Consider the following 71,463-nt stretch of genomic DNA (forward strand, 5'->3'; position numbering starts at 1 on the left):
ATTTGCTCATTGCAGAGCATGTCTCACACCAACCTCACAATGCATCGCAATTGTGCATTGAGAACATCTCACATACTTGATGTTATAAATACATGGGAAGATGTTCTCAATACACGACTGTGATGCGTTGTGAGGTTGGTGTGAAGTGTACTCTCTGAGGAGTAAATCCGATCTCCCTCCAATTTTGGTGAAGTGGGACTATATTCCAAATACACACTACAACCAACCAGGGGACCTTACTAGCAAGCTAGCAAGGACCTTCAAGGCTCCAACCCTATATGGTTGGGAGTCTAAATGATAATGATGATTGGATGATGATGTTCTTGGCTTTCGGTCGATAATATTGGGAGAGTCTTGACATGAAAATGGTATAGGTGGATGATCAAAATCGGGCTTAGCACAAATTCAATAAAAAAAGAATTACATCAAATCCAGACTCTACCAGTCATTCTTAAAAGGGTTTGATTTGATATTGGAAATGCTAGTAACCAATGATTCAGTATCAAAAAAGTGGTAACCAAATCAAGTGGTACATGTTTTTCCCCTAGTATACATTTTTCCTTGTTCAAAATGATGAAATAGGAGCCAAAGTACCTAAAAATATGCATTAATGTAATGGTGAGCATTCAATTTATTTTTGCTCGGTTCCCTCTCTAACCCACTTCTCACACTCAAAATGCCAAATTAGACCCCACTCTTTAGAATGTGCTAAAACCTCAAGAAACCAAATTTTAACCCAAATGCCCCTAAATCCACTATAAAATCTACAAGATTCCCTTCAAACAGTTACGATTACGCCGTGTCACCGCCTATTACGCAATCAAACCCCATTACATAAAAACACCTTTAAATAACCAATTGCACCAAATTTCACCATCAAATTCCTTGATGATGACACTATGACACTTTTCAAACCAAAAACCTACAATTCATATGTCTTTGATATGATCAAACCCTCCCAACAGCTTCATAATTCAAATCCATGCCATTCCATCAATACAAATTCCTATGATTCCAACACATCTAAAGTCATCAGGCACTCCCATCAAACCCCAAATATCCTAATATGCTCATCCACCAAATTTTAGACCCCCAAAATGACCATTTTGCCCCTAATTTATAAAGATTCCAAATCATCCACTCTTGTTACCCGCTACTCTTAAATCTCAGTCACGATACTTCTTGCAAGACATCCAAACCTTATCAAAACCTTCACCAACCTCCCGATCAACTATCAATTGAATTTCAGACCAAGAAATACCCATTTTCCCCTTATCTAGAAAGGTTCTAAATCGACTTCTCCCACCATTTGCTATTTTCAAAAAATCTTAAATCTCAATCAAAACACCCAAACCACACTAACACTTTCATCGACCACTTGATTGACTACCCAACAAATTTCAGATGTAAAAATGTATGTTTTACCCCTCGTACATAAAGATCCTAAATTGACTACTCATGTTGTTCACTACTCTCAAAACCTTAGGTCTCTATCTTGGCATATCTCCCAACACCCCACCATAACATCCATTAGACCCCCGGTCGACCATCCACCAAATTCCTGACCTTTATAATGACTATTTTACCCTTTTTTTAAAGAAGATTCTAAATATACTATCCTTATCGGTTACCACTCTCCATAAACAACATGTTCATTGAAACACATCATTTAGGACCTTCAAACCCTACCAAAACCTTCATCAACCTCTTGATCAACCATTCACCCAATTTTAGACATCAAAATATCTATTTTTCCCCTCATAAAAAGATTCTAAACTGACCATCCCTATTGGTCCCTACTCTCCAAATTCAAGATTTTCATTGAGACAAACCATGTAGGACCTTCAAACCCTATCAAAACCTCCATCAACCTTTCGATCACCGATCCATCCAATTTCATACCCTACAATGACCATTTTACCCTTTCCTTACAAAGATTCCAAATAGAATACCCTCGTTACCCAATACTCTCCAAATTCAAAATATCCATCATTACGCATCATTTTACACATCCAAGCCCCGTCAAAACCTCTTGATCAACAACCCAATGAATTTCATACCCTAAAATAACCATTTTACCCCTCATCTTAAATGATTCCAAATCAAGGACTCACATTGGCCACAACTATCTAAACTCAAGATCTGCATTGCGGTACACCCTCTGATACACCTAGACCCTATAGTAACTTTCTAGACATCCCGATCAACCCTCCTCCATTTTCTAGATCTAAAATGACCATTTTACCCTCTCCATGAAGAAAGATCCCGATCTGATGACCCTTGTTGCTTGAAATACTCCAAATCACAAGTTTTCACTCTAACAAACCCCTTGAGGCCATGAAGCCCCATCATTACGTTTTTGGACACCTTAGAACCCCTTTAGAAAATTTTCTTACAAAATTCCCCATTTTACTCTTCCATCTACAAAGATTCCAATTAATGTGATCCCGTTGATCAAAACAAATCCTCACATCTTGATGTTTAATTCCAACCATTGAATCCCACATATCACAAGCCTGAAGTTTCATTATAAAAACCCCCTCCAAATTTTTACTTAGGTCCCTACACATTTCTGCAAATTCACTTAGAGCCCCCATCAATCCTATAATCAATCGTAGCCCTAGATTTGAGCCCTCTTACTTCTCCACCTTAGGATCGACTTAACCCTCACTTCCACAACCCAAAACTCTAAATATCAAAACCCTAGCCATTCCCTTTAGTTTTGCCTCTCAAATTCAAATTTTAAATTTAAATTTAAACTTGCAACCCTCTTTCTATGCCATTTAATAAGGGGACTGATGGTGCGCGATCTGGATGCTCCTAGTTGGAGGACAACTCAGATGTCGGTTTCTTGGTTGGTCGGTCGAACTGCAAGGAAACAAGGATCAGAGGACCCAGGGTGGATTACTTGGTGTGGTCTCTCCGATGCTTAAGTTAGTATTCAATGTGTGCGAGCTATAAACTTGATGACAACTAGGCTAGTGAGCAAATAATCGTGTGTGTACCTTGTATCGTTGGGGTCGATGCCCTTATATAGATGAGATTCCACATGTCTCACGAAATACCTCCGAGATCTTTGTGTGTGCTATTAGGAGTCTGTTTCGCACTAGGAGAAGGACTTCGTGCTAGCCGATAAGGCTTATCAAGTCCATCTGATCCGGGCGCGATGAGGATAAGGCCTAAAGACGTGTGGCGTGATCCCATGAAGCTCAAAGAGAGTTTGGTAGCTTATAGAAGTCGGCTACGTGTCACTTTGGCAGGTCAGGCTACCACGAGCTACTCGGCCCTCGGTCTTGGCCGAGGTGCTCGAGGTGACCCTTGGTGACCTGGCCTACTGAGGTGGCACAAAGTGCCAAGTAGATATCCAATCAGAAGGTCGCCTCCACGTGTCCATGCATGAATAGGTCGGGCCAAATCACCCCTCATTAGGGACAAAAGAGGGAAATTTAAGGGGGCTTGTTTAGGCATTCAAGGAAGAGAAAGAGGGCCAAACCTAGACAATAAGAAGTCTAGGTTTGTCCCAAACAAGAAAGAAAGAAAAAAGAAAAAGAAAAAAATATGGAAAACTCCAGAATCCTTCCCACCCTAAATAAATCCCTCTCCCATCCAATTCTAACCCAACCAAAGTCCCCCCCAACCAAACCAAGACTAGTCCTAATCAAACCACCCCTACCCCAATTCGGTTCAAGGTGAAAAACCAAAAAAAAAAAAAAGAAAAGAAAAGAAAACCTAGAAAACAATAAACCAACCAAACCACCCATTCTCATTTTCTCTTCTCCCTCAAGCTCTCATCTAACTGAACACTCTCTCTGACACACCTTCTCTCAAGCTCCCCTCTCCCACTGAAACCACTGAACCTCATCCCCTCTCCCCATCTCTCCCTAACTCTCCTCTCCTCTCACCCCCAACCTCCATGACCGAATCCCTCTAGCTCTCTCCTCTCTCACTTAACAACACAACCAAACCACCATCAACCTTCCACTGTTCCCCCTCCACACTCCACTCCATTCGGATAGCAAGAATTTAGTTAGAAGAAGAGAAGGAAGAAGGAGAAAAGAAGAAGAAAAAGGAAAGAAAAAGGAGCAAGCTCCTTCACCTTTTTTTGGGCCAAGGTAAATCCTTTTTCTCTCTTTTTCTCTCTCTCACCGAACTCATCTCCCCAACACCCAACCGAACCCTTCTCTCATCTCCTCCCTTCTCTACTCTCACCCTTAATCACCACTAAACCAGCAACCCTCTCCAACTTATTCTTCCATCTCCATAACCAAACACCCTCCACCATGTCTCTTCATCCCTTTGTTCATTTGATCCAATTAACCTCAACCTTGAAAAAGAGAAAGCAGCCTTGGACAAGCATTGGTAGAGTTTGGCCAAAGGAGAAGAAGAAGAAGAAGAAAGAAGAAGAAGAAGAAGAAAAAGGAAGGAGGAAGAAGTTTGGCCCAAGAACCCTAGGGTTGAATCAGTCCAAGGAAGAAAATGAAGAAGAAGATAGGGACCTTAAACCGGCTCCTCTAAACCAGATTCGAGAAAGAAAACTAAAAAAGTAAAAAAGAAAACTAGCGATACTGCCCGATATGCCACTAGGGCGCATCGGGCATATCGATATTTTGAACCTTGGATAGGAAGAAGCAAGGGTAATTTGAGCCAGCTCCCTCACATAGTTGATTCAAGCAAGACATCACTCAAAGAAGACTAAGAACATTTTAGTCCCATCTTCTCCAACAATTTTTGTCATTACCATGAACACAATTGCTCAAAGGCCACAATGAGGTGAGTTACTCACCTTATCCTTTTTCTATTTAGTACTTTTATTTCCTTGAATCTCATTAGTCTTCTAGGTAGTCTTTTATTTTGCTGCATTGAATTATCTCATTGTTGGATGGTGTATGTCTTATTTTTAAATTGATTTCATTATAATTATGTGTAGGAAATATGTTGGAATAGCTCACTAGAAGAATCAAATGAATATTATGTGTCTTCGTAGTATTTTTTTTAATCTAATTTAGATCAATATCATGCTGAAATTGTTTAACATATAAGTTGGAATCACTTGTCTAGGTGTTAGAATCATGCTAGGCCAATTTAGTTTCGTTTACCTTCTTTTCAGCATGTCCTAGTTGCATAGGTAAGTGGAGGATTGTGTTTGATTTTAGTTTAGTATGTTTCTCTCTATGAATATGTTTATTTCTTTATCTTTCTTGTGAAGTCACTATCATAAAGTTTTCTCATGAGAGCAATGAGCTCTTTGAATAATCCATTTCACTTTGCTCACTAGTAGAAAGTCTAAGACTGGATAAAAAGGGATTGAGAGGAGATCTCTCAACCACCTTGCTTCAATCCTAGAATTTTCAAAAGGGTTTGCCCTTGTAGAAGTGTTCTTGGATAAAAAATGAGAGGGAGAGGAGACATCAACCTTTCTTTACTCCAAAACTTTTTGAAATAGCTTTAGGTGATTGGAACATTCATTGTGTTCATCATTCTTTTGATGTGAGAAAATTTCAACATAGAATGACTAAAAGTCTTTGATTGTTTTATCTTTTTTTTTATTCTTTTGCTTTATTTCTGGGGGAATTGGTACTACATCTTAATTATGGGAGAGGGGTTCCCAACACCTTCCCTCTTCCCCTTAAACTACCTAGAAAAGTCTTGAGTTGGGCACATGAGTCTTGTTTTTGCTTTCTAGAGCATGGGAGGCCCATCACTCCCATGATTCTTGCTTTGATGGGTGGTGATTCCATTAGATTTTAACCATGGAGTGGACTCCAAACCAATTCGGATGTTCATAGTTAAAAACCAATAACCGAAATACCTTAAAACCTATGTAATGTGGGGTGCAAAATCATATAAAAAATCTTAGCTAATAGATGAAAGCCTATTTTGGATAAAGATAATTTCCCAATACCAAAGTGCCTTCATCCCTTATAGACAGATTAATGATTATATCCTCATTTCCCATGAATTGATTCAATCCATGGGGAGAAAGAAAGGCAAGGCAGGCATTAAGATATGAAAGATAGATATGAAGAAAGCATATGATCGTCTGGAATGGGATTTTGTTGAGAAAGTTCTCCATAAACATGGCTTTCATGACAAGTGGGTAAGGTGGATGATGACTTTCATAAGGACAATCTCCTATAAAATTCCTGGCTCCCCTACTAGAGCAATATTTCCTACTAGGAGAATTAGACAAGGGGACCCTCTCTCCCCCTACATCTTTGTGCTATGTGCTGAGGCACTTGCTAAGAATCTTGAGAAAGAAATAGAGGACCTTGAGAAGCAACTAGGGGCCCTAGAATCCTTCTTCTCCAATTTGTTGATGATTTCTTGATATTTGCTAAAGCTTCTATTCCAACATGTGTGAAGATTAAGGAAGTTCTTAGTAAATTTGTTGGAGCTTCTGGTCAATTGATAAATTTTTCCAAATTGCCTATCAGATTTTCCAAAAATGTTCCCCGGAGATTTCAGAGAATGGTGGCAATAATGTTAAGGATTCCTATTGAGACCAAATCTAATATATATTTAGGAGCTCCTCTGATTGATGGGAGAGTTGCAAAAGCCACTTCTAATGATATGAAAGATAGAGTAGTTAGTAAATTAGCTAACTAGATGAGAAAAACTCTATCTTTTGTGGGAAAGGTAACCCTTGTAAATTCAGTTTCAAACATGACCCCGCAGTTTATTATGATCTCTTTCAAAGTTCCAAAAAATATTATTGAGGAAATAAGGCTCAATTTGGAAGGAGTACAAACACAAATATGTACAGTAAAAAACCCTGTATTTTGTATTTATTTGCGCTCTACATATTTGTATTTGTACTCCTTCCAAACTAAGCCTAAATAAAAGAAATAGATCCTTCATTTGGGCTAACAAAAATGAGAATAAGCCCTCTAGCCTAATGGGTTGGACCAAGGTTTGTGCTCCCAAGAGATGGGGAGGATTAGAAATTAAAAATCTGAATTGGGTAAATGATGCAAACTTAGCCAAACTAGGGTGGAAATTTTTTATTCAAAATCAATATCTTTGGGTTCGGGTAGCCAAATTAAGAAGATATCTAGGCAAAGTAAGTAGTTAAAAAAGGGAGACTTTTGAAGTGCTAAGGAGAGGAAAGGAATGGCATGGGCTTGGCGTGGGATCCTCTAGGCTAGATATCTTCTTAAGAGAGGGCTTGGTTGGACAATTGGAGATGGGGCTATTATCGATTTTTGGAAGGATAAGTGGTTTGATAACCTCCCTCTTAGCGAAATGGATCTAAGGACAAACCCGAATAATGAAAGTATTAAGTTTGGCGTGAGTAAACACATCCAAATCATTAGTTCCTTTATCCTGTTGGTGTAAAATTAAAACTATTATTATTATTCCCTTGGATGATACAAAGGATAAATTAGTGTGGAGATTGGATCCAAAAGGGTCATTTACTTTGAAATCTGCTTACAATGTAGCGTTCTTAGCTACCCAAAATTAAAACTCTTCTTTTTCTTTCTTTTAAATGAAAGACTCTCCAAAAGAAAAAGAAAAAATGTGGTGGCCAGAGGAGGAGAGGATGTGGATCACATATTTAGGACCTGTCCTTTAGCCAAACAAGTGTGGCTGGCAGCGGAGAACTCCGTTGCTGGTCCAATTGATGACAGCGTCAGTGTTAATTTGTGGTGGGAGACCTTAGAGGAGGGTGATAACAGTAATTGATCAAAAGAAAAAGAAAATGCTATTATTCTCTGGTTTATTTGGAAAAACAGGAATGATAAGACCTTTAACAACAAAAGTAATTTTGGAGCATGCTCTAAGTTTGTTTCTTGAGAGCCAAGAGGGAGATAATATTGGTAAAAAGATTTGGAAGCCTATCATTTTTTTAGAGATATCCTCGTGGAGATGCTATAAAATTTAACTTTAATGCCTCTTGAAAGATTAATGGATCTTGTACAAGTGCCTTTAGTTAGAAATTCTCTAGGAAGAATCCTAGAGATCAAAGCTTTCTATATTGATATTACTTCTATAAACTTGGCAGAAGCTTGGACTGCGTGGGAGGCCCACCCATAATTTAGCTTTCAATTACAAAAACCACCCAATATTAATAATCCAAGGAGATTCGCTTCTTGCCATCTTTTGCCTTAAGGAGAAAACTATCATCCCGTGGAATTTGAGGATGATTTTAGAAGAAGAGCTATCATCCCGGTGAAGTAGGCTCTTTCTCATCCAAGGGTCTCTATTTATCTTGGAGGTGCTAACCTCCCGAACGATTTATTGTATATCATTGTGGTGATTTATTGTTTCTCCTAGTTTTACCAAAAACTACCCTAAAACCAAGCTTTTTTTTTTTCTCTTTCAACCTAATTATGCTCATCCCTGATAGATGAAACTTCCAACAAGCTTTTTCTGTTTTTCACCCACCATGGAGTTAACAAAGGGTCCCAACAGCTTTTGCAGGCATGCATTGGGTACTTCTCATTTGAGGATGTTTCCAATGTACAAATGCAATGGCTATTGGGACCCCTGTTGGAACTAGATCCGGTCTCTCCTATAATATTGGGCTATACAACCAGGGTAGCCTTTTATTAGAATTATGGTTTTTAAAACCGAATCGGACCAGACGATCGGATTGAAAAAACCAGGAACCAAGAACCAATCAGGTGACTGGTTCCATTTTTCCCCAAAACCAAATTTTTTTCAAAAACTGTTGATTTTGGTCAACAAACCACTGACCCGGGCGATTAACTGTTCAAACGGTTTTGACTATTTTTTATTTTTTGTCAGAACAGGCTTACCATTCATTTCAAACGATCGGACCATTTGACCCAAAAACCGGACCCCTGACCAGTTCGTTCTCCAGGTTGGTTTTAAAAACCTTGATTATAATACACTTAAATGTTTTAGCCCATCGTGTTGGCGGTGTTGCTAAATCTGTATTCATCCTTCCACTACAACCAGCCAAAGACATCACCAACTAACCAGTTGGCACCTTGCCAAACTTTGCATATTTGGATTATATAAAACAAACCCATAAAATGTAACTCAACTTCTCTATACATTCTTTTTTTGGCTCCGGGACTACACAACGGGGGTAGCCCATCCCCCAACCCACCGCTACAACCAGGAGAAACTAGGCAGGATTCTATCCCTATGCACAAATATAACCGACTGAATTTGAAGCTCTCTCTCTCGATCTAGCATCAGTCTCGTTCTATTGTGGCTGAGGTGAGAGACACAGGTGTTGTTGACAGTGACGGTCGCAATATAAGATACAAAGCGGGACCCAGGAATGGAACTAGTGCTAAGGGAAGAATCCAAGAACCTTTGTCAGTCCTGCAAAGAGAGCCAGATTCAGCTGTTTGTTAAAAACTTTAGAGAGGAGGGAAAGAGAACACTTCATGCCGAGGTCACTCAAATTAATTTAAGGGGTGAATGGCTCTAATCCCTCACCATTTACGAGCAGTCATATCGTTGTAAACCCAGAAGGGAGCGAACGTTGATAGCAGTGTAAAATCAAGGCAGGTGACATGGACCTGTAATGCAGATGAAAGTGGGTAAACATACCAGTAAAATCAACAAGGGCTTAAAATGAAATAAGCTTTCATATTTGACAAGGGGTTACAAAGAAAATTTTGAAATCAAAAGTTATGAATAGGTAATCGGGAATTTTCCAGTTCCAAGCACCATCCTGACTTAATTGTCCTGTGAGTTCCAGAGGCAAAATGAATCCACCAGAAAAAATAATGAAAAAAAAAATCTTTTTGTTCTGTTAAAAATAAAGTGTATGTATCAGGACATTCTCAGGCTCCGAACCACCAGTTCAACGTCACCTGAGTGTGCTGTTAAGAATTCAGATTTGCTTGTCATAGAGCGCTCCTTGCACCAACCTCACTGTATGTTGCAGCCATGCATAGGGAATATCTTCCCATGAATGACAACATACAAGTACAGGAGATGTTCCCCATATGCGGCTGCAAGTGTGGTAAGGTTGCTGTGAGGGAGCAAAGCCGGATTCTGCTGTCAACTGTGTTGCACATTTAGAGTGCTCAAAAGTCAAAACCCAACATTTGACGGGTCCAACCAGGAAGTATTTCTTAGGAAAAAAAAATTCCCTATTGAATATAAAAAGCATATCAATAAAAATGGCCAGGTTTATATCTCCATGAAAATTCACTTCCATTATTGATGAGACTTACAAGTTTGCTTTCTCTGAGGTACTGGTAGAATTCCTTCCATACATCACCACTGGCTAGGCCTGCATACGCGATTAAACCTAGACCTGCAGAAAACAATATCTGATTTGCAAAGGAGTTACTTTAATTAAAGACAAGATAACTTGAACTGCATAAATACGTAAGGGTAAAATGTAAAACAGAAGTGATTGATCCAATTCCCATTTGCTACTATATACAAATTTGGAAGATCCAAGTTAGTGCTATGCACTGCACTAGTATGCACCAAGGACAATATACCTACAGCTTAGCAGTAAATCTGGGTCACATCCAAAGGTAGGGACCAAATATTCAATAGATCCCATATTAACAGGACTCAAAAACAACATGACCATACACCTTGATGAACCAGGCGCACTATGTTTTTTATTTGATCATAATCCTTGACGCACCAGGTGCACTATTACAAGATATTCCTTGGATACTTTTTTCTTTTTCCCCCTTCTCTTTTTAGAATAGAGCAATAGAGCATTAGTGGTTACCAGTCAATGTTAGAAAACCAAGAGTTAGATCCAATCCAAGGCCAGGTCTTTGAATCCCCAAGAGCATACCAAATGAGCTAATTGGCATATTCATCCTTCAAATTTATCTGGACTAGTTCAAACATTTTAACATGTTTTGAACATGCAAAGTAATGGATTTGAAAATGTAAACAAACTCATACCAAAGAAGTTATTTTTGATTCCAGAAAGTTTAGAGGCCATCTTCCTAGCTCAGCTTCTTCAACAGGAGGTGGTGGTGGTCTCCAAAGAACAAAATATGGAAGAAGAGCATATGCACCCCCAAAGATTGAAAACACCAGGAATGGCCACACTGGAATTTTGCTTCTTGTGCTGCACATTCAAAAATATCAATATATTAGACCTTGTAGAATAAAAGGAATATTTGGAAGAGGAAACATGACAGTTAATTGTCCCCATGCTTATGCTTGTTGAATGGCACAGATGAAGAGAGTTGATATAAGTTCTCATAGAGGAGATTTTTTACCTAAAGATTGATCCATCATCTGCACTACAAATACAGTCTTGCACATACATTTAACAATGCAAAATCATGTGGGAAATGGCTTTGAAGAATATGCTCAAATCAGATGATTACCCTCTAGATGGAATTTCACTGAGGAGATGAATTTGATCCAATCCAAAGCTTTAATGGCTCTAAACTTTGGTTTATTGTAAGAGAACATGTACTGATCAAATGTGAAAAAAAATAAAATACTAAATACACATTGAATTCCCCACTGAAGGACAAGCTGAAACTATCAAATATACTGACATGGAGATGTTACTGATAATTAAACACTTGATCAGGGCCACTATAGATGGGCATAGAGGTCAACATATTGGATTACTGCTATACTTGTGGTGGCCTTGATGGGGATGCTGAGCTATAGCAGGACTAAGGCTTTGATTTGCCACACTAGAGATTCCCTAGAGAAAATGTCTACTGAATTGGATGGTCCTTACTATCCATGCTTTTAGGCTCCGTTTGGTTTGTGGGATGGGGATGAGAAAAAGGGAATATTCCAAAAATATTCCTTTTCTCTCATTTGTTTTGAGGGAAATAGAGGGATGGGATGAGAAAAATGTGGGATGTCAGATCCCAAAATCGCAGATTTGGGGTCGCACAGAAACCACTGTTACAAGAACCAGCGACACCGAACAGAGGAGGGAGAGAACCAGTGCCTTCCCCATTACCATCGGAGATCTGTGCGAGGGGCAGAGGAGGCGGCGGTGGCAAGAAAACCAGTGTGAGGGGCAGCGGCGATCTGCTACCTCCCCTTCCCCGTTCGAACCCAGAAGTAAAGCAGTGGCGGCGGCACCCCCTCTCCTCTCTTCTTCTCTTTCTTCTTCTTCTGTCTTTTGTTTTTCACCCAAAAAAAGCACTGTTCATCGTCTTCTTGACAATGAACACAGGATATACCAGCGGCGGTGACCAGGATCACCCTCTAGTACCTCTCCGTTCATCGTCTTCTCTTTCTGCCGGCAAACTACTGTCTCCGGCGGCACTGTTCGCTTTCCAATGGTGACCAGCGGCACTGTTCATCACCTTCGCTTTCCACTGGTGAACTACTGTTCGTCTTCCTCTTGGTGAAACAGAGCACTCCACAGCAGCTATACTCCATCATTCCTACCGTCTCCGGTAACCGTTTCACTGGTTTTGACTAGTTTCTCCGATCATCCATTGTTTCTGATTCCCTCATTTTCCCTCTCTCTCTCTGATCACCACTGCAGTCATGGAGCTCTCTTCTTTACCTTACATGAATCCGGCAAAGAAGTAGCTCGTCACAGTGCTTTTCCCATTATTTTCCCATATATAAAACCAAACAATGGAAGTGTAAATTTTTACACTTTCCCATCCCATCCCATCCCACCCAAATCTTCCCACAAACCAAACGGAGCGGAGCCTTAGAGTTTCATAGCCAGGTTCACCTGATTTAGAGGTGGCAATACCTTTATATGCTCTCATTCACAATAGCACAACTCAGAACATCTTTAGCACTTTCACAAATGGCAAAAATGCGGTGCCACAAAAGTTGGAGTTTAATTTGTTGTGAAGCATAAAAGATTCAGTCAGAAAAACTAAGTGCATAATAAAAGGTAAAACATGTTTTTCATGTATAATATGTTTTAGTTTTAAAACCTTGGGATGAAAAGATCGCCTTTTTATAGGTAATTTGTTTTATTTTTACTAAATTTATGTGTATATATAAATATCTAAATCAGTGTTGCCAGACTCAGACCAGACAGAGAACCATTTTGCTGACTGGGTCATGGATTTAACAGTTCTATTTGACCATTGGAAGTAAAAATCTGAAAAAAGTAAAAGATGAAAATTGAGAATTTGTTTTAAATTAAAGTAAGCTTTAAATATTAGAAGGTATAGCACATATTAACACATGTACATGGGTGTTAAGTTTTGTTGAGAGATATATTGTATTTGGTTGTATTTGTAATATTGATAAGTTATGGGGACCTATATGTATTTATGTTAGAAAAAGGGGCTTATGTGTAATTCTAATGTATTTCAGTCTTTTGCGCAAGTGGTTGTGTGAGATTTGGGAGTGAGGAAGAGAGAGAGAGAGAGAGAGAGTATGAGAGAGAGACGGTGTTGTATCTCTTGTTCTCATAGTGGATATGTTTCCTCCTCCCGTGGATGTAGCTACCAAGCCAAACCACATTAAACTGGGTGTTTCTCTATTTTTTCTTCTTGTTTCCTCCTTGAGTTGTTATTCTATTTTATGTTGGTTGACATGGTATCATAGTTGTCAAGGCGACGCCTAAGCGACAAGGCGCCCTTTGAGGCTCGGCTCGCCTAATCGCCAAGCAGTTTTCTACTTCCTACTATAAAATACTTTTTTGTTCATTCTTTTTTGAGATTATAATTATAAAATAGACATTATTAAACTAAAATAATCATTTTGTGTGTTTATATAATAATTTCTTTTTATTATTTTCTTATTTATTAGGGCTTAATCAACACAAATATTACTAAATGCTGTATTGAACCCTCAAAGACTTAAAAACCTGAACCAACAAGCAAGGAAGAATTTAAAATTTTATCTAATCAGCACATTTTCCTCTTCCATATATTCTTCTTCATCTTCTTCTTCTTCTACTACTACCAATACTTTTTATTTTCATCTTTTCCTATAACAAAAATAAGGGTTCAGCCCTGTATTTTTTTAATTTTATTTTCCTTCTTCCTTTTCTTCTCATGAATATGTTGATTTTCTATACTTTAATATGAAATTTACACTTTTTTATGAAAATCATGAATAATTATTAAAGAAATATGGTTATGGTACCTAGGGAACTACCCTAGGATCTATGTTTTTAACATAAAAAATTCATTGCCTAGGCACCCGCCTAGGCGACTAGGCGACAAGGCGCCCCCCAGTCGCCTAGCCTCGCCTTGGCACCTTGAAAACTATGCATGGTATCAGAGATATTTTATGCTATTTAACATGGTATCAGAGTGGGTGTTCTAGTTGTTGTGAAGGTGTTCCGATTGTTGTAAAGGTGTTCTAGTTGTTGTGAAGTGTTTAATAGTGGTGTGATAAATGATTTTGTGAGTTGTGAAGGTGTTCCAATTGCTGCTAGTTCATGTTCAGTTGAGGTAGTAGTCGACTACTACGAAATCACTTCGTGTAGTAATCGACTACTAGCCTCAGGTTGCAGTTGTTGGTGAGTTGGTGGTGGTTTTGTGAGTTGGAAAAAAGAGGCTTTGATGCCTTAAGTCGTGGTTGTTTGTGAGTTTGTGATTTGGAAAAAGGGGCTTTGATGCCTTAAGTTGTGGTTGCTTGTGAGTTGGTGAGTTGGAAAAGAGGTTGTGATGCCTCAAGTTGTGGTTGTTCATGAGTTGATGATGGTTTAGTGAATTGAAAAAGGTGTTTGATGCCTCAAGTTGTGGCTGTTTGGTGGTTGGTTGGAAAAGGGGTTTTGATGCCTCAAGTTGTGGTTGCTTGTGAGTTGGTGAGTTGGAAAAGGGGCTTTGAAGCCTCAAATTGTGGTTATTTGTGATTTTGTGAATTGGCTGTGATGCCTCAAGTTCTGGTTGTTTGTTGGAAGTGGTTTAGTGAGTTGGAAAAAGGGGCTTTGATGCCTCAAGTTGTGGTTGTTTGTTGGTAGTGGTTTTGTGCATGGGAAAAGAGGCTTTGATTCCTCAAGTTGTGGTTGTTTGTGAGTTGGTGGTGTTTTGTGACTTGGAAAAGTGGTTGTGATGCCTCAAGTCCGGGTGTCGCCTGATCAACAAAAGAATTGGAATCCCTTATTCTGCTGATAGAACTCACAGAATTTTTGACCAGCAGAAGCAGAGGAAAAGGACTAGGCCTGTCGATACTTGCTTTATTTGAAGAATCTGGAGGTTCTATTCTATAAAGGGCTGTAAATCCTTGCGCCTAGGATCCAAGGAAAGATTATAGTATAGGAAAGGCTATCAAGACTTCCTGAATCCCTTACACTACTAGCGTAGTGTCTACTGACTGAGTCTTGAATTAGATTGGATAGTTGGGATGTTTGTAGTGTGGTGATAACTTTGTTGGTGAACATGTGAATCTCCCTTGGTGAATCGGTGAACTATTGCTTCAGAGGTCTGTTCAATATCTCAAGGTTCATGGTTGCTGCTTCAATAGTAAACCTATTTCCATGGAAGCCACTTCAACATCCTTACTTGCAAACTCAAGCTGGTTTTCCCACCTTGAGTTTGAGGGGGGTGTGTTGAGAGATATACTGTATCTGATTGTATTTGTAATATTGATAAGTTATGGAGACCTATATGTATTTAGGTTAGAAAAAGGGGCTTGTGTGTAATTCTGACGTGATTCCGTCTTTTGCTTATTTAAGCAAGTAGTTGTGTGAGATTAGGGAATGAGGATGAGTGAGTGAGGAAGAGATTAAGAGAGAGAGAGAGAGAGTTGTATCTCTTGTTATCATAGTGGATATGTTTCCTCTCCTCCCATGGATGTAGGCCACCAAGGCGAACCACATTAAACCTTCATGTTTCTCTATTTCTTCTTCTTGTTTCCTCCTTGAGTTGTTATTCTATTTTGTGTTGGTTGACATGGTATCGGAGCTATTTTATGTTGTTTAACAAGTTTGACCAAATTAGCATTTCTAAGAATTAGGCAACCAAAAAAAAAAACATTTTGGCTGTCAGTTCCCAATTCTGGTGGTCTAGTGGTCTAGTCTAGTACAAATCTAACAACAATGATTTAAACGATGTAAATAATATATAATAGAACAAAATAACCCATATGTTTTTAGACCAAGTCTTTTACCAGATGAATTATTCATTTTTCCGAATGGTTCATGAATTTTTTGCCAAACTTTTGAAAGGTTGCAGAATTAATGGATTTTTTAGGGGTGCAAATTGGGGGTACCTGAGCCCACCATGGTTTTCAAAACCGGACCGGACCGGACGATCGGACCGGAAAAACCAAGAACCGATCACCTGACCAGTTCCATTTTCCCCCAAAACCACTTTTTTCCCCAAAACCGTTGATTTTGGTCAGCAAACCGCTGAACCGGCCAGTTAACCGTTCGAACGGTTTTGACCATTTTTCAATTCTTTTAAATTTTTTTATTTTTTTGTCAGAACGGGCCGACCGTTCGAACCGGTAACCGGACCCCCTGACCGGTTCGGTCACCGATTCAGTTTTAAAAACCATGGAGCCCACCCAAGTTGCATCCCTAGGATATTTGAAAACTTGCCAGATTTGCAAATTATTCGCAGATAATTCTAGGAATTGCCAGAAGTTGTCCAAAGTTGGCCTTCTAACATTACTTCAGAATTTCAATGAAATCGAAGGAAGAAAGAAATCATGTGTGGGTGGAATAACGAAATATGAATGGTACTAAGTATGAAAATTTGCACCTACCTTCTGCCACTTGGAACAAGAAGCATGGTATACACCAAAGGCCACAAACCCATGATATTCCATAGAGATACCAGAACTTCATTCATTCTAAAGCCATCATCTCCCTTCAAGTACAGAAGCTTTTTTAAGAAGTACATATCTCTTGACTGAAAAACAAGTCCATAAGTTAGAACATGTCAAGCTAAATATAGAAATTAAACAAAGCAAATTAAGACTTTGTATTAGAAGCAAAACCCACTTCTTTCAAGAACCTGGATAGACAACACATACATTGGGCAATGACCCTTTTAGGATCATCTATAGGATAGTCTTACAGCATGTGGTAACTCAATAAAGCTTTATCCCAACTATATGGGGTCAAGACTCACAGCATATACAGTTCATTAATGGGATACCTATGTACATCATGTCAAGTTAACCTGTCTTGTAGATAATATTTGCACATTTTAATTTCCGTTTGGAGCATCGTATTTCTTAGACAATGTGGAAAGGTTCTTCTCCCCCCCCCCAGGGATCAATATTTGTAATTATACAATCCAGCCCGCTTTGAGATAGAAACCCCAATTGGACCAGCATGCATCTCAAATTTGAAGATTAGAAAGTAAAAAGTCCCAATTATACAAATGCTTCTAATTCTAAGGTCCAGAAATGGCTATTTAGAACCATAAGCAACCAAGAAAAGCATAAGCTAGTTTCTGCCACCGTGATTAAAAGATACAGTCAGTTGTATGATTTGTTTCCCATCAACAGACAACACAAAAGTTGCAAAAATGCTTCTCAAATTAACTGGAACTTCTCATAGCTAATGGCCGTCCGGGAATCATTTGTATGAGTGGTAGTGTCTCAGTTGCAGAATATAACTAACAGTGTCCTTCCAATGCAACTCAATGAAAATTACACAGTAAAGATATAGTACCGGAGTTTGATTTGGGGTGAGCATGAAAACATAGTACATGAGGCCAATCCAAAAGCCGAAGAGCAGAATAGAAGTCGTCCAGTCCCTTCCATTCCCACCATTTCCATTACCAAGCCTTGTTTCTCCAGAAGCCCCTTCACTCAAGACTATGTCTTTTGAATTCTGAGTGTTGGAGGAACTCCGACAAATATGAACGAAATCCTTTTTCCTGAACAGGGATAGCCCAGGTGAAACATTGCAGAAGGGCTTAAGATATATTTTGGTGTGTAGGGTTTTAAGAAACGAAATACCAGGACCAGAATTTTTGCGATGGGATTGAAATAAAACTCCAATAGTTTGTGTTTTGGGTGCGAGGGAAGGGAGCGAGGACGAGAAATTGCAGGAAACGAGGTTTGTATTGGGTAACATTTTTGGCGAGAAGTGAAAGGAGGTGCATGAGGTCTGAGTGCTGATAATCCAGGAAGCCATGGGCTTTGTATTTATATTACAGGTGGTGGAAATTCACCTTCGCGGCTGAATTCGGAAGCGTTGGAAATGGGGACTGGGAAGCGAAAGTGGGGGGCAGTTAATATCAAGGTTTTAAAGAGGTCAGGCGGAGGCGAGGCGGTTGGGTGTATCAGGCGTAAGGTTCTAGGTGATGTGAGGCGTAAGCCTTAAATTTAAAACTTATGAAAAAATAAATAATTGAAAGTTTAAACAATTATTTGTGGCTCAATGTATGGTTTTAATAATTGTTGAGTGTTCAAATCAAGTTGAACATGCCAAATTTTGTATAAAAATTAATCCAAGGATAAATTAACAAAAAAAAGAAATGAGAATAATAAATTTGTAATCAAATTAATAAATAACAATATCATGTTCATTGTATGCAAGTATGCAACATGTATCATCACAGCATTTATCACGTTCATTTAATAAATAAGTAAATAATAAATTAATATTGATCCAAATTCAATATATTTCTGATTTGCATTTCAGTTTAGGAAATGTTAAAAAGCATTTTAATATTGAATCTGGACTACGCCTCACTAAAATTGAGGCTTACACCCCATGAGTTGAGACTGAGGCTACCAAGGCCATGTGAAATTTGGCTGCCTCACCTTGAGGTGTGCGCCTCTCACCTCGCCTCAGTAGCCTTTGAAAACCATGGTTAAAAATAAATCACATTGGCAACGTCCCTATTAGAGTCGTAATCAGGTCATGTTGCCCCGCGTATGATCTTGGTCTGGCCTAGCATGGCAGCATGTGAGCTGTGTCGAGAACGGCAAGATGGGGTGTGCCATGTTGGCTTTAGGTTTCCAAGCTCATGGGCCGACACCGCATGGCATAGTACAATCGAGCGGTCTGCGCTACCCTTGGCCAAGTGTTGACACAACCCATATATAATTCCGTTATACTATTTCATTTTTATTATTGCATATATATAAACAATTATGCATCAAAATTCAAATAAACTAAAATTCTAAGATATTTTTCAATTTTTTTGTCTATTTTGTTAATTTATTTTAAAATTTTTATTATTTTTTCAATTTTTTTTAAATATACTTCTCATGGCTTGGCTCGGGTTTTCCTGGGCCCGTACCAGGCTAGACCTCTAAAGCATCCCATAGGTAGCAAGCATGGCCCAGCCCGGCCTGCAAGCCAACATGGCATGAGTTGTCCTATGAAGCACCTTGTTACTGTATGCTTGGCCTATTTATAGGGCCTGACTAGGATGTCGGGGGCACCCTTAGGTGTGAGCATTTCCCCTTATTGTGTAGTAATAAAGTATTGGGGTGACGACCCTCTAACAACCTCTTGTGTGCTTTGTTTCCTTTGTTTCCATTCTCTATTACTTGGCTGACCAAGGGAAATGCTTGATGCCACACGAGGGTTTGACAGAAAAAACCCATGTGACAATAGGGGTGTGGGAATAGTTTGTGGGTAGGAGATGTAGAATGAATCTTTTATATAATGTTTTTAGTAAAATCCGAAGATTGGTCAAACCATTTGACTAGGTGTAAACCATTAAACCATTTGACCTAGTGACCAGGTCACAAGTTGCACACTAAATATGTATGCAAACTTTTAGAGGCCATAACTTTGCACTCCAATATCTAATTGTGATCTTTTTTTCAAGACCTATGTGTCCAAGGCACTATACCTCATTATTTTCGTGAAATAAAAAAAAAACTTATTTTGGTCTTAATTTGTAATTTTTAATATTTTTTTACAAATAAAAAGTAAAAACATAAATTAAATATAGTATAATACATATATTACATGTAGAGCATAATTATACATTTTTTATTGATAAAATATGTGTTTATATGCATGCATGCATGCATGTATGTATGTATGCATGCATGTATGTATGTATGCATGCATGTATGTATGTATGCATGCATGTATGTATGTATGCATATGTATGTATGTATGTATGTATGTATGTATGTATGTATGTATGTATGTATGTATGTATGTATGTATGTATGTATGTATGTATGTATGTATGTATGTATGTATGTATGTATGTATGTATAGAGTGTTGACGTGGCATGATCTGACTAATCTAACCTAGATGGTCAAACCAGTGACCTATGACTCGAAAAAAAAAAAAATAGTTTGACATTTGGGTGAGTTTTTAAAACATTATTTTTATAAGAGCAAGGTTTGGCTAAACGCAACGGTTGTTCAGTAGACTGTGGAACCAATGATAAGGTTTCATGCCAGTAATAAAATACATGGGGCCCACACCTTTCACAATGGGGCCCATGAATTTCTTACTGTCGTGGAACCTCATCATTGGTTCCATAGCCAACCGAACAACCATTGCGTTCAGCTAACCCGAATTCCTTTTATAGTGCATTTATTGTGTGTGAATGCAAAGTAATGATTAAATGGCAAGTCACAATTGATACTTAATTTTAATGTTTTAATAGTGAGTTTGTCTTGCCAAATGTGAATTGATGAAAATTAAATAAATCATGTAACATTTTAAGGTGATTGTTTAAAATCCTGATGTATAAAAATATTAATGAATGTGCCGTACTTGGACCAAGGTTCTAAATATTGATACGTCCAATATGCCAATAGGGGTGTATCGGGCATTATCATACTGTTTTTGTCATTTTTTTACTTTTTTTTTTCAAATCTGGTTCGAGGGCCGGTTTAAGTTCTCCACCCCCGAACCAATCAAAACCCTGATACACCCTCTATAAGGGCATATCAGGGTACTCTCGATACGATACATATCAGTTGATACGGGCCAATACATAACAATTTTTTGAACCTTAACTAGGACACTCGTATATTTTGAAGCAAGGATGGAGTTGTATTTTATTGGAATTAGACTCACGATTTATTGGAAGGATTTTGCCAATGCCTATACTTCATTTTTTGTGTGTTTTTATTTTTTGAAGATAATAAAGATGATTCATTAAAATAAAAGAAAGGCTCATACAAACACAATTATAGAAAGAAAAGAACCAAAAAAGAAAAAAATATAAAAGGTTTTGTAGATCAAAGATTGCCAAATCACAAATAAAGTCCACGAAAGAGGGTTCAAAGAACCTTTGATGTTGAAAGCTCATTTACTTGCTTATTTATAAAGGAAAAGAAGATGGAAAGCTCATTTGCCATATCTAGGATATTTTTAGCAAAAGGAAACACTCATCTATATACTCAAGCTCTTGGTTATTAAGGCCCTATTTGTAATTGTTCTTGCTAGGGGTGGATTCGAGCCGAGTCGATTTTGGTTCGAGCTAGAACCTTAATCTTGAGTTCGGCTTGGCTCGAGCTCGATTTTGAGGAAAATTATTTTATAAAAATAAACAATTATATATAAAAATATTTTTTTGATATTTAAAAAAATAAGAACTATAATAATTAAAAATTATAATATTTTTATTACATATATATTATTTTCTATAATTTTATTATATATATATTTGAGTCGGCTCGCGAGCCTTATGAGCCGAGTTGTAGCAGGCTCGAGCTCAGCTCATTTCATAATCGAGCCAATGAATTGGACTCGAGCTCGAGCTCAAGCTCGGTTGGAACCGAACCGAGCCAAGCCGAGCCTGAACAGCTCGTTGCCACCCTTAGTTCTTGCATATTGCTGGAATAGGAATTTTATTTCTGATTCTCGAGGAATAATTGAGGCATTTGACAATCTATTCCTCAGGAACAATTTCCTATTTTACATAAGTAGAAACAACATTTAGAATCACATTCTTAGTCATTGCTTCTACTCACTGTAACATTGAAATCATATTCTCAATCACTACTTCTATAGTTCACATCATGCATGGTAGACAACCACATGTCACGATATTGTCGTCTTTAACAGTGCTTGTAATACCAAATTACTATACATGTTATGGGGAAACAAGGAATGGGATTTCATTCCCAAGGGAGGGGTAAGGAAATGGGGAATGCCATTCTAGTAGAGATTCCAGTTCCACCCAACCAAACAGTTGGAATTAGAATAACTCATTCCGATTTTTTATTTCAGACCCCTATTCCTACAAACCAAATGAGACCTTCGCAATAGAATAATAAGTGAAAGTAATGCTACTTGCTCAGCAGATAGTTGGAGAAAGAACAAACTCCAAAACATTTTTTACTTTTGATGCCTTGTCAACGAAATTGGTGGAAGAAAACCAATAGGAAAAAAGCTTGAAAATGAAAACGTCGTCCCAATTTCTATTTTGATACAAAATTACTAAAATACCCCTCTTAACACATGAAAGAGGTAGGTGCACACATGTTTGCTATTTTAAATAAAACCAATGAACGGGGACAACGCATTATCGTTTTGCATTGCTAAGAAATAACAAATTCATCATTTCTTAGGATCATGATTTTGGAGCTTTGTTTCTATTCCTATCTGGGCTACTTCGTGTGGTTTTTTACTTTTTGCTTCCCAAACCTATTCTTGTTCCATGGGTACGTCGGGAATACAATAGAAACATTCTCATAGAACAATAATGAGGCCTAAGATGTTTGGTTGCACTAACCTCCAATCTCTAAAAACCAAAAAACCTCTAGGTAAAATTTGTGATTTCAAAATCTAAATGTTCAAGTTTGAAAATATGACCATTGATAATTTTACCAATGACAATAAAATGATTGGTAATAATTACTATACAAAAGGTGAAATAACTTGAAATGAGTAAAAAATGTAATAACTTATAGAATAATTATTAAAATGATTAAACAACAATAAAACAATTATTAATTAATTAATAATATATTAATTATTAATAACATTTGAAACCACAAATGAGTGGATTAACAAGATATTTGGTTCTATTGCCATTTTTTTTTCGAGAAAACGCTGCCATGTCAGCACCACATAGGCATTAGCATTTATTTGATTCGGTGTTTATCAATTAAACACCAGAAAACATAAATGTTTGGGTTTTGGTGCATTGAGGCATTTGGGGAAGCAATGCTTCGGTTTTGTTCTACTAATATTATATTTTCAAATGAAATGTATATTTATTATTTTCTATTTTAATGCAACTCGTGTGTCAAATAAGAGGGATTCTCCTTTTTGTCATGTGTCATCAAATAATATGAGCCTCTAGATTTGATTTGCACGCAAGATCAACCATTGGATTTCAAATTCAGCCATTATAGACATATGCGAACATTCTAGACCGTTCCATCAACTTTATGGGCTTTTTTTTGGTATTTGGTGCCACACACCACTAATAACCCTCATTTTCCCCAAATTGGTGGTTGAAGGAATCCATTTTGCGTCAATATTAGAGCAAACTAGCTAACATACTGACGAACCACCCTTTGGTTGGTTAGAATTGTTTATGGTGTTGTTGCTTGAAACACCCCACCACACAGTCCAAAAGGAAAAATGTTTATTGTGCTCAAGTGGCAAATACTTTTATAGGATGTTACTCAAAATGCCCCACAAAATAGCCAAAACCAATAAAAATGTTTATGAAAACGCCAATTGAACCAAACACTACAAGTCTTTGGCTTTTTTCATGTCTTTGGTAGCTTGATTAGATGGTTAAACATTTTGTCCATTTTAGTAAAAACTTAAATGATGTAAAGTTTGTATAAAACCTATATTTGTACTTTTAACTCCCAACGAATTTTTGAGGAAATATGTGCGTTTTTGTTCATACTTCAGTGATGTGTTCACTTTGATAAAGGTAATTTGGTTTTGAAAAATTTTATTCGTAATTTCATATTGTTCGGTGAGAAGAAATGCCAAGAAACTATTTAACCCTTATGATCACAACCATTCTTTATATTGGATTCCTTTTTAACGGTAGTACATTTGCAGGCGAAAATGAAAACGAGAATTATATTAATCCAACGGACAAATCTTACCCTCGATGAAAATCCACTTAAATGAATGTCTTGGATGCCCTAAAGTAGCATAGCCAATATTGATTCGACATTCCTAAACTACCCTTTTACCCGCTATAAAGTGATAAAACAACTAAATAACTAGAAAAACAAACAAATAAAGTGCATCCTCCGGTGAGATCATGGATTAGAATAATATCGATATGATACATCCGAAGGCATATCGTATTGGTACGCGTAGTAGATGATACTGGATAGCGTCGATACACACAGAAACATGCACCTTGCGTGATTAGATACTAAGCGCTTAGTGTCTAAACAACTAAGCCACCCTTTAATTTGTGATGTGAAGTGAAATAAATTAATTTTATTATTTTTATTGTAAACATGCAATATTAAAAATTAATATTTATAATTATAAATGAAATAAAATTCTACTAATTTTATATTTATATCAAAGATTGATTTTTTATTCTCAATAAATTTATACAAATAAAAATATTAATAATAGAATAGTTATTTTAGTACTTAAAATTCATACATTTGTACATATTTATTATTAATTGATATTTTAATTTGCACTAGATAATAGCATATTTATTATTTATAAAAAATAAAATTTTTAAGCATATAATATTATATTGAATCTATCAAATCCACTAATTTAAATTTATATAAAAAATAATTTCTTATTTTATAAAATTTGTTGAAATAAAAGTGTTAATAATGGAATAATTATTTTAGTAATTAAAAATTATGAATTTACATATGATATGCATTTTAAAAATTTTAATATATAGATATTAAAGATTTTAAGTTAAGATTATATATTTTATAAATTATCAATTGATATTTTAATTTATATTTTATAATAAAATATTTATTATTTATAAAAAAAATATATTGTTTATCAAACATTTCAATATTTAATATTCAGTTGACTTTTATTGTTAATGTTCTAAAGTAAAAATAGTAAAATATAAAATAATTGATATAATAATTGCATATGTTTTCTGTCTTGCACTTGAAGAGAACATAATAATAATTTTATACATATAGTAATTTGTAAAGATCTATATAATATGAGCCTTGGACTCTTAGTTAATGGATTATTAATATAATATCTATGCATCCTATTATATTAATTGTAATATATTTTTAATATATATTATTAAAATATATATTTCTTATATATTTATATTTTTTTTATGATTATTTTGACCTTAAAATTAATGTAACTAAAATATTTATGAAATTTATATATATTTCTTAATACTTTTATATATTTTTTTTATTTTTATAAGTTTACAAATTATAGATATCCAAATTGTGTGATACGATATCGATACCGATGCTTGATCCGATTTTTAAAACCTCACCTCACATTTTCGTCAGATAACGTTTTCCTCCTGCATCTCTCTGCCCCTTTCTCTCTCCGTGCATCCATGGCCGAAGCTTCTACATCACTCTACACCACACTTATCCCACATTTCTCACAAAACCCTTCTCCGTCGCGAAGAACTTCTGCTTTGCCAACGGCCCGCGATAGGAATTCAATTCGTTGCTCTATCTCCGCGACATCCAATGACAGCACGAGGGCCTTGGTAAGCGTAAGCCAGAAAATTCCTTGGGGTTGTGACGTCGACTCACTGGAGAATGCATCAGCTTTGCAGAAATGGTTATCTGAATCTGGTCTCCCGCCTCAGAAAATGGCCATCGAAAAAGTAGATATCGGAGAGAGAGGCCTAGTTGCTCTCAAGAACATAAGAAAGGGGGAGAAACTGCTCTTTATACCTCCATCTCTTGTTATCACGGCAGACTCGGTAAGATATATTTCAAGATGGGAAGCGAAAGTCATGAGTGCTCTTCCTAGCCAGAGTCTCGAGTTAGATTATAACGCCAGAACATTTTGAATTGCTTTTCCTTTTTTTTTCCCCTTCTTTTCGTATTATAGGAGATGCTGACGTTGGGATCACTAATTGAAATGACTAACTAGATTAAAAGTTAGGATTTGATTCATATTTGTACGTCTAGGCGTGTTTTCAACTTTACAGACCTTTGGACTATGGAAAATTTAAGAATTAGCTCCGTGGTCTGAAAATTATGGTCTGATAGGTTTATGGGATGCTTGTATCACACATGATTCTATGCTGGACTACTATAGCATGCATTTAGTGGTTCATAAATCCATATTAGTTTATAGAGTCGATTACTGGAGTAAGTAGAGAAGTCATTATATCACATTACTTCGATGCTTTTAACAAGTAAATGTATCTGAGTTTTGATGTGTTCATGACTTTTCAGAAACGATATCCGCATTGTTTATGAGACAACTATCCTTATTTTCCTTTCTTGGGTGTTAGGAGTGGAGCTGTCCGGAAGTTGGTGAAGTTTTAAAAAGAAATTTTGTGCCAGATTGGCCATTGCTTGCAACGTACCTAATCAGTGAAGCAAGTATAATGAAGTCTTCAAGATGGAGCAATTATATCTCAGCCTTACCTCGACAACCATACTCACTTTTGTACTGGTAGCTCTTGTACCTTAACTAAATTACATGGGGGCGCACCTCAAAGTTTTTCTTCTACCATTACAGAAGGGTCTACTCTCAGTTTTTCCCCTACAGCCTCTATATATCATTTCAGGACACGCTCAGAGTTAGACACATATTTGGTAGCCTCACAAATCAGGGAGCGAGCAATTGAAAGGATTACTGATGTTACTGGAACGTATGCATTTCCTTTCCTGTTCAATATTCATTCTCAGTTATTTGCTTATGCACTTGATTTTAGGGTTCTAGCTTCTTCTGCTGATAAAAAAAACTTTAATTCTCTTTTTATGTTGAGCTGCGCATAGTTTACCTTTTCATGGCTTGTCATAATTGAACGTTGTCTCTGTTTGTGTCTTCAGGTACAATGATCTACGGCTTAGGATATTTTCCAAGTATCCTCATTTATTTCCTGAGGAGGTGCTACTCTGTTCACTTTAAGGCGCTGGTTTTCTTGATTTATGCCCAATACCTTGAAACTTGCATGTTTCCTTCAATCTGCCCTTCTTATTTAGAAAATCGAAGGAATCTAATTTAGAGGGGGACAAAATAATTGCTATACCAATATGAATGTATGAAACTGGAACTTGTTTTCCTTTAACTGTGCACAATAATTGAACTGCCATGAATCTCTATTCCTACTTTCAAGGTTTCATTATCAACTTACAAATGAATATATATTCAGGTATTTAATATGGAGACATTCAAATGGTCATTTGGTATTCTCTTCTCACGATTGGTAAGTAAAATCATTACTGTCTACATGATTATTCTTTATACATACATATCTTCAGGTATACTAATACCATCACAATATTAACATTATATCTTACCAAATTTTGGCTGCATTAAAGTTTTAAAGGTCAAAGGTTTCATGTGGACCATTCAAGGAAAATAATTGGCTTATATGAATGGTGAATAGATTTGTTATTTCCTGTTATCTCAGGTCCGGTTGCCCTCAATGGATGGAAGGGTTGCGTTAGTCCCTTGGGCAGATATGCTTAATCATAATTGTGAGGTATTTTCATTGCAGTAAATTGTTATCTTCTTGGGAAAAATGACACATTTATTACTAGAGATTTCATGTAACCAATATATGGTCCAAACACTAATAATGGATGTCTGCACCTGACTGTTCTAGGTGGAGACATATTTGGATTATGATAAATCTTCACAGGGAATTGTTTTCACAACTGATCAGCCATATCAGCCAGGTGAGCAGGTAAAACCAGAAACTATCTACCATGCTTGTAGGTTGGTGCTGTGGATTTACGAATGCTAATGCTAATTAAATAAAAACCTTAACTCTTAAGAAGATGTTTCTGAGACTTCCAATCTATCTGATTTTTTTTCTTCTTTGAATTTTTTTGAGTGATTTGGTCTATAGTCTTTTAATAAATTGTAGGAATTCATTTTTTTTAAACATTTCGCATTATCTGAATAAAATTTGGGATCTGCAACATCAATGAAAGCTGCATTAGAGGGTCAAATTAGCTTTAATCGACTGTAGGCCTAGAAGGCTAGAACGTCCATGAAAGGGAAGTTGTCCAAATTCTGGATTGGTCCTTGTAGCGTCTGGGCTTATGTGATGACTGAAATTGTAAAACTTTTGGTTGAGCAGCACTCATGTAATGTGCTGTCATCAATTTTTGTTTGTTTCACTGTGTAACGATGACTTAATATTAAGAATAATTACTTTTATGTCTTTAAGCTTCTTTTAGTAGGGATATAATTTCAGCATGTCTAACTGTCTACATAATTTATATCTCAGGTTTTTATTTCATATGGCAAGAAATCAAATGGAGAGCTACTACTATCATATGGATTTGTTCCAAGGGAGGGAACCAACCCAAATGACATGGTTGAGTTGCCTTTGTCACTTAACAAGTCTGATAAATGTTACAGGGAGAAGTCAGAAGCCTTACGCAAGCATGGGCTGTCAGTGTGAGTACCTAGCTTACTGAATGAGTCTTATCTGCTAGTTTGAGATTCTGTTATAGATTATCATCGGTCACTTTGTTCTTTAATTTCTATCTTATCACCTATCATGAAATTACAAACATCATTACTATGATCTGGTTTTACACTTTTACCCTTTAGAGGAATTTATGTTATCCTGGTTGCTGCCACTCAAATTTGCACATTTTGTAATGGTTACATGTATTCCATTTTTTAAGCAGGTCACAGCGGTTTCCTCTGCAAATCACTGGCTGGCCTTTGGAACTAATGGCATATGCATACCTAGTAGTCAGCCCCCCAAGTATGCGTGCACAATTTGAAGAGGTTTGTGCAACATTTGTTTTTTGCTGTTTGTTTAACATTCTCAAGTGGCTAATTAACTTCTTTGTTATCTATGATGTCCAAGGTTCAAAATATCAATACGCCCGAATCGCCGGTAGAGGCGTATCGGGCAGTATCGATATATATATATATATATATATATATATATATATATATATTTTAGTATTTTTTCAAATCTGGTTCAGAGAGGGGCCTGTTTAAGGTCCGTCCCCCTCTGAACTGGTCAAGGCCCCGAAACACCCCCTGTAGGGGCGTATCGGGAGGCTCCCGATATGATATGTATCGGCTGATACAGTCCCATATGTATCGAAATTTCAAACCTTGATGATGTCCATAATGTAAAATTAGTATATGCATTCAAAGATATATAGGTTACCAGAAAGTGTTATTACTTTCATGAAATTTTGCAAGTCTTTCATGAAATTAACAGGTGTATTGTGTTTTACAAGTCTTTAATGAAATTCTGCTTCAGATGGCTGCGGTAGCCTCAAATAAAAGCACGTCTAAGAAGGACATCAGATATCCAGAGATAGAGGAGCAAGCCCTGCAATTTATTTTAGGTAGTTGTGAATCAAGCATATCAAAGTACAACAAATTCCTTCAGGTATAGAATCTGTTTCGGTTATCAAACAGAAATTATTTGTTGGAAAGTTATGTCTTTCTGGTTGAACTGGTCAAATTGATGTTCCACATATATGAAAAGAATGTTCATAAAAATTCAGGTCTGGTTAGCCATGTTTTATGGGCATGTTTGTTTTGACTACTGAGGTTTATGCTTTATATGCATAGCTTTCTATGACGCTATCTGCTGCAATTTCTTTATATTGATTTTATTTTTTTCACATTCCCAGGGAAGCGGGTCTATTGATATAGATGTGGCATCTCCAAAACAAGTGAACCGGAAATTGTTTTTGAAGCAGTTAGCTGTGGACCTGTGTACTAGTGAGCGTAGGATTCTATTTCGCACCCAATATGTAAGGTTTTATAGTTTGTAACATGCTCTATTTTCTGTAATTATAATTTCTTCCTGATGGAGACAAATAACCAATTTTTGTTACAAGTTTGAAATCATAATAATATACAAGGTAAATCAGTGTCTAACCTAGAAAGTCATTTGCATGCTTACAATATAAGATATGGTATACTGACACCTCTAGAGAAGCCAACAATGTAGCAGATTGGTTAACTAAAATAGCTCATTTTTCCCTTGTTATGTTGATGATATAAGTAGAATTCCTTTTCATGAGTTATCTCTTATTTCTTTTGTTCATTTTTGTATATATAACTGTTATTTTTCCATGATGAATGCTTATGATGTTTTATCTGAACTAACCCAGATATTAAGGAGAAGATTGAGGGACATGAGGAGTGGCGAATTGAGGGCCCTTCGGATATTTGATGGTTTCAGGAAGCTTTTTCAATGATTAAGAAATTTATGTGAAAGTTGTTTATATGAAATTGGGTTGACTACAGTTCATTTCCTGTTGTTTTACTTGAAAGTTTTTTTGAGTATGTGTGTGGGTGAGTGGGGTTACTGAACATATAATATGTTCTGGGATTAGTAAAGTAGCTTTTATTAAATCTTATATTTTGTAAAGAAATGTTCCCTCCCTGATCTTTTTTTTTTTTTTGAGAAGAGGTAAAGTATGATTTCATTAGAATAAAAAGTGAGGCCTCTGTACAATCAGAGGCTGTACAAACAGTAAACCAAAAATAAAATTAGACCACTATCCCTTGTGTTTACAAAAAGATTTTCAAACTCAAGAAGAGAGCTATAATTTGATCTTTCCAGTCGTATTTGAGCCGATAACCAGGAGAACAGTTTGCCCACTAACTCCTGCTACGCCTCCATTTGACAACTTTTGTTCTGAAATACCCTTAAATTCCTTTCTTGCCAGATAACCAGAACACTGCTCCTGGAATCATTTGCCAGATGACTTTTTCCTTTTTGATTAATCCCTTGATCCACCAACTTTTCACGAAGTCTTCTACTGATGCTGAGAAACATCCCTTGAAGGCAAAGATCTTGAAAATTCTCACTGAGATGCTGTAAGTGAAATTGCAATGCGAAAGCAATGATTTACCGACTTTTCCACCCTATTTCGGAGGATACTTTCTTCTGAATCAATCACCATTCCTCTCGTTGACAAGTTATCCTTAGTAAGGATTTTATTCAAGTAGGCAGACCAGGCGAAAAAACTACCTTTGAGAGAATATATTTGCACCAGATTATACCTATAGGAAAGCCTTGCTCCTCTTCCTTGGTTAATATGTTATAAAAAGATTTTACAGAAAACTGCCCTGATTTTTCTTCCAGTCACACTGTCTTTCATGGTAGTGTCAATTTGCAAGCTTTAGAGTTTGTATATCAGGCCTCCAACTCCCGATCCTTCAATGCTCTTCTAAAAAGTAGGTTCCATACCCCACCATTTGAGGCCTGCATGTAATCAGCCACTCACGCATCCTTGTCAACTGCTGTTGCAAAAAGTTCTGGGAACTCTTCCATCAAGAGCTGATCCCCACACCAGCAGTCCTAGAACTTAACTTTTGTTCCTTTCCCACTTCATACTCAACTTCTTTGCTCAATAATAGACTGGCGTTTTTCAATCCGTTTCCACACCGAGTATCCATATGATTGGGATTGGGTATAAGGACATTCAGTGGCGGATCTAGGACCTTTGATCAGTGGGGGGTAGGGTACCAAGCTGTGAGGATGGATACCCAATGGGGATAAGGAAAATTGCCATCTCTAGGTTTGAGGAGACGAAGTAGTGAGATGAGATTGAATTGTCGAGGGGTGTGACATGGAAAAAATGGCCCCATAACTTGGTCAATATGGAATAGAGACTTAGGTGTCACTCTTTTATATTTTTTCCTATTTCTTACCTATTCGCCTCTAAGAAAATAACCTCATATAATTAAGAAGCCAAATTTAATTTTATTTGACCCCCTATTATTTTATTTGAGTGGGGGCAATTGTAAAAAAATTCAAATTTCTTCATAATTTTCGTAATTATATAAGAACATTTTCAAATATCAGTGGGGGCAATTGTCCACAGTGACTTCTACATAGATAGGATATTAAGTAGATAGGGAGAGAGGAGAATACCCTCCTTATTAAAGTGAGTTCCCTCCTTGATAATTAGATGCTGAACCTGGAGAGGATAACATTTTTTTCCTCTTTTAAGCTAGATAGACATATTTCATTCAACTTAGGGAGTGCCTAAAACTAAGTTCTTATTTGGGCTGGGACCACACCATTAAGCACTTATTGGTGTTTGGGAAATAAGCTTGAAATAAGTGCTTGTTTTAAAAATAAGGGCTTATTTTTTAAGCCCAAATTTCCAGTTTTTTTTTTTTTTTATAAAATTATCCCTTATAAATATCCCTAGTTGAATTTTATAAAAGTACTTTCACATAAGTGCTTTTATAAAAGTACTTTTGTAAAAGTGCTTTTATAAAAGCGTTTTTGTAAAAATGCTCTTATTAAATTGCTTTCATAAAATTACTTTTGTAAAAGTGCTTTTGAAAAAGTACTTTTATAAAAGTACTTTTACCAGTGTTTTCATAAAAGTGCTTTCGTGTAAAAGTACTTTTCATAAAAGTGTTTTTATAAAAGTAATTTAATAAAAGTACTTTCGTAAGGGTATATTTTGAAAATTTGAAAGAAAATGAAGGGCAAACTAGTCACAAATGCTTATTGGAGAAAAAGAGTACCAAACTTCCAATTTGAAATAAGTGCTTATTTTTTAAAAGGATAAATTTCTTAAACTACCCTAGCTAATTGACTAAGTATATCCCTACTATTTGATTATTGTCTAATGCTATCCTTACTATTTCAGAAAATTACCATTGTCCTTAAAATATTGACAGAAGGGCTGATATGTCTATTTTGCCCTTAAGTCAAATTAGAAGTTCCTCCTGTTCTTCATTTTCCTGAGTCTGGTCTTCATTGTCCAAGTCCAGTATGGTCTTCATCGATCAAAATCACCGCCGCTGTTGCAACTTCCAGCAATGACAGTGATCTTCTTCCTCCACCCCCTTCCCCTCTTCGTTCTCCCTCTCCACCTCCCCTCTATACAATCCCATCTGAGGTTCTGTACCTACTAGATCTATTATCTGTATCTGTTCAGGACGGGTTACGATGGTTGGAAACTTCCGTTCAATTGAATGAATGAATGGGTGGGCCGTGGGTGTTGAAAAATGTACCGCAATCCGCAATCCATGTTGAAGAGTAGGGATAGACAATGGTACTTCTTCAGTCGTAGAGACAAAAAGTACAACAGTCCGAGATCCAATCGGGAGACTGTGAATGGTTACTGGAAAGTAACAGGAAAGGTGTGCGACATTATTTCGAACTCTCGGACTGTAGGCGTGAAAAAGCTCTTGGTTTTCCATAAGGATCGGGCTCTGAGTAGTCAATGAACCGACTGGGTGATGCATGAATATACCATGGATGATGAGGAGCTCAAGAAATGCCAAGCGTATTTTGAGGTTTTTACATCACTGAGTTTACACTTTTGTTTTGGTTGGGAGCTCTTGTTTTGTTTCTTTTATATTTCTAAATCCTGATTGTTCTTCTCTTTTGGTTACAAGAATCTTATGCTATCTGTCAGAGTTTCAAGAAGAGTGGGCCATATGCTCTCTGTAAGATTTACAGGAGTGGGTGTGGCCGAACAGTATGGGGCACCACTCATGGAAGAGGAATGGGATGATTTATGACGACGATGAAGATGATATTCTAATAACCCAGTTGATGAAAACCCCACCAACCTGGATGCCTTTCATTTAATCTAATAGTGGGAACAACCGTAGTTTTTAAGGCGTCTAGGTGATTCTGGGTGACACTGGGGTGCCTAGTCGCCTAGGCGATAAAAATTTTATAATATGAAAAATTGACTTTTGGCTAGTTTCCTAATTTTATATATAATTCAACATATATGTTAATTGAAAAATAACAATTCTCTTTATTAAGAACATTAAATTTCCTCTAAAAATGTGGCAAATCATTGCATCTAAAAGATAAAAATATTTTACATATATTAATTTCATTATTTTCAAAAATAATACTACTATAATAAGTATTTAATAGAGCAAATTTATATTAATTAGCAACTAAAGAAGGTTATTAACTTTATGTGATAAATATTCAAGATGAAAAGTAAAATAGAAAAAAACCAAGGATGGAGTTTCTGTTTTATTTAATTAGAGAGAGAATAGAAAAAAAGAACTTTATTATTCTATTGTTTCTTTTCCCTTTCTTTTCTTTCTTTCTTTCTTTCTTTTTCTCTTCTCAAAACCCTTTGATCTTTTAAATTTCAATAATAAAACAACAAAACAAAATATAATTGATATATATATATATATATATATATATATAGCATATAGTAAAATGTATTAACACATACATTAATAAGATACAACAATATAAATGATATTATAAAAGGCGCCCGCCTTGTCATTTTTGTCGCCTAGGCGGGTGCCTAGTTTCTAAAAGTCAAGGCATTTGGGTGAGGCACCCAGCCAAGGGCGCCTAGTCGCCTATGCGACGCCTTGACAACTACGAGGACAACACCGCCTATTCTTCTTCCTCCACCCCCTTCCCCTCTTCATTCTCCCTCTCCACCTCCCCTATACACAACAATCCTATCTCAGGAGGATAACGACCTGAATTCATTCACTGCAAGAGGAGAGATCTCAATCGATTGCTGTCATAGCATTTTTTGTCTTTGAATGACCATGGTGGTCGTGGATTACGTCCAGGAGGATAACGAGAAGGAGGGAGACAATGCTTCTAGGATGGGTCACACTCAAAAGCAATACATAGATGACCTTTGTTACGATTGACGTTGTTCCATTGCCGACGCCGTGACGGAGTTTGACGAATAGGGGATCCCCTCCTTTCAAAGAGGGAAGACGGGCTTGATGAATTCGATGAAGGCCAGTCTAAGATTGTATTTTAGGTAGGATTTGAACGGGGGAAGTGATGTTGGCATGAGACTGTAGTTAATCGGTGTAACCATGAAGATCAACAAGCTGGACTGATGTTATGGGAAAAATAGGGGTGTTGGGTCGGAGGTCCAGAATTGAGAGAGAGAGAGAGAGGGGAGGGGGGGGGGGGCTTTCACCGTTGCTGAAAGGAAAAAGATAAGGGTAAAATTGGGTTTAAAAAAATATACATCACGTATATACGAATTATGATGGAATATTAACGGATGCTAACGGTAAGGATATATCTAATCAATTGTCAGGAATAGTAGGGATAGCGTTAGATAATAGTGAAACAGTAAAGATATACTTAGTCAATTAGCTAAACCATAAGGGTAGTTTAAAAATTTACTCTTTTTAAAATAAGCACTTGAAAAAGTTGATACCAAATGCAAATAAATATTTATTCAAATAAACACTTGTTTTTAAGTACTTATTCAATAAACACTTATTTTTAACATAAACACTCTGAAACATGGCCTTAATTAATCTACTCAGTATACATCACACGATGAATAACACTGAAAAGAAAATCAGGGACTCAGATCAGGTGTATACACATGAGAAACATAAAGGGCATGTTTTGCCGATGATACTTTCAATATGCCACTGAGGATTACAGGATTCCTCCTTAGGGACTGAAAAACGGTGAGCACGTCTCCCTCAAAAATGGCAACCAATAATTCCAAGTCCAAACCCAGCTTAATACCTCCAAACAGAGAAAGCGCCTTGCATTCAACCACAGCGCCTTTATTTTTTATTTTTTATTTTTTTTGTTTTCTTGGTGGATCTGTTACGATAAGATAGGCTTGTCTTGTCATCTCATCCTATTGAGTTGTTATTAACCATTTGACTTCCAGCACCTTATCACATCCTATTGTTGTTACTTTCAGGTTCAATTTTTCAATTTAATTTTGAATGTAACATACACCCATTATGTTTTACAAATACAATTTGATAAAACTCACCAAACAGTTTCTTTGAAGATGAGTCTTTCGTTCATTCACTTCTCTTCTGTTAGGATCAACCACAGATTATTGTGACATCAGTTTGATATCCCGAGGTGGATAATGACTCCGACACCAGAGGTTCAAAGTATTGATACGTATTGGTTCATATTCATCGATATGTATCATGCTTGTGGCTTTCTGATATGCTGTTATAGTGATTGTATCAGGTTAGCCATTAGTTCAGAAAGTAGTTGGGCCTTAAATCAACCCCTCTGAATCGATTTTCTAAAAAATAAGTAAAACATAAAAAAAGCATCAACACAGATCAATACGTTCTACCGATATATCGGCCCGTATCGATATTTAGAACCTTAGTTCCCATTGGATAGGCAAAGAAACCAGACCCCGAGTGACAATTGTAGGGAGGGTTGAAGGGGCAACTCCCTCGCCGATACCACTAATTTGAGTATGAGTTCCATTTCACCAATCAATGAGGATCAAAATCAGCTCCCTCTAGAGTAGCAGCCTTACAGTGAGCCTTCCACAGATGCCACAACAATAGAGAGCACTTCAATCTTTCCCTCCTCTCTTGGGCTCTCAGTCTCCACCCACGGAAGAGACAAACCAACTAACTCTGGCATCTGGGCAAGAGAAAAATAGGAGATGCAATATTTCAGTCTCCCGGTTCCATCCTTCGTAGTTGGAATTGGAATCAAAATTCTTTAGAATTGGAATTTGAATGCTCTATTCCCATATTCTGGTTCAGATAGGAATAGAAAAATAAGAATTGAAATTAGCAGAAATGGGATTTCATTCCTAAGGGAGGGGCAAGGATGGCCATTCCTTCAAATGGGGGAATGCTATTTCAACAGGTTTTGGACTCTCCTATTTTTTTTTTTGTCAAACAAAACAAATTCCATTTTATATTGATCAGTTTAACATTAGTTAATGTAAAATAGCCATCTTATAAATATAAATAAAATTATACTATCAAATCGATTTAGATTATTCCAATGTTTAATTACTTATTTGTCTCACAAAAACAGTTAGAATCGGAATAGCCCATTTCTATTCCAATTCTAAACCCTTATTTCTCCGAACCAAACAGGGCCAACTGTGCCACATAGAGATGGTTATTCTCATGCAACTCCAAAGGAACAAATGTATCCTCAGATGTATGCTTAATTGCTTATAGACATTCCCGAACGCCATATAAGCGCCGGATGACTGAGCTTGCCGTGAGGGATTAATTTCCCTATCAAAGTGTCTTTCAGTCTTCAGCCTCTACCATTGGGGTCAATGAGTTCAGAAATACGAAAATTGAGTCAAGTTTCCTGTACAATACTTCAGTCATTCAGTGTCTGTTTGCGAGGGTTTTCGTGTAGTGCCTTCTGGCGAATTCGCATGGGTTCCTTACATTTCGCCATGGTTTTAAAATCGTGACTGGATGGGACGGTCGTATCGGAAAAACCGGGAATTAGTTAGGTGATCAGTTTCATTTTATCCTAAAATCGTTATTTTGTTAAAAAATGTTGATTTGGTTAGCAAACTGTTGATCTGGGCAGTTGAAGTTCAGCAGTTTTGGTCATTTTTTGTTTTTTTAATTTTTGTCAGAATGGACCATTCGACCCAGAAACTAGACCCCTAACCAGTTTATTGTTCAATTCGATTTTAAAAACTTTGCATTTCGTGCTCTTCATGCACCCTACATGCATAATCAACCATGTATCGAAAACATCTCTCATGATAAATACGAAAAAAAATCCTAATATACGGTTGGAAGTAGTTTAGACAATGCAACTCAATCAATACAGAAACCCTTCAAAACAGAGTGGCATAAAGAATTAAAATCGAGTTCAGATTTCCTGCAATTCGCAGCTTATGCAGCTACATTTTGTGCTGCATTACCAATCACATTCATGATTCAATCATGTTACTCGCCCACACACGTGTGTGAAAATAGTGGTTAAACGTGCGAGGGGATGGACAACTGGTTAAACTTTGTCTTTCAGTGTTTACTTTATTTTGACATTTAAAAGATTGAATCATTAAAATAAACAAAGCTATAAAAGTTAGAGGGGTTGTTACTGTTCAGCCCATACCCACAAATCTTAACTCCACCCTACAGTTAGGGTAGGTGTCAGCTTGGAATTGATGCCAATAGAGTATTGGTATTTAGGTGAAGGTGTTTAAAATTTTGAATTGTTGTAAGCTTACAGTAGAATTTAGAATTTTGATGTGGAATGCAGTCTACTTATCACAGTTTAAAAAATAAAAATTTAAAATATAAACAACTTCATTGATTATGTCTAGTCAAATAGAAGATCTCAAAATAAGGAATTCTGCAACTCTCTAAAGAGGGTACAATGTAAGGTTTTTAAAATCGAATTGGACAATGAACTGGTCAGGGGTTTGGCTTCCGGGTCAAATGGTTCGACCGTTCAAATCGAATGGACGACCCATTCTGACAAAAAAATGAAAAAATTAAAAAAAAATAAAAAACGGTCAAAACCATTGAACAGTTCGAATGCCTGAATCAACAATTTGTTGACCAAATCAATGTTTTTTTTGACAAAATTCTGATTTTGGGGAAAAACAGAACCAGTCAGGTGACCGGTTCCCAATTTTTTCAGTCCAACTGTCCAATACAGTCCGATTTTGAAAACCATAGTACAATGGATGCACATTTGTATTTTTGTAAGAACTGGGATTTTTTAGTATTTTTGTGATGCCAAAATCCCCCATAGGGGTCGTCTGAATAGTACAACACTACTGTAATAACCCTTTCACCAAAGTCGGTGATTGTGAAAATCGAATTACATCTCTGCTGAAACAAACTAGCTACCATACCAATTGAGCCACTTGAAACAAACCAGCTAGGGGATGAACTATTCTCTTTTGTTCTTTCGTAGTTAATGACTGAACATGTTTGTCATTTATCAAAAAACAGTCCAAAGAAATATACCACCTCATCTAAAATTACATTACTTTTACAAAGAAATAATCATTAATGATTTAACAATTCACCGTGAATTGGACCATTTCTACTTTTATAATACGAGCATTGGAGCATTTTTTTTTGGTCTCATTTTTCCCTCCAAACAGCCAACTTTCCTGTAAACCTCCGTTTCATTCTCGAGAAAGGTATGAAAATTTTTGAATATTCCCGATTAATTTCGTTTTCATATATATGTTTTGAGAAAAATAACAGGATGGAAAGAGAAAATGGTGAGACACGGGATCACAGGCAGTAGAAGAGTTGCAGCGGTCAGCTCTCTTTCAAGTTGAATGGTGGGTTCTCCCCATGAAAGCGCTGTGTCAGAGTCGCTAAGGGAACCCGAAGGGTCTCCTCTCTCCGAGGAGGATGCTGTGGAAGTCGTCGCCGGAATGGAGGGAGGGAGTGCTGCTCAAAGGGTGGCTGACGCTGGTGTTTTGCATTCGGAGTTTGACAGCTCCTTAGACGTGAGCCAGGTCAAATCCTTGGCGAGGAGGTTCCACATACCCCGGTCTTATGACTTGAGAGTCCTTGATGTGGGAGATCGGCCCTGGACTCCCGAGGAGGGGGAAATCTGTGCCTACCAGTATTTTTTGGAGTTTGGCCTTAGGTTTCCCCTCCCTTCTTTAAGGGTGTGGAGTGGACGTTGAGGCTGTTCCGTGCGATGTTCGCGCTGAGTAAGCATGCTTTCGAGGCCAACATGTATTGCTTCCACCCGATGAGGGGGAAGCTTGTGCATAACCCTTCGTTGTCCTCGAGTGAAAGGACAAGTCTTCTATGTCTCATGCCCCGAAGGTTGGCAGTTCAGGTTTGACTAGGGGGAGGCCTGCGTCGTCGTCGAGAGATGTCCCCCACCGCTCCGAGATGAAGAGGCTGCAGCTGTAGCTCACCTGCTTGTGATGGGGACATTCCAGGTGAAACTGTTGGTGGAGGAGGAGGTCCCCCTAGTCTTCACTGGGATTAGCCCAACCCCCTTAGTAGGAGAGGTCCCCCTAGTTCGCAGAAGTGCCCATGGATGCCAAGTAGCGCTTGTTGGAGAAGGCCCGGGTGAAGTTGGCCGGAAAGAAATCCAGAGGGCAAATGCCGAAGAGGTCTGGCGATGAGGCTGCCCCCCTACCCCGACGAAGGGGGGAAATCCGCAGGTCCCCGCTAAGGGGAAGCAACCGATGGTGGCACCCCCGGAAGTTGCTGGTGGGGTGAAGAGGCGCTCAGATGGGGCCAAAAAACAAACAGAGCCACTAAAGAAGCCCGCCATCGAAGCGGGTAAGAAGAGGCCCATAGGGGGTACGCCGAGGGAGGAGCTGCCGCAGAAGGTGGCCAATACAAAGAAGTAAGCCGAGGAGGTGGTATGGAGGTCCACGCCCGGGGAGCGCCCATCTGGGCCTTCATCAGCCCCTCCATCAGAACAAGGGCTCCCCGGGAGAGTCGAGGGGGCCAAGAAAATCTTCCGCTTGCAGTGGCAGCTCCGAGAGGGGGACTCCATTCAAGACGAGGGGGTTATCCAGGAGCTGGTGAGCGAGGCCATCCTGCCGAGGGACTTCTACTGCCTACTATAGAGTGACCCCAAGGCCATCAATGATGAGGATATGTACCACTTGGCTGAGGTAAGATGCTCTTTGGCTTTGTGTTTCCTTCTCTACCTACCCTTTCATTTGCTAACTGGTTTTATTGCAGGCCTGTCTACATTTTGTCGGTTTGGGGGACTGAACAAGGCTGGCCATGTCTCGCATTGACAGGGCGGAGAGGGAGAAGAGGTCCGCCGAGGAGAAGCTCTAGAAGGAGTGGGAGAAGTCCTAGAAGGCAGTTGCCACCGTCGAGGACAAGTACCAAAAATTCTGAAAGGCGTTCCTAGATGAGCAACCAGTTTGGGAGTGCCTCCTCGAGATTCAGCTGAAGGAGGCACAACGAGGGCTTTCCAAGGAGCAGATGGAGCGGGTCTGGCTGGAAAGCATTATCACTAAAGCGGAAAGGCAGGCAGTCGAGGCCGAGAAGAAGGGTGTCGAGGCAGAGAAAAAGGTTGTCGAAGCCCTGGACTTGGCAGAGCAATTAAAGAAAGCAGCGGCCGAGGCAGTGGAGGTGTATAGGAAGTCCTCCGATTACCTGGATGCACTGGTGGAGTACACTTTGTCTTTCTCCTTCGATGGCATTGAAGATACAAAGAAGGCACACACCTATTGGTGCTGCCAGATTTTGACGTCGAGGGGCTGCAGGTGATCCCCAATGCTCCCGATGAGGCTCAGCCTGCTGAAGACTCCGTTTCCCCTCCTGCTAATGACGAGACGTAGGCATGGATTCCCCCCCTCCTTTTTGGTCAACTATTGTAGTACTTTGTTGTCTGTTTTTCTTTTTTCTTTTTTTTTTGAATGTACATACGCTTGGCCTACGAGGCCTTAACATTCCTTTTGTAAAGGTGATACAAAACAGGAATTAAACAATGAATGAAGCCATTTTTTGTGTTCACTTTGCTTTTTGCATGTTGTTTCTTTCATCTTTCTCTTTTTCTTTTGGGAGGTCCTTGCCCCTCCGAACAATCAAGACCACGACACACAAGACACACACAATTCACTCATAGTGTATGTTTATTTGCATGCTCGCTTCAAGTAATTGAGGTGTTGGGAGCCGAGGCGAGGCCACACGTCTGAAGTGGGGCTCCCCTGGCTCCTGGATTCCTTGAGTGTCAACTTAGGCAAGGCCGAAGGGACCTGGCACCGTGGTCGAGGTCGAGGGCCGAGGTACTTGAGTAGATGAAGAGTCGAGGTGGAGCAGCACCATTGGGGTGCAATTCACCTGACTCATTTTCTCACTAAGTGTTTTCTCGGGGGAGGCCGAGGCATCCCATCGGCGAAGCTGAGGGCTCAATCTCACTATTTTCATTGTGCTAAGTGTGGGTAGCTAAGGGGGTCACCATGCTTCGAGGTGACGAGGCGTGTAGAGGCCCCTTTCGCCCTGGCATGCAGAGGGGGTCACTGTCTGCCGAGGAGGTGACGAGGTGTAAACGGCCTTTCGCTTGGCATGTATGCTCTTGGCGAGGTTCTTGTCCTAGTGTATTGTTTTCCGTAATGGCCCGTGCCGAGGACTCGTCCCTCGGAGGAGGGCTTCCCGTGTCGGTAGGTCCCGAGGCTATGGGTCCTTTTGGACTTAGGACACATTTGTTCAATCATCCAAGGTGAAGAGGAACTTTGCTTCATTCATTCATCGTTTAACCATAGGTGATTACATTCATTGGAAATACATTCGGAGGTTCTCCGAGTTCCATGTCCGGGGGACGTGTCTTCCGTCCAAATGCTCCAAGTGGAAAGTGTTGGGGCCGAGGACTTGCTTGATCCTGTAGGGGCCTTCCCAGTTGGGGCCCAACTTTCCTACTTCGGGTTCGGGGACCATGACTTTTCTAAGGACGAGGTACCCTTATTGGAAGCATCTTTCTTTTACTTTCGAGTTATAGTAGCGGGCCACGCATTGCTGGTAGGCAGCTACCCTGATCTGCACCTACTCCCGTGCTTCCTCCAACAAATCAAGGTTGGCTTTGAGAGCTTCGCTGTTTTCTGCTTTGCCCTATAGACCTCGACTTGGAGTGTTGGCTAGCCGATCTCTACAGGTATTACCGCTTCGGCACCATAGGTCAGGCTGAAGGGAGTTTCTCCCATTGCCGTCCGAGGTGTGGTTCGGTAGTGCTAGAGTACACTGTTCAAGTCATCGGCCATAAGCCTTTAGCCCAGTCTAGCCTTGTCTTCAAACCGTATAGGATGGTTCTATTTGTAACCTCAGCTAGGCCATTTGTTTGGGGGTAGCCTACCGAGGTGTATTGTTGTTTGATGCCGAGGGAGGCACACCATTCTCAGAATTTGGCGTCATCGAAGTGCTTCCTGTTGTCGGTGACCAGAATGTGGGGGAGGCCAAAGCGATAGATAATGTTTTTCCAAAAGAAGTTTTGGATTGCTCGAGCCGTGATGGTGGCTAAGGGCTCGGCTTCGACCCACTTCATGAAGTAGTCCACGATAACAACGAGGTACTTCCTGCCCCCTATTACTTGTGGGAAGGGGCCAAGGAGGTCCATTCCCCACTTAGCGAAGTGCCAAGGGCTAAGAGAGTTGTTGTAGGCTGATGGCATATGTTAGCGTGCCTCTGGCATCGATCACATCTTCGCACTAGTTTGGATGTGTCTTTGTGAAGTGTTGGCCAAAAATGTCCCTGCCTCAACGTTTTCTGGGTGAAGGCCCTGTCGCTGAGGTGGTTTCCGCAGATGCCTTCATGAATTTACCTAATCACATACTACCCCTCTTCGGGGAGAAGTCATCGGAGGTAGGGTAAGGCGAAGGATCTTCTATACATCTTTCCTTCGAGCAACGTGTAGTGGGTTGCCTAACGCCGTATTCATCTAGCCACGTTCTTGTCGTCGGGCAGTTGTTCTGTTAGGAGGAAGTGGGTAATAGGGTCCATCCATAATGTCTCAACCCCTATTGGTAGCACTTGAACTTCTTCAATGGTTGGTCGAGGTAGCTTCTCTACATGAATGGTACAACCGAGGACCGTGCCCGAGGTGCTTGCCAACTTGGATAGGGCATTGACATGCGTTTTCTGCTCGTGGGACTCGCCGCATGGTAAAGTGTTGGAAGTGGCGGGCCAACTCTTGGACTTTGGCGAGGTACTTAGACATGTTTTGTTCTCTAGCCTCGTACTTTCCGTTCACCTGGTTGACCATAAGCTGGGAGTCGCTGAAGGTTTCGACACATGACGAGTCGAGGTCCTTGGCCAGCTGCTATCCTGCGAGGAGGGTCTTGTACTCGGCTTCGTTGTTGGATGCTAAAAAATTAAACCTCAATGCATATTCGATGGTTGAGTCATCCGGGGTGAGAAGGATAAGGCCAGTGCCGCTTCCTTTGGTATTGGATGACCCATCCACAAAAAGCTTTTAGGCATGAGGAGCGTCTCCGACGGGGTGCCCATTTCCTAATTCATCTTTCGAGGCTCGCGAGAGAGCTCAGTTGAAGGTGCACTCCATAATGAAATCTGCGAGGGCTTGTGCCTTAATTGTAGGCCTCGGCTGGTACCATATATCAAATTCGGAAAGCTCTATGGCCCATTTGACCAGATGTCCCAAGGTTTCAGGCTTGGCGAGGGTAGCTTTGAAAGGCTGGTTTGTTAACACTGTGATGGAGTGAGCTTGAAAGTAAGGTCTAAGCTTTCGGGTTGAAACCACAAGAAAGAAGGCCAGCTTCTCTACTTCGGGATATCTGGCTTTTGCGTCACATAGTACTTTGCTAACATAGTATATTGGTTTCTGTGCTCTGTCTTCTCTAATGAGGACTAAGCTGACCGCTTCATCCCCGACTAACAGGTAAAGGTACAGGGTTTCTCCTGGTATCGGGTGGGGTAGGAGGGGAGGCAAGGTGAGGTAGTCTTTGAGTTCATCAAAAGCTCGCTGACATTCCCCGGTCCTCTAGAAGTACTTCAATTTCTTGATGGCTCGGAAGAAGGGAAGACAACGGTCAACTGACTTTGACATAAAGCAATTGAGCGCTGCCACACGATCGGTAAGCTTTTGGGTTTCTTTCACCGACCAAGGAGGTGCCATGTCCAATATGGCTTGTATCTTCTCGGGGTTGGTCTCGATACCTCGTTGAGTGACGATGAAGCTTAAAAATTTGCTCGAAGTGACACCGAAGGCACGCTTATTGGGGTTCAGCTTCATATTAAACCTTCGCAGAGTGTTGAAGGTCTCGGTCAGGTCCAAGGTGTGGGCATCGGCTTTCAGGCTCTTCACCACCATGTCATCTACATAGCCCTCGACATTCCTCCCCATTAATCCTTGAACACTTTATTAACAAGGTGCTGGTAGGTAGCTCTTGCGTTTTTAAGCCCGAAGGGCATCACCTTATAGCAATATGTGCCATGTTCGATGATGAATGTGGTATTCTCTTCGTCTTCGGGGTGCATCTTTATTTGGTTGTATCTGGAGAAGGCATCCATAAAGCTAAGCAATTCATATCCTGCAGTGGCATTGGCAAGGTGGTCTATCTTTGGTAAAGGAAAACTGTCCTTGGGACAGGCTCGGTTAAGGTCTGTGATGCCAATACAGATTTTCCATTTCCCATTAGCTTTCTTAACCAAAACCACCTTTGACAGCTAGTTAGGATAGTATACCTCTCGGATGAATCTAGCGTCGAGTAACTTGTCAACCTCCTCTCCTATGGCTTTCCATCGCTCTGGTGCAAAGTTCCTCTTCTTCTGCCGAACCGGCCTAAAGCTCGGGTCCACACTAATCCTGTGAGTAATGACCGAAGGGTCAATTCCTGGCATGCCAACGGCGGACCAAGCGAAGATGTCGACATTAGTTTTGAGGAAACTTATTAGTTCGGATAGGCTCTATGGGAGAAGGTTGGACCCGACATGGACATTCCTCTCAGGCTCGTCCTCATCCAAGGGAACCAAGACGAGGTCCTTTACTGGCTGGCCTCGGCTTGCTGGTTCTTCCCTGAGGTCAAGGCCTTCCCGTGGTAAGGCTTTTTTGTTCTTGCCTTTTAGCGCCACCACATAGCATTGGCGGGCGACATACTGATCCCCCTTAACGACTCCGACGCCGTGCTCAGTTGGGAATTTGAGGGCAAGGTGGTAGGAGGACATGGCGGCTCGCAGTACCGGAGGTGTCGGCCTCCCCATAATTGCATTGTAGGGGGAGCTGATCCTCATGACAAGGAACTCCGTCATCTTCGTCACCTGCTGAGGCTCGATTCCTACTATGACCGGTAGGGTGATCTTTCCTTCCGGCTTAACAACATTGCCGAAGAAGCCGACAAGCGGGACGTCGGTAGGCTGAAGGCGCTCTAGCTCTATCTTTATTTTCTCAAAAGCTTCGAAGAAGAGGATGTCTGCCAAGGAGCCATTATTGACGAGAATCCTCTTAACTAGGAAGTTTGCCACTACAGCTGAAACCTACAACGCATCATCATGGGGGACTGTAATCCCATTTAGGTCCTCATCCGTGAAGGAGAGGTCCTCGTGTTGCTTTGGCCTCTTGGGGCTGGCCCTTGGATGCCAAGCTGCCTGGTGTAGGCCTTGCGGGGTGAAGCTAAGGCTCCCCCTAAGGACGAGGCCCCAATGATGGCGTTGATGACTCCAACGACATGTTGGTGTTACTGTTTCTGTTTCTGCTGCTAGGAGGATGAAGTGCTACTGCTTCAGGTGTCCACAGAGGATAAGGGACTCTATCTCGTTTTTTATCTCGTAGCAATCCTCGGTATCGTGGCCCATGCTACGGTGAAAGTTGCGGTATTTTTAGGGCTCCCCCTCTTGGGGTTTCTCTTCATCTTTTCTGGCCACTTTACAAACTTCTCCTCGCCTATTTGCATTAAGATTTGAGTCCAGGAGGAGTTGAGTGGTGTATATTGGTTGTAGGTCGTGGTTGAGGCTGATGACTTCCTGTTATCTTTGCCGCCATCAGTGTGGCGATCTCCATTCTTCCTCCTCTTTCTGGAGGGTCTGCCATTGTGTTTAGTTTCCTTGTCTTGGTGGTCCCTGGCAGAAGCCTCTTCGGCCGCAATATACTTTTAGGCCTTTTTTCAGGAATTCTAGCTTCGTCTTCGACGAGGTCTTGGTGACCAAACACTTGAAGGTGGAGACAACTCGGAGTCCGTTGATGGCGGCGTGCATTGATACCATGGGGTCGAGGTCCCTAACCTCGAGCTCTTCTTTTCTAAAGTGGTCGATGTAAGACTGCAAGCTTTTGCCTGACTTTTGTTTGATGGACATGAGCAAGATGACACTCTTCTGGCATCGCCTACTGCTAATGAAGCGGGCAAGAAACATATTGGCGAACTACTTCCAAGAACTGATTGACCTCAGGGAGAGGCTGGAGAACTAGTGGCGCGTTGCCTCCTTGAAAGTTGCCTGGAAAGTACGGCACGTCAAGGCATCGGAATACCCGTAGAGTATCATGAGTTCCCGGAAACTCTCCAGGTGGTCGTCCGGGTCTGAGGAGTCGTTGTACATCTCCAAAGTAGGAGCCTTAAAGTGTGGGGGGTGGGGGGGAGAGGCTCTGAAATGATTTTTGGGGTGAATGCATCCATGCGGCCAGTGAAGTTGCCGTGACTGGTTGAGGTGTTGGCTCAACTCTCCTTAACCTGGCGGAGCTCATCCTTGACAACCCCAATCTCGGCTCGCAACTTGACAAGCCCTGGGTCAGCGGGGGCATGGGCCCCATTTCTGTGGACTCCCGAGTACTCCGAGACCGGGTCACGTGCTCCTTTGCGGGCGCGTCGATCGTTTAGAATGTCATGGAGATCCAAGACAGGAGGGGGAGTGATGTGGTGTCGGCTCTAGGGAGGCCGGGGTGTCCGTCGTCGTCCCTAGGGACCTCCCTCCTGCGACGATGGTGTTGCTCTGAAGGTTGGTGACTATCTTCGGATTGAGCGGCCATGTTTTCCCTTTGGCTAGGAGGACGGATCAGGGATGTTCCTTCGTGGTGAATTTGGGGGACGGTTGTTGCCCGACTCTGATGGCTCGGCCAGTGAGTTATTACCTTGGTCGAGGGCTGGTAGCTCGACATGCTCGTGTCAGTTCGGATCCTTTGATACCCCAGCGGGGCGTTCGCCTCGAGAGGGACCTCTTGCTCGGGGGCAGACTTCTTCCACACATTGAGTAAGGCAGTCCAAACGATTGAGGATAGCCTGAAACTGTTCATAAGTGACCAGGTTCTGATTATTCCCGGTTCTCCGCACCATGGCTTTCAAGCTTAAGAGTAGGCTGAAGACTTCGAGGCCTCGGAAGAGGTAAGCCGAAGGTTGAGGCGAGGTATACCTTCCGAGGACTGCAGGTCGTCGTTTCGGTGGCGAGGTTCCTGGAGATCGGAGGTACTGCAAAACAGGAAGTGTCAGAGGCCTCGGGTGGAGACCTGAGGCAAAGGCTCCAATGCTCAAGTCAGTACGGGGTATAAAATAAGAGGGGGTGCAGACGAGGTCTTGGTGATAGTCCTCGGGTGCACCAGATGTCCAAGAGTAAATGCTAAGGGAGCAAGGTGGGCGTGGGAAGTAAATGAGTGAGCTATGTTAGAATTCCCAATTTCGGATCCCCTTTAAGGGGGAGTTACTTCTTATTTATACTTGAGCGGGCTAGAGGTAAGTAAAGATGAATGCACCGGATGAGAACCGTACAAAGTCAGGCGGCAGGCCCTGACAGGTATGTCTGACCGTCATGCGATTAGCTCCGTAGAAAGTAGCAGGACTCCCCCTGCGGTGGCTGAGGCTGTCAGACGTTAGTGGGCTGAACTTCCTAGTGCGATGGGCTGGGCCAAACTAACCCACATCACTCAGAAAGCATGGTGAACACAAGATGATGAATGTGACTGGTCTGTTCTACCGATCAAAGATCAAGCTCTACATTTTTTTTTTGTCTTTTTATATAGAAAATGTATAAATAAACCAACCTAAATAGACAAATGAATGACGTTGCTCATATACTAGCTTTAAATATAATAAAGTAGTAACGTGAGCAACCAAAATTCCTTTTGTAATCATAATACTTAACTAATGCATGGTTTCTGTAAAAAATAAAAAATCAGTACAACCCCACGGAAAAAGAATCTATTGAGACAATCTCAAGGAAATCAGTACAACTCAACCTAGCTTTCATGCCCTCCGATGGTTACACTTAAATCTATGGCCATAACTAAAGGTAAGACTAGATCGACCTTCTATGCACGATAGCGATTTGATTAAGCCCTATCTTTTTGTATTTTAGATGGGTTATTCTTTTCCCACAATCCACCGTCGTTTACCTGCCATTGGTTGGATGGAACTCCAGCCATTTTCGATCACTGTGTTTGGCGATATTTCTAAGACAACATCAATTGATTTGGACATATTTGGCCGCGAGGAAGTATAAATACAAATATACAGTGTAAATATGTACAAAATAATGTAAAATACAAAATTTCACACTCTACATATTTGTATTTATATTCATTCCAAATTTAACCTTATTTTCTTTTTTTTTGGGGGTTTATAGACCTCTGATGATTTTTAAATAGAGAATTTGACCTCAGTTAATAAGGTTATTCATGGGTCGGGTTGGGTCGGTTTACTGTGGTTTTTCCAACCGATCCGACCTGGTCGGGTTACCTGACATAGAAACCGAAACCGACCCAGTGTTAAGCAAAACCGACTTGGTCAGTTTGAGTCAGGTTGGGTCGGTTTGGATCGGTTTCAGTTCTAAGTTCATCCCTGTGATAAAATCTTGCTAATTTTAAAAACAGTCATAAATTGAACATCATTTCAGCCATCTCCTATGATAAAATTTAAATGAAAAGTTAATCACAAAAGTTGTTCATTAATCACTATTCACTAATCCAAAGTTTCTTGCAACCATTCAAAAACTAGGCGGCCTAATGGGCTTTGGAACTTCATGTTTGAACTAGGAACTAAGTCGGTTTGGTTTGGGTCGGTTTCGGTTTTCTTGTGTAAAAACTGAAACCGACCCGAATCTTCGGTTTAGAAATTTGTACAACCCAAAACTGACCCGTGCTGACGAAAACCCGACCGACTCAGGTTGGGTCGGTCTGAGTTGGTCGGGTTGGGCCTTCCTATGAACAGCCCTACCAATTAATCATTTTTTTTTCAAATTAAAAAAATAAAACAATGAAATTTATCCACCCAAACCAAGAGGGAAAAAATGATGCAAACCAATGATGGAAGAAAAAGATTTCAACAAACCCTAACCCTTTATTCTAGACAAGGGGTAGAAACTATTCATAAGTGAAATTTAACTGTTTTTCTAGAGTGGTAGTCTTTTCTTCTTCAAGGGGCAGTACAATAAGGAATCTCTCTTTTCTTCAACCTTCATCAAGGGGCGAAGTCATTTCCAACAAGACGAAGAGTAATACTGTATTCTTCATTTTTGGGACCCCACGAAAAGAGGTAGCAGTTTGGTGCTGTGCTTAGGAGAGTACAAGAGACCGAGATAGGAGTAATATTGTGTATATGACAAGATTGGCAAGATATTCTTTTTAGCAGTACAAGAGACCGAGGCAGGAGTAATTTTAGATCTGCAATAGTTTTTTCCTATTGCAAACGCTGTTTTTTTCACTTGGATTGGTAAGACGAGAGCCATTATATGTTCTTTTATCAATACAAAAGACCAAGAAAGGAGCAAAAGGAGAAAGCTTCGGTTTACAATTGGATTCAAGATTAACCATACTATAGCTTCAATTGGAGTAAAATATAGTGTTTTCAAGTGAAAAGAATAAAAAGAAATGGGAAAAAAAAAACGTTGCATAGAATTCTTCCACCCCTACTTGAAGATTGAACAAGAAAGAGATTTCTTGTTAAAGATGTTTGCCCCTGCTCGAGGAATTCGGATTAGCTGAATGTAATGATTGTTCAGCAAGTTGTAGAATCAATAATGAGGTTATACGTCAGTAATAAATTCATAAGCCCCACTGTGAAAGGTACGGGTTTCATGTATTGTTTTACTAGCGTGGAACCTTATTATTGGTTTCACAGCCTGCTGAACAACCATCAGCATTCAGTTAATCTTTCCTAGAAAAAAGGGTTAAGGTTTGTTTATTTTTTCTCTTGTTTTTGTTTCTCCTGTGTTTCTTGATTTGGGCTGTTAAATTTATTTTTTCCATTTTTTTTTTATTTTGAAAAAATGAAATGAGTGGAGTTTAATGGGCCAAGCTCTCTATTTTAAAAGTTTGGTACAATATGAATGGGAGTGCATTTGGCATTATATCAAACGAGTGCATGAAATCCAAACTCGTTTGCCACATGCACATGGCTAGATCTACTTTATTGGGATCTACACACGTTTTTTCCACTATGGATTTTTACAAATTTTCTTAGTAAACAAGCATTGAAAAGTTGATTTTCCAACAAATTTGGTGCAAATAAACCGAAACACTGGTGAGAAGATAAATTTTCTGTTCTTTCATCCCATCCCTTTATTCCTCAGCCCAATTTTCATGGGAACCAAATGGATCCTTAGGCTATGTTTGGTTTGAAGGAAAAAGTAGGGAAATTTATACTATAGGTTTTCCTACATTTCTCTTCCTCAGCATGCTAGTTATCATCTTTGGGGTAGAAGAGTATTTGCAGCTAAGGCTGCGTTGGAAAACAATGCAAATGAAGTGTAGATCCTGGTTCAGGGTAAATTTGCACTCTGGTTCACTTTTGCCTGTATTTGGTAACATTACATTTATGCATTGACGAATGAAAGAAAACGCATTTTTCAATGCATATTTGCACTGATAATAAGATGTAAAAGTACATCAATAAAAAAGAAGAAAATTTGCATCCATTAACAAGGTTCTGAATATTAACACAGGCCGATATGCTCACTTATGTCGGTGTTTTTTTTGTCTTTATGTTTCACTTATTTTTTTTAAATTGGTTCAGAGGGGTTGGTTTAAGACCCGGCTACCCTCTGAACCAGTGGCTGACCTGATACAACCCCTGTAGGGGCGTATCGGGAAGCCACCGACATGATATCGGCTGATACGGGCCAATACGTGTCAATACTTTGAACCTTATCCATTATAGCTGAAAGTCTATTTGGTAAGAAGGTAAATTTGTCGATGCAAACTAACCCAATGTCACGTTCTGGGTTGATGGCACGCCCCCGACCCCTTCCTTGCCCCCTACCTCGACCTCGAGCTATGTTGCTAAGGTAAGAGAAGAACTTAAGAATCTATGGAACAGAATTCAAGACAAGTCTTTTGAAAGTTTTCCTCCTCCTTCATTACTTGAGAACATTGATATTTATAGCTTACAGGCCCAACAAACTTAGCAACTACTAAAAGATAGCAACTACAAAAAATAGTAACCACTAAAAGAAAACAACAACTTCTGGGAAATAGAAACTAAAAGAAATAACAATTCTAAAAAATAGCAGCTGCTAAGTAGTAGAAAATAGCAACTGCTAAAAGAAAATAGAGACTAAAAGAAATAGTAACTCTCTAGCTCGCTACAACTAGTTATTTTGGGCTGGGTTAATAGCTAAGGTAAATTGCTGCACATGACAATCCTTTCCCCGTGGAAACGTCCTTGTCCTCAAGGACACATAAAGTCTGGGAATTCCTCTCAAAGTTTAATCTCATCCTCCCAAGTACATCGGTTGTTGGAAGCCCCTGCCATTGTATAAGTAGTTCACGTTTATTCCCTTTGCCTCGAGAGTTTAGAACTGCTATTGGTTGAGGTTGCAGGTGACTTGATGTTTCTGATACTAATGGAAGAGAAGAATCAATTTTATCAGTTGTACCCAGTTGTTTCTTTAAGAGTGACACATGGAAAACTGGGTGAATCTTACTTCCTGACGGAAGATCAAGCTGATAAGCCACCGAACCAATTCATTCCAGCACCCGGTATGGCCCATAGAATCGTGGGGATAGTTTATGTGATCTTCTCAGTGCCAACGAAGTTTGCCGATAAGGTTGTAATCTCAGATATACCCAGTCACCCACCTCAAATTCTCTCTCGACTCTTCCTTGATCATAAGCAGCCTTCATTCTAGCTTGTGCTTGTTGTAATTGGCTTCTTAGGTCTTTCACCACTTGATCTCTTGCTTGGAGCATGTCATCTATAGCCCCGACCTTTGACGTACCTGGAACATAGGAAAGCAAATCGGGGGGCTCTCTTCCATACACCACTTCAAAGGGAGTTTTGCGAGTAGAAGCATGTAGGCTAGTGTTGTAACAGAACTCGGCCCAAGGGACCCATTGGACCCACTCCTTGGGTCTTGAACTAGTAAAGCAACGCAGGTACATCTCAAGAGTTCGATTTACTACCTCTATTTGGTCATCTGTCTGGGGGTGATAAGATGAACTGAAGTTGAAACTAGTCCCCTGCAATTTGAAAAGCTCTTTCCAAAAAGCACTTATAAAAGTAGAGTCTCAATCACATACTATTGAACTCGGCATGCCATGGAGTTTGAACACATTTTCAAAGAATATTTGGGCCACTTTTGGTGCAGTGTATGGGTGACATTGGAATAAAGTGTGCGTATTTGGATAGACGATCTACCACCACCAAGAGGACTGTCTTCCCCTTAGATGGGGGAAGGCCATCAATAAAATCCATAGAGATGTCGGCCCATACCTGTGTAGGGATAGGCAATGGTTGGAGAAGCCCGACTGGTTTTTGATGATCTATCTTATGGCGTTGACATACATCACATTGCTTGATGTAATCCAGTACAACTTTCCTCATTTGTCTTCAATAGAATATCGCTTTTACGCGATGAAGAGTTTTGTAAAGTCCTTCATGTCCGGCACCATAGATTTCCTAGAGAATGATTGGGATGAGTTCTGAGTTTGATGGAAGATAGATACGTCCCTTAAAGAACATTACGCCATGTCGATTTTCCCATGGCTCAATAGCTTCTCCTTGCTCATATAAGTGATGAATTCGTTGCAGCTCCGGGTGTGACTGGTTCTCGCCCTTGGTGGACTCCAGCCATTAAGGAAGAGGGCTAGAGATTGTATTGAACTCCCCATGTGTTTCTCTTCTTGATAGAGCATCTGCAGCCATATTATTCTTGCCCTTTTTGTATTTGATGGAGAAGTCATAACCCATTAATTTGAGCAGCCATTTTTGTTGTGGTTCTGTCATTATTCGTTGTTCCCAAAGGAATTTGAGGCTGCGATGATCAGTTCGAACCACAAAGTGATGTCCAAGCAAGTAAGGTCGCCATTTTTTTACTGCGAGAACCAGTGTCATAAGTTCCTTTTCATAAGTGGACAACAACAGATGTTTTCCTTTCAAGGCGGTGCTAAAATAAGCAAGAAGTTTTTGTTCTTGCATTAGGACAACCCCTAATCCATTCCCTGATGCGTCACATTCCACCACAAACGAGAGCACGAAATTAGGCAAAGCTAAAATTGGAGCTTGCGTCATGGTTTGTTTCAATAATTCAAACGCTTCTTCTGCCTTTTGGAACCAAGAAAAGGCATTTTTTCACAACATGTCAGTCAAGGGGGCTGCAATTCTGCCATAGCCTGCAATAAACTTTCAATAATAGTCTGTTAGTCCTAAAAAACCTCTCAAGGCTTTAATGGTTGTTGGTTTTGGCCATTCCACCATTGCCTTTATTTTTTCTGGATCCACCTTCACCCTGTCTTGACAGATAATATGCCCCAAATATTTGATTTGGGTTTGCCCGAACTGGCACTTTTCTTTCTTGACTGCAAGATGATGGGCTCGTAAAATAGAAAAGGTAATTCTAACATGTTTCAGATGCTCAACCCATGTGTTGCTATAAATTAGAATATCATCAAAGAATACCAAGATAAATTTCCTTAGGTGAGCCCTAAAAATTTCATTCATGAGTGATTGAAATGTAGATGGGGCGTTAGAGAGGCCGAAAGGCATTACCAGAAATTCGAAGTGCCCATGGTGAGTTCGGAAGGCTGTCTTATGCACATCAAGAGGATTCATCCGTATTTGGAAGTACCCGGATCTGAGATCCAGTTTGGTGAAGAATTTGGCGCCATGTAGCTCATCCAATAATTCATCTATAATAGGAATTGAGAACTTATCTTTGACCGTCACCCGGTTTAGTGCTCGGTAGTCTACACAAAACCTCCAACTCCCATCGTGTTTTCGTACTAAAAGTACTGGAGAGGAGAATGGGCTTTGACTAGGATGAATTATACCTTGTGATAGCATCTCCTCCACCAAGCGCTCAATCTCTTGTTTCTGAAAGTGCGGGTATCGATACAGACGTACACAAGTTGGTCCTGCTCCTGTCTGGAGAGGAATCCTGTGATCATGAGAGCGCGGAGGTGGTAGCCCGATAGGGGCTTCGAACAGGTTGCTGAACTCAATGAGTAAAGGCCCCATTGTTTCAGGCAGTAAATCCTCACGATCTGTATACTCTTGCTGGATTGCCCACAACTGTAAGATAATTCCCCTACCATCACTTTGCCTTAATGTTCTAGGAACAATTTCACCTTCGAGAGCTCGAAGTTCTGATGATGTTGAACTTTGTAGCAGCACCTTTCGCCCAGCTAGAGTGAACTGCATCTGCATCCTTCCAAAATCCCATAAAATCGGGCCAAGAGTACCCAACCACTGTACTCCTAGAACAGCATCACAACCTTCTAAAGGAAGCAAGAAAAAATCTACCTCAATTGGAATGCCTTGCAGGGATAGTTTTACTCCACTACAACGTCCCGGACTTGACAATCTTTCCCCATTAGCGACCACCACGTTAAACAAGCAGCCTCTTTCCGGCTTGAGTCCACTGATTTTGGCAAATTTATGATGCAAAAAATTGTGAGTGGAACCAGAATCAATTAAAATTGTTAATGGTGTCTTACCAATTTGTGAGTGGACACGTATGGTTTGTGGTAATTGGACCCCCGCCAAGGCATGTAAAGAGATAGCCGGTGTCTCTTCTACATATTCCTCTCCAATGGTCTCTTCATCCTCTTCTTCTAATTCAATGAAGAATAGTTTCTTACATTTATGACCCAATGTGTACTTTTCATCACAATTGTAGCACAAACCTTGTTCTCCCCGCTTTTGGAGTTCGGCTGGGGATAATTTACAGATGGGTAAAATCTTTTATGGAGTGGTGTTTTTAGAACCACTTGGGTTTGAATGGTTCCATTGGTTGTTGGAGTTGCGAACTGAAGAATGAAAGGTTGTATTAGTGGAGCGCCTTACCTCCTAGGCCTTGAGTTCATAGGTACGTGCTAGCCCAATTGCACAGGATAGACTTTGGGGGTTTTGGACTCTCACATCAGCCCTTAGCCCATCTTTTAGTCCACTAATAAAACACTCAGCTTCTTGTTTGTCTGTCAAGGTACCGGCTCGAGCTAGAAGTCTCTCAAACCGAGTCTGGTAATCTGAAACAGTCCCCGTCTGCTTAAGCTTGCATAGGTCTCCAAAGAAATCTTCATATTCAGTTATAGCAAACCTCTCTAGTAATCCCGCCTTCATTCCTTCCCAAGTAACCAAGTGTCCTTGGTTTTTGCGTCGCTGGTACCACAACTGAGCATCCTTCTCTAAGTGATAGGCTGCTAATTTAACTTGATCTTCCAATGATGTCCTTTGAAATTCAAAGAACTGTTCTTCGCGGCAAATCCATAAGGTTGGATTTGCAAGCTTAGGAGCCACCATTCCACCTGCGTTCCTGACACCACCTTGTCCATGTGGTCCCCGATTCCTATTGAGGACCCTTCTTCCGTCAATTCTAATCGGGAGTTCACTGTCCCCATTAGTTCTTCCATCTGCTTAAGGAGCCTCTCTTGACCTGAGCTCAGGTTCTCCACCTAAATCTCAAGCCGTTGGAGTCGCTGATCGTCAGCCATAACCGGCTCTGATACCAACCTGTCACGTTCTAGGTTGATGGCACGCCCCCGACCCCTTCCTCGCCCCCTACCTCGACCTCGAGCTATGTTGCTAAGGTAAGAGCAGAACTTAAGAATCTATGGAACATAATTCAAGACAAGTCTTTTGAAAGTTTTCCTCCTCCTTCATTACTTGAGAACATTGATATTTATAGCTTACAAGCCCAACAAACTTAGCAACTACTAAAAGATAGCAACTACAAAAAATAGTAACCACTAAAAGAAAACAGCAATTTCTGGGAAATAGAAACTAAAAGAAATAGCAATTCTAGAAAATAGCAGCTACTAGGAAATAGCAACTGCTAAGTAGTAGAAAATAGCAATTGCTAAAAGAAAATAGAGACTAAAAGAAATAGTAACTGTCTAGCTCGCTACAGCTAGTTATTTTGGACTGGGTTAATAGCTAAGGTAAATTGCTGCACATGACACCCAACTTTACAATTTATATGAACCATTTTACACTCTATATATTTGCATTGACACTTATTTGCATCGTCAAATAAGCTAGGCTGTTATCATATGCAATAGGACTCTAGGAGTACAAATACAAACATGTAGAATGCAAAATCTTCTATTTTGTATTATTTTGTATATATTTATATTGTGCATATTTGTATTTGCACTCTTCCTAAAATATTCTTTTAGTTAGAAAAAAAAAGCAAGGGCCAAGTGGTAAAACATGTCATGTGCAAAAAAGTCTTAAACAGCTCGGTTGTTTCTTCCAAAAGCCAAAGTTTTTTCTTGGATACCCCACAAACCCAAGTCCAAATTGATGGTCTTGAGTAGACCTATTCTTGGGTTGGATCGGACCGGGCTTTTACTCTTCATTAACAGATTTTTTTAAAAACTGAGCTCGATCCCGGCCGACCATCGGGCCTATAACTTGGGCCCGAGCCCGACCCTCATAAAAAGCTCGAAGCCTGGGCCTGGGCCCAAGCCCGAAGTCTAAAGCTCATGCCGCTACTATCACTAAAGCGGCTGAACAGAGAGAGAGAGAGAGAAAGATTATAAAGAAAAAAATAAAAAAAATGTATATACTAAATTATTAATATATATTATAAATATTATATATTTTATGTTATATAAATTAGTCGAGCTGAGCCGGGATTTATTGACAAATCCCAAGCCCCGCCTGAAACACAATTGAGCTTGGTGTTTTGGGCCCAAGGTCAGGTCTACATGCCTAACTACATGTCCAAGCCCAATCGGGGTGCGGGCCAGGCTGTTGGGCTACCCGGCCCATGAATAGGTCAAGTCTTGAGGAGAACACATGTGTGGTATATGTAACTTTGGCAGTTGTTTGGTATTGATGGTGTTTATAAAATAAACATTTTGTATGATTTTATCATGAAAAATGAGAAAAATCTGCTTTGTACGACGTTTTATACCTCAACACCCATTAGTCACCATATAAGCCAAACAATAAAAAAAACGGCCTTGAATAATAAAAACCAAGTTGACGTTTTTTATAAATGGTTCAACACCAAATAACTTTTTTTTTTTGCACTTTTTTTGTTAAATACATCTGTAATGCTGAGCTCGAGGCACCATTGCTCCGAAAAACTACATTGATACCAAACACCATCTTGATGAGACATAATCACTGCTAGGGATTCAATCGGCCTATTACTGGTTACACTGTAGGGTTGAAGATGCTAGAGTTTTTTTTTTTCCTGATCAAACGATTAATATTCTGTTTACGGCTTTTGATATTATATATCTTAACAATAAAAAAGAAGTGGATTTTTTTGGATTAAAATACATAGACCTTACCCTATACTTTAGGGATAGTGATATTTAGGTCCCCAAATAAAAGTTTGGGGTAAAGAATTACCCTACATTTTCAGATTCCAACATTTTGTTCCATACAATTATGAAAATGCCTAATTCGAAATATGGTTAAGTGAAAAGAAAATAGGGAAAATAACAACATGGTCACCGAATGGAAGCCAAATTCACCGAAGGAACTCAGGCGAAGCCACAGAAGATAAAAGAGTCTCCAAAGAGAGCTTAGGAGTCTTGAGTTCTGGATCCCTTACTACAAGAAAATTAACTTTTAGCAACAGTCACAATTTTGTTGCTAAATGTTTAAAAACTGTTTCTAAAGGTTTTAGTTACAACTAGGTTGGCTGTTGCCGATAGTGCTGTGGTTAAAAATTTTTAATTATAATCAATTGTTTCTAATGATGATATATATAGCAATAGTAATATAATTGTTGTTAAGATTGTCTTTTTGCAACAATGAAACCCAACAGTGGCCCAATATATATTATTTGGAACAATTACTATTGATTGTAGCTAAAAAGTAATTTTTGCAATAATTTGCTAAATATAATCATATATGTTAGTAGAAACAAGCACATTAATTGTTGCTAAAGTATAGGCAACAATTGACCAATTATTGTTTATAACTATATTTTGTAACAATTTTCATTGAAATAAAGACAATTATATAATTGTTATGAATTATTCACAAAACAATTCTATTTAAATGTTGCGAATATAATTAGCAACAATTCTGCAATTATTGTCTATAATAATTTTAGCAACAGTAATTATAAACTATTGTTAAATTAGCAACAAGTGAATAATTGTTATTGATTTCACTAATTACTCTTCATTGTATTTAGTTACAATTAAAAATGGTTGTCAACATTCATTTAGTTAGTGTTATATCTTTAATTGTTATAAATAATTTGCAAATTGTAATTAGTAGAAAATTTGCACATATTTAAAAGTAATACGATTGTTGCCAATGATCACATAATTGGAACTATTATCAATATTAATTTCATTATGTTACATCCATATAACATATTTTACATATAATTTATTATGGCCATTCATTTGTTCATTCAATTCAATCAATAGACAATCTTAAATCCATTAAATCCATCCATCACATAAATATGTATTCATTGGTTTCTAAAAGATAACATATTCAAATCATCAAAGATTAAGATTCAAAAAATTTATATACAAAAAAGTAACACTTAAATAAAAAATGCTAGTCTCAAAGGAAAATTTTTCTCATCAAATTTGTTTTTCTAGTGTTTGATTTTCAGAAGCACTAGCACCCTCATTATTATTCTCCTGCAAAAAAATAAACTACTTAATTTAAACTTTAAATAAATCTACTTAGAAATAATTACCTGCAATGCTGAAGTTGATCCACATAAGATATTTGACAAGTCGATAGTTCCATTTTGAGCAAGATTAGCCAATAATGAAGTTATGACCAACTGCATTTGGTCTTGTTGTGTCTTTAATTGTTCTCTTTTTGCTCTTTTCTCCTCTAATTGCTTGTGTAATTTTTCATTCTCTATTTTCAACATATCATTTTCTCCTTTTTTGCTCCAAACTTTTGATGGAGTTGGTCCAAATCCAAACAATCGAACATACCCACTATGTTCTGGATCAAGCTTCATTTTTTATTAATATATCATCTATAATATTCCATCAATGTTTTGAGTCAATGAGTTGTCATTGTCCCTCAAAATTCTATGATTTTTTAAGTATTACTAACATGTCATAGGCTTTCTCTATAATAGAATCCTAAAATCACAAGAGGATGGGGTGTTATGTCTTTTGTTGTTATAAGCTCTATGTGGTTACCAATCTAGTGATGCTAGCATTTGGTTTTCTTGAATGGATTATTATTATTATTATTATTTATTATTATTATTGAAATGATATGTGGCTGAAAGTGCTATTTCCCTTAGTTGGTATCTATGCCCACTCCATCAATATTGTTAAGTATCTTTGATTTCCTAAACTTAAACTCTTAAACTTATGTTTTCTTTTGGTTGGTGAAACTTGTGTATTTGTAGGTGATTTGAAACTTGTAGCTGAAGTGAGATTACAAGACCTATTGGGAAGGAAACACTTGCCAAAAGATCCTAATTTTTATTTTATATTGTGTGCTATAAAATTTTAATTGTCATTAAAATCTTTGTTCTATTTATGTATTGTTTTTCATCTCCGTGGTTTCATCAATAACAGTTGTTTTGCCTCTATTACTGCAGCTTGCGCAATTGGAAGAGGAATTGCTCCTTTTCATTGTCCAAATCCACACATGTTTATGGGAAAAATTATTTAAATGATGTACTCAGATAGAATAATTTTCTTCAATATTAAGTGTAAATACATTGGATATCCATGTTACCTTAATTATATGGATAAAATGTTTATTCTTTTTCTTTTTTACTTTGTTTGGTTCTATAAGAAATTTGAAAGAGAGGAGGAAAATAGATAAATCTAATGTGCAAAGAAAGGTTTTATAAACCGATTATTTCAAAGTTCTGAAATCTGAAAGTCAAATCTAGCTCTCTGTTTTGTTAAGTTTTCTCAATCTGAAATCCCAGCCAAATAAAAGGCATTGCATAGGAGGATTGAAAAGAAACAAAGTTGAATATCCTTCCTAAACAGTAAAGGTGATTAAAAAAGTAATCTGTCCCAGCCATGGCTAAAAACCGTTGAACTGGTCACCAATTCGTTGACCCGAGTGGTCGAACTGTCAACCCGTTCAACTGCTTTTAGCCATTATTTTATTTTATTTTTTTTAGTTTTTATTGTCAGAACGGGCTGTCCATTCGAATCGAATGGTCGAATCATCGACCCGGAAACTGGTGGCCAAAACAAATCCATTTCTGAGTCATTTTAAAACCATGGTTTAAAATTGTAAATGATTATTTGCATGTACGTGCTGGGCTCTAGTAACTAGGTTTGGGTTGTGTTTGGTCGGGTCTGGTTGGAACCAAAACCGAATTGGACCCGCTTATAACTACCATGGTTTTTGAACCGTCGTTGACTTGGATGGTCAGATCATTCGGCCTGGGAATCGTCTAGGTAACCGGTTCCGTTATACCCAAACCATGTACCTGGCCAAAAACCGTTGAATCGGTCAACGATCCATTGACTTGGGAGGTCAAACCGTCGACCTGCCAACTTATTTAACGGTTTTTTGTCATTTTTATTTTTAATTATTTTTTATTTTTGTTATTAGAACGAGTTATTTGTTCGAACTAGATGGTCGAACCGTCGACTTGAAAATCGATGGCTAGAACGGTTCTATTTCTAGGTCATTTTTTAAAACCATGGTTTAAAATTGGGAATGATTATTTGCATGTAAGTGCTGGGCTCTAGTAACTAGGTTTAGGTCGGGTAAAATGCGACAGTTCAATACCCAAACTTTCAAAACGTGACAATCTAGTACCTGCCGTTAACCAGCCATGAAATGACATTTGAAAAGACACAAATGCCCTTCAAGTGTCATCTAATTCTCTTTATCAACCATCCAAATATTGATAAAAAATGAACAATCTAAAATTCTTACCTCTTCTTGAATACCCACTGAGACATGACTTCAGCTTTCTTGAATAGAAGAGGCAAGAATTTTGGACTGTTCATTTTTTATCAATGTTTGGATGGTTGATAAAGAGAATTAAATGACACTGGAAGGGCATGTCTTTTCAAATGCCACTTAACCACTGGTTAATGGACTGGTTAACGACAAATACTGGATTGACACAATTTAAAAGTTTGGATACTGTATTGTGGCATTTTAAAGTATGGGAACCAAAGTGGCACTAATCACAAATAGAGGTACTAACCGGGAATTTTCACTGAATTATTTTTACTTTTATATATTTTCGTTTTCGATGGGAGACTTTAAACCACAAATATCATTATATTCAGCACTTCCTGTTGATTGGTAGACGTGTCTTTCACTCCCACCTTCCCTTTGTGAATTATGATTAAGATTCCCATTGTGAATTATGGTAGACAGCTTCACGGTTTTATTTGCATCATCTGGCTAGCCGGTGTTCACCGACTCACCTGGATCTTGGAAGCGTATGACCTGAGATAGAAAACCTCAGACTCGAGCCCTTTGAATCCAATATTTTTTCTACTACTTCGTCTGTGTCTGTGTGTGCAAAGATAGAGGGAGAGAGATGAGTAGTAGTAGAGAGGGAGGTGGAAATGAGAAAGTTGGTCTGTTTGAGACAAGAAAACCGAAGGGTAGACTAACTTATAAGCTATTTGCATCCACCATATTTGTGGGCATTTGTTTGATTTGGGTTTACAGGATATGGTATATCCCAAGAGCAGGAGAGCCTGGGAGATGGGTTTGGATCGGATTGTTTGTAGCGGAGCTGTGGTTTGGGTTCTACTGGGTAATCACTCAATCTGTTCGTTGGAATGTTATTTTTCGTTACCCCTTCAAGGAGAGGCTGTCGCAGAGGTATCACTAATCACTCCTTCCCTTTCCCTTCATCTTACAGTCTCAGTAAGAGTCGCACGGTCCATAGAATAGTTGTCTGATGAGTTATAGTACTCCTCTCTCTCTCTCTCTCTCTCTCTCTCTCTTATCTGAGCTTTCCATCTGTAAAATGATGGAAGATATTGGAGGAGAACACCAAGAACTCGTCAAAAGAGAAGCAAACAAGCAGCCTAATAGTAATATATAGTATAATTGTGAGGTTAGTGTACCATAAATCTCAATATTTTATGACACTGATTGATTTGTTATAAGTTTGTTCTAGAGATTTCAAAACCATTTCTTTTTTGTCAAAAACTGTTTATTTCGTTAATAAATTACTGACCTGACCTGAGAAGTGAAATCGTCTATCCGACTAACAATTTTTTGACCGTTTTCTAATTTTTATTTATTTTGTCAGAGCGGGCCATCTATTTGGAGCAGATGGTCGGCTATGTATACAATTTTAATCTAATTTGCATGAAGCAGATACGGTGATAAGATGCCGGCCGTAGACATCTTCGTGTGCACCGCGGACCCCACAATAGAGCCACCGATCATGATCGCTAACACTGTATTGTCGGTGATGGCATACGATTATCCACCGGAGAAGCTGAGCGTATATCTGTCGGATGATGGTGGATCGGATCTGACATTCTATGCGCTCTTTGAGGCTTCTCGTTTCGCTAGGCATTGGATACCTTTTTGTAACAAGTTCCAGGTGGAGCCAAGGTCGCCTGCCGTCTATTTTCCGGCTTCATCTTCATCCGACAAGGAATGGTTATCCGTCAAGGTATAGGTATTCCGCTTATTGCTTTTATTTTTTTGGGCCAAGCCAGGCCCACGCATACATAATACGACCACCAGAGGGCCTGGGCCCAGGCCCAGCCTGGAAATTTCAGGCCTGATATGGACCCGGGTCAGGCTGGGGCTTGAACCACACCAAGCCGGCTGGTTTTATGGTGATATGGTAGCCTCGTTTCTGACTTTGTATTTGTGTTAGATGTTATACGAAGATATGAGAAACCGGATAGAAACAGCAGTTGAATTGGGTAGAATCCCGGAAGAAATAAAGGGACAACACAAGGGATTCTGGGAATGGAAGTCGAGAGTGAGTAAGCGCGATCATCACACCATTCTCCAGGTGATGATGCTTCTCTGTCTTCTGATTTTATGTTTTGGGTTGATGTATTGTTGTTCATATTCAACTAACTAATGTGTGTGGTCATGGTCATGGAATATGTAGATATTGATCGACGGGAGGGACTCATCAAACCCAACTGCTGTGGACATTGAAGGGCATGCTTTGCCAACTTTGGTGTACTTGGCTCGTGAAAAGAGGCCTCAATTCCCTCACAACTTCAAAGCCGGAGCTATGAATGCGCTGGTAATCTTTCATTTTAATTTACATGCATGTGTGATTTGTTAAGATTATAACTCCTGGCAATACTTTAAGGGCCCGTTTGGTTCATAGGAATAATAAGGGTCTGGACTGGAAACGAAATGGGTTGTTTTGATTCCAATTGTTTGGTTAGATAGAATCAGAATTCCATTCCCATTTTTGCTAAAATGTCATTTTCCCATTTGAGAGAATAGTCATTCCCTCTCCCTCCTTTGGGAATGAAATTATATTCCAACTTATTTTAATTCGGATTCCGGTTCCTGTTTAAATCAAACGGACTATGAACATGGACCATTCCAATAATTTTGATTCCAACTGCAAACAAAATGGACTCTTTTATGGTCAGATAATCTGGTCCCAAAATCAACCCTGCTTCTTGATGACTCACTGCACCTATTATTTGATTTGCGGTAGGGCCATGTCCCATGCACAAATCCTTGGACCTTGGGCAAGGAAGAAATGAGCTCAGCGCCCAAGCTTATTTGATTTGCGGCCAATTTGGTGTGTCTTTTCATGTTGTGTTTCGATTGTTTACAAGCCGGGCATATCGATTTCTGGTTTATTTCCATTTGGTTCACGGAAGATTTAGCCGTCAAAAGTCGGAATGTCAAAAAGACACGAGAAGACCATTTTGGGCTGATTTAGGGAAGCTTCAAATGAAACTTTTCACGTCTTTCGCTTTTTATTCTACCATGGAAAGACGTGTATCTGCCAAACTAGCTTTAGGCTACTCAGATCTTCATACAAAAACTCAATACATCTTTTAACTGTTAGAGTTATCAAAAGATCTTTCCAAAAAAACTTACCAAACTGGCCATTGGTCCTTCATGGATCCGCCAGCTCGTGGCTATACATAAAAGAGCCGTATGAATATAAATCAACCATGTCTATATTTTGATATTTTATCGATCGGTACTGTAACTCTGTAATGCTAGCTCTTGTTGTGCAGATAAGGGTATCATCTGAGATAACCAACGGGCAGATTATACTCAACGTCGACTGCGATATGTACTCAAACGATCCTGAAGCATTGAGAGATGCACTATGTTTCTTCATGGATGAAGAAAACGGTGACGAGATTGCTTACGTTCAATTTCCGCAATACTATGACAATATCATCAATAATGATATATACGGTAATATCTCCCCGGTAATTAACAAGGTGGGTGTTAACCAAATTTAGAGAATAATAAATCAGAATATTTTCATCAGAGGAATATAATATTAATGAAAATTAACTTTTCTATAAACTAACTGATTAATTTTATTCATGGATCGGATCTGATTGGTTTTGAAGTTGGAACTTGCGGGAGCTGATGGATATGGGGGATCTCTCTACTGTGGGAGTGGATGTTTTCACAGGAGAGAGGCACTTTCTGGGAAGAAGTATAACAAGGGGTATAAAGTAGATTGGAACAAGGAGATTATAAGGAAGATGGATAAAACTCATAAAAGTGTTTGTGAATTGGAAGAATCGTCCAAGGTTTTGGCCAATTGTACTTACGAGAATGGTACTCAGTGGGGAAAGGAGGTCTCTCTCTCTCTCTGTCTCTCTCTCTCTTGTGTGTGTGTCTGTGTGGCTCAGCGTAGTTACTTGCTCTACTTTGTTGGGTTGCAGATGGGTTTGATTTATGGGTGTCCAGCGGAGGATGTAATAACAGGGCTAACGATCCAATGCAGGGGCTGGAAATCAGTTTTGTACAATCCGGAGAAAAGGGGTTTCTTGGGTGTTGCTCCCATCACATTGGATCAATCTCTAGTGCAATTTAAGAGATGGGCTGAAGGCATGTTTCAAATTGCTGTTTCTAAGTACTGTCCCTTCTGGTACGGTCTTGGGAAGATAAAGATTGGCCTCCAAATGGCCTATTGTGTTTACTGTTTATGGGCTCCCAATTCCTTCCCAACACTCTATTACGTGGTCGTCACCCCCGTTTCCCTACTTGAAGGCATTTCCTTGTTCCCACAGGTTCTTTCTCTCTCTCTCATACAATTACACAAACACACAGCTAGCAGATGCAGAGTCTTGTCTAACGCCTCTTAATTCATGCTTTCAGATGTCTAGCCTATGGTTCGTCCCATTTGCCTTTGTGTTCATTGGCAAGAATGTAGGCGGCCTAGTGGAGGCAGTGTGCTGTGGGCAAAGCAGTAGGCAATGGTGGAACCTGCAAAGGATGGTGTTGATTCGCAGGACAACGTCGTTCCTCTTTGGGTTCACCGACACCATTGTGAAGAAACTAGGGTTCTCTCAAACAGCGTTTGTTATCACAGCCAAGGTCGCTGATCAGGATGTATCCAAGAGATACGAACAAGGGCTACTGGAGTTCGGGACCTCTTCCCCTATGTTTACGATCCTAGCAACCGTAGCATTGTTGAATCTTTTCAGTTTGGTTTGGGCACTTAAGAGAGTGGCTTTGGACATGGAGCTTAAGGCTGTTGAGCAATTGGTCTCACAAATTGTTCTTTGCGGGCTGGTGGTTCTCATTAACATACCCGTCTACCAAGCACTCTTCATTCGCAAGGACAAGGGACGGATGCCAACTTCAGTCACAGTTGCATCCACTGTTTTGGCTTCTCTGCTTTGTCTCATGCCCATGTATTAATTAGAATGTTTCCTGCTATCTTCATTATTCATATATTTGAACTCTTTATTACAGAGGAAGGATTTTCGCATTTTGTCTTGTGATTAAGCATGTGTATTGAAAGTGAGAAATTTTTTTCATATTAATTACTTGAATTTTAGATATATCATAATTAAGATAAGAAATGAAAACTAACAAAAGTAAGAATATGATTAAAAATAAACTCAAATGCTTGTAGTGAATGCATGTGCATTGCATGTAGAAATTTTAAATTACAATAACAATTATTATTATTATTATTATTAATTTTTTATTCCATTTTTGCCATAAATAAAAATAAATTTTATTTTAATAAATATTTTTATTTATTATGATGAATATATAATATTGTAAATGTTCTCAAATAGAATTTTGTACTTTTTCATTGTTTGTGTTCTATCTTTTTTAAAATATTTATTATTCAATTATGACCATGAATTTCATTAAAAAGTTCGATCATTAACCCACCATCTAGATAATAAAATAGCTTTACTTTCGGATTTTTTTTAAATTATATATCATCTATATCATATAAATAATTTTTATTTATCATACTTAATTTTTGTTTGACATAATTAATATATTCTTTTAGTTACTTGTATTTTTATTTTTTAAAGATTTACTATTTAACTACCATATCATCGGTTAATGCATTTGACCCAAACCACTAACCCAAAACCCAAAAAGGAAAATAATTTGATTTCTAGGTTGACACTAAATTTTTTATTACATTTCCATCATTGGTAATGAATGTATAATATTAGAGATGTACCCAATATTTATTTTTATGAATATATAACATTAGATATGTGCCCAATTTTTATTTTTATTTTTGTTATTATTTATATTTTTTATTTTTAAAAATTTTATTATTTGACTATGATATCATTTCATTTATAGGTTGACTTTGGCATTCCATTTTCATCATTAATAAAATAACTTCTTACATTTCATACATATTTTTTTTACTATAATGAATATTCAATATTAGATATATCCAATTCTTTTTATTTTTTTTGTATTATATATATATATATTTTATATATTTAAATTTTTTATTGTTTAATTATAACATTATTTATTAACCCATTTGACCCAAAATGGTTAAATTGCTTACCCACCATTGGGAGGGAAGAAAATTGTTTAGTTTGCAAATTATTTTTCAAAAGATTTATTTTCATAATATTAAAATTAATTTTGTGGGTTTAATAAGAAAATATACCTTAATATGAGATTTAATGAGAGGGAATAGGAAAATAGTTTTATTTCTAATCAGTTTTAAATTTTACATTCCATTTTCATCATTAATAAAATCATTTCTTATTTATCATTCTTATTATTGTTTAATATGTCGAATATATGATGTTAAAAATGTTTTCAGTTTTTTTTTAATTTCTATATTTTTTCATTTTATTATTTAATTGTGACAACATGGATTGGCCAATTTGACCCGAAATGGTTTAATTTCTTACCATTGCCAAGATGAAAACACTATTTTTCTGGTAGATTTTAAAAGTATGTTTTTATGTTACTGGAATTATTAATATATTATTATGTATGGATTTAATTAATAGAATTTAATGATGAGAAAAAATAAAAATGCCTTAAATATATGATTCAAGGAAGGTGAATGCAAATTAATACCTTAAGTGTTGGATTTAATGAGAAGAAATTGAATGCATATCTTATAATTGTATATTTTCAACTCATTTAATATTAATAATTGATTACCCTTTTGCCCTCATTTTTTATCAATAAATTTAAATATGGAAGGGTAAATTTTGTCCTCAAAAAATTCCAGAAATATTGAGGCTATTCATGCTTTTTAAAGTAGTATAGATCATTTAATATTAATAATTGATTATCCTTTTGCCCTCATTTTTTATCAATAAATTAAAATATGGAAGGGTAAATTTTGTCCTCAAAAAATTCCAGAAATATTATTGAGACTATTCGTGCTTTTTAAATTAGTATAGATTTATACTCTAGATTAAATGAGTTCACCTCCTTATCGGCCTGCAGAATGCAAATAATAGACTAACCCAAATGGGATATTTTGTTTCTCCATTATGTCGCTCTCATAGAGTTGCAACTTCGGTGGGCCTAACCAAGCCCAGACCGACTCAACCTCAAAATTTACATGGACTGGGTATAGATTTTTGGTTCTTGAGCTCGGCTCAAGTCCAAGACTTCAGGATTTTTAATTTTTTGGCTGCGCCCGGGCCTAGTCCAATGGGACTATACAGCTAGGGGTGCCAAATGTGTGGATTGGGTAAGGGTTGAATGCCACAACCCACTTATATTGACCCACCAACTCACCATAACCCATCATCAATCCTTGTTAAAGGGTCATAATCCACCCTAACCCTAACCCACCTTGACCCACCCATATTGACCATTAACCACCCTCATCCATATTAAGCCACATACCCTCACTTATAAATACAAAAATGGGTCGGGATGGCCCGTATGCCCAAAATAATAAATTTTGAGAGAATAATCTCTCTCAAGACTGCCACGTGACAAAAATGAGTTATGTCAACCTATATACCCAAAAATGCAAAATTGTAGATAAATGCAGCAAATGCAAAAAAAAAAAACCAAAAAAATTGTAGAAAAATACAAAAAAAACTAAAAAATTATAGAAAAAATCAGAAAATTGTAGGAAATGCATGAAAAACACCAAAAAATGCAAAAATTATGTAGAAAAGCACCAATGAATTGTAAAAAATGTAGAAAAATACTAGAAAATTTTAGAAAATGTAGAAAAATACCAAAAAATTGCAGAAAATGCAGAAAATACTAAAAAGATACAGAAAATGCAAAAAATAACAAAAAAAAATGTAGAAAATGCAAAAAATGCAAATTTTTTATAAAAGTGCTTTTGAAAAAATAGTTTTATGAAAGTACTTATATAAACGTGCTTTCATAAAAGTACTTTTATAGATATGTATTTACATATATACATATTCAACCCAAACACAACTTGAGTGCATCCAATTACAATATAGGCTGGTTTCAGGTTTGGAAGATTGGGCTTGACCTCAGGCTCTATTCAAGCTTGGGCCTTAGGCCCAAATCTTAGGATTGGGCTTGGGTTGACCATAAACCCAGCTCAGCTGCCCGACTTGCATCCTTACCCTCTTGGTGTCCTCCCATTTAGGGAGAGACACTTGTCCAGTTACTTAAGTACTCCCAAGGACATGTTGGGAGCATTCTGTTGGTAGGAGAAACTCCTCCAACGTGTGACCTCTCCCTCCAGCCCCTCACCAACCAGCTTCTTTCCCCACCCTCTTCTGTTTCTTTGTCTCTCCATCATTCTATAAACTCATTAATAATCATCACCATTGCTTGATAAAATCCTCAATCAATCCCAAGTTTACATTCATCCAATCTATAGGTTCCCTGTCATTGTAAAGATCGTATATTCAAACTCAAGTATATTGGGGCATAGTTTAGAATAACAAATAATTGGTTGGAGTTTCTTAAGAGTATGGTTTGCACAAACAAAGACGTTTTCACAGTTCTCGCGCACTTGATATGGACATTTTCGAAGCTTTCACACCGAGAGGGATGACACAACATTCAAATCTTCTGTGACATCAATCCAAGGCAAAATCTCGAATGCCTGTTGATGAGGGCAGATTTGGCCCTCCAGTGAAGTTGCGACACGTGGCACCTCGTGACAACTAGGCAAGCCCCCAGGCAACAACTTACCAAGTTGGTCCCCCCCCGGGCACCGGTCTGGCTGGCCTGGCGCGACCTGGCGCGACCTGGCACGGCCTGCGCGGCTTGGCGCGGCCTGCGCGAACTGGACGCGGCCTGCGTGAACTGCGCGCGAACTGCGCGCGACCTGCGCGCGACCTGGCCGGATCAGCCTGCCACATGCGCCGACCTGGCAATCTGGCCCGGACGCAGGCGCCGACCTGGCGATCTGACCCGGACACAGGCGCCGACCTGATGACCTGACCCGGACACAGGCGCCGACCTGGCAACCTGGCTAGACACCGACCCGCCGACTGACACAGGCACCGACCTGGCAACCTGGCCGGACACCGACCCATCGACTGACACAGGCGCCGACTTGGCAACCTGGCCCGGACACCGACCCGCCGACTGACACAGGCGCCGACCTGACAACATGACCCGGACACAGGCGCCAACCTGATGACCTGACCCTGACACAGGCGCCGGCCTGGCAACCTGGCCCGGACACCGACCCGTCGACTGACGGGCGCCGACCTGACAACCTCGAGGAGTTCATCACCGTACCCCGGTTCTGACGGGATATGACGTCTTACCGTTTGAAGGCTTTTTACCCACCTAACCCGCGAGGGCACCACTATATAAGGACTTCGACCCCCAAAGCCAAAGGAGAAGGAAGAGGAGTATGGTAACCCCCGCTCTCTAGCTCTCTCATTTCTCTCCAAGCCCTCTGTAATCAGAATGCTAACTTAGGCATCGGAGAGTCCCCGCCGGGAAAATACCCCCGGGTCCTCTGATTCAGTTCCCGCAGGTCCCTCAGCTCTCGCCGTCTACAAAGGAGAGAAAATCACCTCACGCAGGGGGTAGTCGGGTAGCGCTGCACTAGGGAGCTCCACCATCCTCTGAGTTGCAGACCGCCTAGGAGCAAGTCAAGTGACGAGTTCGCCATCAGGGAACACTACCAGGTAGTTCGCCACCAGGCAGTTCGCCATCAGGCAGTTCGCCACCAGGTAGCACTGCCGGGCAGTTCGCCACCAGTTAGTTCGCCATCAGGCAGTTCGTCACCAGGCAGTTCGCCACCAGGGAGCACTGCCGGGCAGTTCGCCACCAGGCAGTTCGCCATCAGGCAGTTCGCCATCAAGCAGTTCGCCACCAGGCAGTTCGCCACCAGGCAGTTCGCCATCAGGCAGTTCGCCATCAAGCAGTTCGCCATCAGGCAGTTCGCCATCAGGCAGTTCGCCACCGGGCAGTTCGCCATCAGGCAGTTCGCCATCAGGCAGTTCGCCACCGGGCAGTTCGCCATTAGGCAGTTCGCCACTAGGAAGCATCACCAGGAAGTTCGCCACCAGGCAGTTCTCCCCCGGGAAGTTCGCCACCAAGTAGCTCATCACCAAGGCACGTCACCACTAGGTCAAACACGAGGTACTTAGCCAAAAAATTTTACACATCCCAAAAAATGGTACGTGACCAAAAATGGTTACATCAATTGGCGCCGTCTGTGGGAATACGCTACGAAAAGCTAAGTTCTCATCCTACAAAAGATAAGT

General features: G+C 39.2%; 4 protein-coding genes across 5 annotated transcripts; 2 read left to right on the forward strand and 2 right to left on the reverse strand.

Moving 5' to 3' along the window:
• Window positions 1-8,931: 8,931 nt before the first annotated feature.
• LOC104594274 (uncharacterized) lies at window positions 8,932-18,115 on the reverse strand. The gene is made up of 6 exons (XM_010254498.3): window positions 17,492-18,115; window positions 16,576-16,721; window positions 10,861-11,029; window positions 10,161-10,259; window positions 9,415-9,497; window positions 8,932-9,297 (listed from the first exon to the last, which is right to left on the reverse strand). The coding sequence occupies exons 1-6, from the start codon at window positions 17,957-17,959 to the stop codon at window positions 9,165-9,167; spliced, it is 1,098 nt and encodes a 365-aa protein (XP_010252800.2). The 5' UTR covers window positions 17,960-18,115; the 3' UTR covers window positions 8,932-9,164.
• Window positions 18,116-25,188: 7,073 nt separating this feature from the next.
• Window positions 25,189-30,259, forward strand: LOC104594273 (Rubisco methyltransferase family protein). Its single transcript, XM_010254497.3, has 12 exons — window positions 25,189-25,635; window positions 26,176-26,339; window positions 26,455-26,538; window positions 26,720-26,777; window positions 27,043-27,096; window positions 27,304-27,375; window positions 27,499-27,579; window positions 28,129-28,301; window positions 28,538-28,640; window positions 29,131-29,262; window positions 29,510-29,632; window positions 29,996-30,259. Exons 1-12 carry the CDS (start codon window positions 25,258-25,260, stop codon window positions 30,080-30,082), a joined length of 1,509 nt encoding a protein of 502 aa, XP_010252799.1. The 5' UTR covers window positions 25,189-25,257; the 3' UTR covers window positions 30,083-30,259.
• Window positions 30,260-51,927: 21,668 nt separating this feature from the next.
• LOC104594436 (uncharacterized) lies at window positions 51,928-55,702 on the reverse strand. Its single transcript, XM_010254719.2, has 3 exons — window positions 55,273-55,702; window positions 53,951-55,113; window positions 51,928-52,422 (listed from the first exon to the last, which is right to left on the reverse strand). The coding sequence occupies exons 1-3, from the start codon at window positions 55,700-55,702 to the stop codon at window positions 51,928-51,930; spliced, it is 2,088 nt and encodes a 695-aa protein (XP_010253021.2).
• Window positions 55,703-61,604: 5,902 nt separating this feature from the next.
• Window positions 61,605-66,318, forward strand: LOC104594272 (cellulose synthase-like protein E6). 2 transcript variants are annotated; one of them, XM_010254495.3, is made up of 8 exons: window positions 61,605-62,176; window positions 62,681-62,984; window positions 63,195-63,335; window positions 63,438-63,578; window positions 64,543-64,755; window positions 64,891-65,124; window positions 65,212-65,559; window positions 65,648-66,318. In XM_010254495.3, exons 1-8 carry the CDS (start codon window positions 61,887-61,889, stop codon window positions 66,191-66,193), a joined length of 2,217 nt encoding a protein of 738 aa, XP_010252797.1. In that variant the 5' UTR covers window positions 61,605-61,886; the 3' UTR covers window positions 66,194-66,318. The 2 variants fall into 2 exon arrangements, with proteins under 2 accessions (XP_010252797.1, XP_088753072.1); XM_088896946.1 differs by having other exon boundaries at window positions 61,711-62,414.
• The last annotated feature ends 5,145 nt before the right edge of the window (window positions 66,319-71,463 follow it).

This window comes from Nelumbo nucifera, chromosome 1, assembly GCF_055504915.1.
Source record: "Nelumbo nucifera cultivar China Antique chromosome 1, China Antique-T2T, whole genome shotgun sequence".
NCBI classification, from domain to species: Eukaryota; Viridiplantae; Streptophyta; class Magnoliopsida; order Proteales; family Nelumbonaceae; genus Nelumbo; species Nelumbo nucifera.

What these genes read in the sequence shown, in the direction of transcription:
- LOC104594274 (XM_010254498.3), bottom strand. Translation starts at nt 17,959, where the DNA reads ATGGCTTCCTGGATTATCAGCACTCAGACCTCATGCACCTCCTTTCAC. An exon ending in CTTGTTCCAAGTGGCAGAAG is followed by an intron (nt 11,030 to 16,575) that starts GTAGGTGCAAAT and finishes TTGAATGTGCAG; the next exon opens with CACAAGAAGCAAAATTCCAG. An exon ending in ACCTCAGAGAAAGCAAACTT is followed by an intron (nt 9,498 to 10,160) that starts GTAAGTCTCATC and finishes TCTGCATTACAG; the next exon opens with GTCCATGTCACCTGCCTTGA.
- LOC104594273 (XM_010254497.3), top strand. Translation starts at nt 25,258, where the DNA reads ATGGCCGAAGCTTCTACATCACTCTACACCACACTTATCCCACATTTC. An exon ending in CTCATTTATTTCCTGAGGAG is followed by an intron (nt 26,778 to 27,042) that starts GTGCTACTCTGT and finishes ATATATATTCAG; the next exon opens with GTATTTAATATGGAGACATT. An exon ending in AGTACAACAAATTCCTTCAG is followed by an intron (nt 29,263 to 29,509) that starts GTATAGAATCTG and finishes TCACATTCCCAG; the next exon opens with GGAAGCGGGTCTATTGATAT.
- LOC104594436 (XM_010254719.2), bottom strand. Translation starts at nt 55,702, where the DNA reads ATGGTGGCTCCTAAGCTTGCAAATCCAACCTTATGGATTTGCCGCGAA. An exon ending in CTGTGCAATTGGGCTAGCAC is followed by an intron (nt 55,114 to 55,272) that starts GTACCTATGAAC and finishes AATTATCCCCAG; the next exon opens with CCGAACTCCAAAAGCGGGGA. An exon ending in ATGGGCACTTCGAATTTCTG is followed by an intron (nt 52,423 to 53,950) that starts GTAATGCCTTTC and finishes TTCAAATTGCAG; the next exon opens with GGGACTAGTTTCAACTTCAG.
- LOC104594272 (XM_010254495.3), top strand. Translation starts at nt 61,887, where the DNA reads ATGAGTAGTAGTAGAGAGGGAGGTGGAAATGAGAAAGTTGGTCTGTTT. An exon ending in CCGGAGCTATGAATGCGCTG is followed by an intron (nt 63,579 to 64,542) that starts GTAATCTTTCAT and finishes CTTGTTGTGCAG; the next exon opens with ATAAGGGTATCATCTGAGAT. An exon ending in TCTCCCCGGTAATTAACAAG is followed by an intron (nt 64,756 to 64,890) that starts GTGGGTGTTAAC and finishes TTGGTTTTGAAG; the next exon opens with TTGGAACTTGCGGGAGCTGA.